General features: G+C 42.8%; 1 protein-coding gene across 1 annotated transcript; it reads left to right on the forward strand.

Annotated features, from left to right (window-relative positions):
* Positions 1–13,484: 13,484 nt before the first annotated feature.
* Positions 13,485–52,371, forward strand: LOC126284629 (uncharacterized). The gene is made up of 3 exons (XM_049983699.1): positions 13,485–13,893; positions 21,417–21,540; positions 50,608–52,371. The coding sequence occupies exons 2-3, from the start codon at positions 21,420–21,422 to the stop codon at positions 50,922–50,924; spliced, it is 438 nt and encodes a 145-aa protein (XP_049839656.1). The 5' UTR covers positions 13,485–13,893; positions 21,417–21,419; the 3' UTR covers positions 50,925–52,371.
* Positions 52,372–72,089: the final 19,718 nt, after the last annotated feature.

The following is a 72,089-nucleotide window of genomic DNA, read 5'->3' on the forward strand; positions in this document are numbered from 1 at the left end:
TTGTTAAGAAATGCTACTGCTGTCGGGAAATATGATGTGATAAAGGGGTGCTCGTCGTCTGCAACCAGTAGATGCCCATGTGAATGTTCCCTAGAGCATAATAGAGTCACCGCCAGCTAGTGTCCGTCACCCAGTACTGATGTCAAGGAGATTTCCCTCTGGAAGAAAACGGATTCGCGGCCTCCCATCGGCATTATGGAGAAGGTATCGTGGTTCATCAGATCATGTAACGCTCCGCCACTGAGCCAACATTCAATGCCGATGGTCATGTGCCCATTTCAATCGCAGCTGACGATGTCGTGGTGTTAAAATTGGCACATGCATGGGTCGTCGGTTGCGGAGGCCCATTCTTAGCACTGTTCGGTGTACTGTGCCCAATATTAAAGTCTAATGCTCGTTGCGCCGCCTGTCCTGTTTTACCAATCTGCCCAGCCTACAACGTCCGACATCTGTAAAGAGGGGTGGCCGCGCAATGTCACGAAGTATGGACGTGGTTTCGCCTTGGTTTCGCTACGTGTTGAAGTCACTCACCACAGCACTACTAGAACACTCGAAAGCAGGCATAGGAAATATAAATATAAGAAACTGGTATATTTTGCTTATTTTTACTCCATTATGTCATATGGTATATTTTGGGGTAACTCCACAAACGTGAAAAAAAAAATGTTTAGAGTACAGAAGTGTATAATAAGAGTAATGTGTAGTGTAAGTCCATGAACATCATGTTGAAACCTACTCAAAGAATTGGGCATATATTTATTCCTTAATGAAGTTTGTTGTAAATAACACATCTCTTTTTCCAACTAAATGCTTAATACGCAGTATCAATACTAGGAATGAGAACAATATATTTATCAGCATATTTATTCCTTAATGAAGTTTGTCGTAAATGATACATATCTTTTTCCAACTAACTGCTTAGTACACAGTATCAATACTAGGAATAAGAACAATATACATAAAGATTTAAAATCACTTATCTTGCCCAGAAAGGAGTCCAGTATTCAGCAACGCATATTTTCAATAAGTTACCAGCAACCACTAAGAGTTTAGTTTCAGACAAGGCACAATTTAAAAACATAATTTAAATGAATTTTTGGTGGCCAACTCCTTCTACTCCATCCATGAATTTCTCATCAAGTGCAGTAGACCATTTTAATGAAAATTTATTATACTTGAATTTTTAAGAATACTTGGTTGTAACAGCCAAGTAACTACCTACTGTGTGAATGATGGATGTATGGAAAGCAGGAGTAAGTATTAAACCTGTAAATATTATAAGTTTAATTTTAATTCGTGTACATAATTTTACTGTTTATTGACTGAGGACCATTAAACTTAATGGAACTCAAGTTTTTCTAATTTCATTTTTGTAATGTGTTTATCTGACATGTTCCACACCCAGGAGGATCCCCTCTCATGTGGGACTATGGAATGAATAATTAATCTAATATAATCTAATCTAAAGTTTCCGAAACGCTCGTGTCGAGCCTGCAGGCCATCACAATCTGCCCTTGGTCAAAGTCAGACAGATCAGGCACCTTCCCTATTCTACACAAGGACAGCACGCTCACTGATACTACATACACCGTGCGTGCGTCTGGCTAGCAGTCATTCCTCGCCAGATGATGCTGCTATCGCTTTGACGGGTTATATCGATAGTACGTTGGTAGTCACAGTGTTCTGGCTGATCAGTGTATCTAACTCTGAATTCAATAAGCTCTCTAGTTGTCTTCAAATTACCTCTTCTCAGGAGGTTTACTTCTGTAAAGATAGCACTGGTCGTAAATCGAGCTACTACTGTGTTTATTTTTTGTGAGTAGACTACTGTGTTTATTTTTTGTGAGTAGACCTGGTTATGCATGCAAACCCATAGGTAAATTCCTAATGATAAAAGGTCCCGCGACATCAGTAGTCATTGAATGGGCGAATAGCATTTTCATGGTCTAAGAACGAGCATTGTCTCAAGACTTGTAACTACAGCAGAACCCCTCTAATCCGACCTTGGATGGTCCGTCACTCCTGTTAGTCCGACCATGCTGAGGCTCGCGAGCCTGCGCCGACTTGTCACTGACTGGACGCCTGTCGGGCCATTGTTGCGGGGTCTATCGCTCTGCACATTGTTATACTGTACGTTATTGTGCAGTTTCATCCTTTGTTGGGATTAGAAAACCGCATTGTTTGCTTTACTCCGCGTTCTCTACCGTACTTATTACTGTAGATTCACTGTGTGTACAGTTGTCTGTTTTTCAACGTGTCTGGATTCGAACGTAAACACGTAACTCTTTCACTAAATGAAAAATTAGCGGTGCTACAAAGACTGGACGAAGGAGATTCGCCCCCAAAAATTTGCAAAGAAACTGAATGTAGGTGTTACGACAATTAAGGATTGGAGGAAGAATCGGAAAGACATTGACTCCTATACAGTTACGATTGATGGTAAAAACACTCTGAAGAATCGCAAAATATTAAAAAAGCCTAAACTTGAACTGCTTGATAACGCATTGTGGATGTGTTTTCGTCCAGAAAGAAGGAAAGGAACTCCAATGTCTGGGCCAATTCTCAAAGAAAAAGCGATAGTTTTGCACAAAAAACTGGAAACCGAAAGTAAATTTGCTGCCAGTGAAGGCTGGATTTATCCTTGGAAAACTCGTCAAAAATGTGTCCCTGACTTTTTTTCCAAGTATTTTGTTTTCGTTTTTACTGTAAAAACAATGCATACAGTATAATAATTTCTTAGTTTACACATACAGTAGTTTATTTCTTTGTAAAAAATTTCTTTTTTATATACAGTGCTATAAACATTTTTAGTTTACAGTATATATCGTTTATCCGTTATTATGTACAGTACAGTACTGTAATTTGTTTGTCGTTTTTCCTTTTAAAAGCAATACATATTATTACGTGTATAGACGTTTTTTAGTTAATATACTGTTTAACACTGTGTAAAAACATCTTTTTATATTACTGTAGGTGTTTTTTAGTTCTTAAATCGTTTAATTTTTTGTACTAAATGTTTTTTTATATTTTTGCAATAAATATTAGATTTTTCGGAAAATCCGACCTTTTTCTCGTTCCGACCATGGTCCCGATCCCGAAGGTGACGGATTAGAGGGGTTCTACTGTAAGGAGCAATTTCCAATAACGACATCTACACTTTTCGGAAGAAATCACCATATGTGAGCCCTGTTAGACTATTCGGTAAGACAACAAGCTCAACCAAACGATAGTCGTTCACAGTTCGAAACACTTTGAAAATAGTTCTACACCATTCACATTTTGTTGAACTACACGATCGAAAAATATATAATCTGTGTGTGTTTGTGTGTGTGTGTGTGTGTGTGTGTGTGTGTGTGTGTGTGTGTGTGTAAGTCATTAGAAATACCAATAACTAGTCTTGAATCGGGTACGCTGCGTTTGAAAACTGTGTATAATATTCTGCAAAAACAGAAATAACATTACAGAACTCATAAGAAAACAATGTTGCGAAATTCAGCAATTGTAAAGACGTGCAGCATTGTTTTAAATTGTAAGCTTGATCTGCAGTTTCCTTCGATCTGGTCACCAGACTCACGTTTCAAAGTTGTGCAGTTGTCTCGGAACTTTAAACTAACTTGAATCAACCGTTAAAAACAACCAACTGAATTTTAGAAATGTTTGCAGTCGTCACAATAAGTTGAAAAGTGTAAAATTTAGATGCAGAGCTTACCAGCAGTAAAAGTGGATTACACTGCAGAAATGCATTCCTGAGACCTGTACTGACGAGATAAAATCCAGGTTTGTCAACTAAAGTTAGTGTTAAAGCGCCACAAAATGTGAGTGGAAAAAGTTTTTGTGACCAGTCATAGAATGTTTTCTAGTGATAACAGACCAGCATGTGTACGTTGACATCTGACTGAAAATCAGATACTTGTTTATATCCAGTTTTTAAGGAGAAGCTGTCCACAGAACCTCCTGAAGTTCAGTGAATTTCGACATCGTCAAATTGGAGCAAGGGATCTATTCGAAATACACTCTTTTATTCATAAAAGTCATGACCGGATTCGGCAGATATTTTACAGTTAACCAGTTTCAATTCTAATGAATCATCATCAGGAGTAAAGAATCTAGAAGAGAATAAATGCAAAATTACTATTAAATAGGAGTACATGCGTCGCCTGACCATGCATCGTACTTTAACAGAAATATCAAGGAAACAAGAGCCCACCTGCAAATCGATCATCCTGGCTCCTACAATGCATATTTTCTACTTAACGCTACTTTTTCGTTTGTTGGCAAAATTCTATGTATTCACCAGTGCTTGGTTCCTTTCCTTTTTTAATGACTGTAATAACATTTTATTTTACGTGTGGTCCTATTTTTCCGAGTTCCTTTCAGTATTGTAAATTGTGGCTTATTGTATTTTTAAAAAATGATTATGTTATAGTTGTTTTGAACATATCCTTTCACATTGTATTCTCGCACATGTGAGCCAAGCATGCGCAACACCCTCTACGAAAGTAATTGTTCCAGTCTTGAAGTCCTCGCTGGAGCAGGGACCGTAGTTGATTTTAAGTGACCACAATGATTGCTTGAAGACGACTTGACGTGTAATTCCGTAACAAGACGCCGGGTTTATTTTCATTTTTCTCTTCAGCTTGCAGTTTGCAATATCTTTTACCTGTTTACATTTAACAAAAATTTTGCATTTTCGTTTGTTTTTTTTTCTAGATTTTGTGTTCTGATAACCCTCTTGCGGAGCCGAGGCGGCTGACGCACGCCTATGCGGTGGCGCTCGACTCGTGCATTTGAGGGCTCTAATCGTAATGGCGGAAAATGAAATTCACCTGCAGTATCTGGGCGGCACGGGGAGATTAGGCGGCAGCGGCAAGTTCCTCATCACCAGACGGATTAAATTCCAGACCACTCCGCATTGTCTCATGAAATGAGTGCATGCGACACTGTAGATGGTGATCCATGGCCCCTTGTTGTTGGTAGAGATGAATAGCTGTGTGCCGGGAGGGTGTTTTACCCTCTCCCTTCTCTCATGATCTCCACCACACACACACACACACACACACACACACACGCACACACACACATACATACATACACACACACACACACACACACACACACACACACACACAGACACACACGTTACACCCACTTACACTTAACGAATCCACGTAACACAGCTCTCATGCTTCGTGAAAAAATGTGCCAATGTGCGCGAAGGAGAACGAAAACCCATTTCAGTTAGGCGGCTTTTCGAGCCAAGCATGCCATAAGGCTTTACTTTTTTCTTTAGTCCGGACGATGACTCATTCGATTGGGGATTTTTATAGACATGATATGCAACCTGTCGCTTTTCGAATTGTTTCTAGCATTTGTAGACTTAGAGAAAGCTTTTGACAATGTTGACTGGAATACTCTCTTTCAAATTCTGAAGGTGGCAGGGGTAAAATACAGGGAGCGAAAGGCTATTTACAATTTGTACAGAAACCAGATGGCAGTCATAAGAGTCGAGGGGCATGAATGGGAAGCAGTGGTTGGGAAAGGAGTGAGACAGGGTTGTAGCCTCTCCCCGCTGTTATTCAATCTGTATATTGAGCAAGCAGTAAAGGAAACAAAAGAAAAATTTGGAGTAGGTATTAAAATTCATGGAGAAGAAATAAAAACTTTGAGGTTCGCCGATGACATTGTAATTCTGTCAGAGACGGCAAAGGACTTGGAAGAGCAGTTGAACGGAATGGACAATGTCTTGAAAGGAGGATATAAGATGAACATCAACAAAAGCAAAACGAGGATAATGGAATGTAGTCAAATCAAATCGGGTGATGCTGAGGGAATTAGATTAGGAAATGAGACACTTAAAGTAGTAAAGGAGTTTTGCTATTTAGGAAGTAAAATAACTGATGATGGTCGAAGTAGAGAGGATATAAAATGTAGACTGGCAATGGCAAGGAAAGCGTTTCTGAAGAAGAGAAATTTGTTAACATCGAATATAGATTTAAGTGTCAGGAAGTCATTTCTGAAAATATTTGTTTGCAGTGTAGCTATGTATGGAAGTGAAACATGGACGATAACTAGTTTGGACAAGAAGAGAATAGAGGCTTTCGAAATGTGGTGCTACAGAAGAATGCTGAAGATTAGATGGGTAGATCACGTAACTAATGAGGAGGTATCGAATAGGATTGGGGAGAAGAGAAGTTTGTGGCACAACTTGACTAGAAGGAGGGATCGGTTGGTAGGACATGTTTTGAGGCATCAAGGGATCACAAATTTAGCATTGGAGGGCAGCGTGGAGGGTAAAAATCGTAGAGGGAAACCAAGAGATGAATACACTAAGCAGATTCAGAAGGATGTAGGTTGCAGTAGGTACTGGGAGATGAAGCAGATTGCACAGGATAGAGTAGCATGGAGAGCTGCATCAAACCAGTCTCAGGACTGAAGACAACAACAACAACAACACGACATATTCTGCTATTAACTAGTTTCCGAGCCACTGATGGTCATAACGGGTGGAAATATTTGTGGTAGTATGTCTTGCTTGATGACAGGATCGTGGTGCCGTCGAAAATAACGAAAATTTTGGCGGAAGTTAAGGAAATACGTACGAAATGAAGAGATCGTTATGTTTAAGGATGCTACATTGTATTGTGTCTTAGTATCCACAATAAATTTATGTTGGCAGTGTGCGTTTTAACCACACAGACACACAACGTATTTCGATGCACTTTTACAGTAAACAAACACTGAAAGTAAACCCATTGAGTATGGGAATGCTATGTACTACACTTTGCCACTCCGTGATTTTTGAAATGCAGAATAAACCATTGATAATGAACGCAAGTGAACATTCCGAGCTGTAGGTGTGTGCATACGTAGGCAATATATATATGATACGGATCTCCCCGATGTCATTCAATCTGTATATTGAGCAAGCAGTGAAGGAAACAAAAGAAAAATTCGGAGTAGGTATTAAAATCCACGGAGAAGAATTAAAAACCTTGAGGTTCGCCGATGACATTGTAATTCTGTCAGAGACAGCAAAGGGCTTGGAGGAGCAATTGAACGGAATGGAAGTGTCTTGAAAGGAGGGTATAACATGAACATCAACAAAAGCAAAACGAGGATAATGGAATGTAGTCGAATTAAGTCGGGTGACGCTGAGGGAATTAGATTAGGAAATGAGACATTTAAAGTAGTAAAGGAGTTTTGCTATTTGGGGAGCAAAATGGATGACGATGGTCGAAATAGAGAGGATATAAAAAGTAGACTGGCAATGGCAAGGAAAGCGTTCCTGAAGAAGAGAAATTTGTTAAATCGAGTACAGATTTAAGTGTCAGGAAGTCGTTTCTGAAAGTATTTGTATGGAGTGTAGCCATGTATGGATCTGAAACATGGGCAATAAATAGTTTGGACAAGAAGAGAATAGAAGCTTTCGAAATGTGGTGCTACAGAAGAATGTTGAAGATTAGATGGGTAGATCACATAACTAATGAGAAAGTATTGAATTGGATTGGGGAGAAGAGAAGTTTGTGGCACAATTTGACTAGAAGAAGGGATCGATTGGTAGGACATGTTCTGAGGCATCAAGGAATCACAAATTTAGCATTGGAGGGCAGCGTGGAGGGTAAAGATCGTATAGGGGGACCAAGAGATGAATACACTAAGCAGATTCAGAAGGATGTAGGTTGCAGTAGGTACTGGGAGATGAAGGAGCTTGTACAGGATAGAGTAGCATGGAGAGCTGCATCAAACCAGTCTCTGGACTGAAGACCACAACAACAACAACAACAACGGATCAAATAAGTTACAGAGAACACACAGGATGATACATTTATTACATAAACAAGAGCGAAAAAGTCGGTAACATATATGACAGACATGTTACTGTGGGAAACTGTAGGTGCGCCCGTGAACTAGACTTCACTTGAAGAAATGTAGCAAAATGAGAAACTTTTTGATTAGTCGTATACGTATACTGACAACGTACTGACACAAATACGGCTTGCGATGTTCTCTTTCGTTTATTATCTATGCTTGTAAATATTTTTTTTTTAATTTAATGCAGCTCATGTCAAAGGTGCCAACGGCCTTCCCACGTTCGATACATCAGCTCTCGCCCGATCACCGACGTTAAGCGAATTCGGGCCGGGTTAGTAAGTGGCTGGTTGTGTGTCTGGGAACACGGAATGCCGTTCGGTGAGGGACACGCAAGTCGCCGAAGTTGAAAGACTGGGTCCAGGCCGTGGAGCCACACGACACTTACTGACGTCAAAGATCGCGACGTGGCGAACTGTAATGTAAGGTGCTCACATCGATCCATTTTTAAGAAGTATTGGATGCATTTACATAATACATAATTCAAACAGTCCTGTAACAAACAAGGGTCTCTCTCACTCTTTTTTTTTTTTTTTTTTTTTTTTTTTTTTTTTTTTTTGAAGGATAATGATGAAGGTAGTTCACGGTAGAAGAACGTGTGGCAATTGTTAGTGCGCGATTGCGCTCTTTGTTTTATGTGCATCTACAACAGGGGTTCAATTGGGAGTTTCACAAGCCAGTACCAACGAGAGAAAGCGTCATGTTACTTCTCCATAAGTTCCGAAGAATTGGAAACGTTGTCGATGAATCCTCCTGGATGACAAGAGATTGTTCAGTGAATCAGGGAAGCAGTCGAAAGGGTAATCGTTTAAGAAACGCGTTCTACATTTTAAAATCAACGATTTTGAAAATTTTACTCTTACACTAAAGAAGAAACCGAAACGTATTCAGGTGCTTCATAGATTAGACCTCGAAGATTAGCGCAGCTTCGTGTTGCCATTTGAAAGAAGGTGCACGCAACGAAAGCTTCATGCACCACATTTTGTTTGCTGATGACGTCACGTTCTAGAACTGCGGAAAAGTTAACGAACATAACTGCCGGATACGAGGTGAGGAGCCACATCAAGCTACCACAAAATGCCAAAGAGACATCCCAAGAGTGAATGTGTGGCTTCCATTCACAAAGACTACAGTTTATAAACCCTTCATTTTCTAGGAGTGATAAGCACAGGAAACATTTACCTTGATTTGCTGGAGCAATTCCTGGATGCACGACTTCAACAAGAAGGCATTGCTGTTGTGTTCTAAAAGGATGCAATATAACCTCGTTTTGCTCTGATAGTAATGAAGCACCTAAATCGAAGAGTCCCCAACAGATAAACAGGCAAAGATTCAGCTAGAATGTAGCGATCACGTTCACCTGACTTGACACCAATGGATTCCTTCTTTGGAGGATACACAAAGATAGGCGCGTACAACACAAAGGTAAGGGATCTTCAGGATCTAAGAGCTTGAATCGAGGATGCAGCATCGGCTATTTGACAAGACTTGCTTCAGAATGTTTTCAGATCTGCTCTTCAACGATAGGATCGATGCTTCAGAATGTATAATAAACATACATGCGTATTATGTAAATGCATCTATTATAGTTTTGAGTTGTATGAAGACTTTGTGAGCACCCAGCACCTCCAAGGGCTATTTGGAAAGTAAGGCCCGATGGGGTGCGAAATGGAAACCACAGTGAAAATCCGATGAAGTTTTGCATAGATGTGCGGGCAGTGTCTTTACTGCGCCCGTCGATCACGTCACGCTCTCTCGAGTTCTGACCGCACAGAGAGCACGCACAATTAACTAGAAAACAGTGCCAAGTTAGAGGGCGCCGTGAGAGATTTCGCCTGATGTCCTGCAGCCCACATAACATAACTGTCATGCGTTTCTGCTTCATGGCAATTCTCGGCCGCATTTGAAAGTGCTCCTGCAGCAATTTCGATGGCAGGTGTTTGATTATCCACAGTACAGCCCGTAATTGGTTCCCTCTGAGTTTCACGTCTGCTCACATGAACCATTGGCTACAAAGATATTTTGAAACAGGCAACGAGCTGTAGTCTAGTGTAGAGGGTTGGAAGACAGCACGGGCGGCAGCCTTTCATGACGAGAGTATTCTATAGTTGGTACAACACTACGACAAACGTCTAAGTAGGAGGTGTGACTGTGTAGAGACGTAGCTGGAGGATGTAGCTAACTGTTACAAACAAAGCATCTTTGATTTTCACAGTGTTTTCCATTTTGCGACAGATCGGACTTTACTTTCCTAAAAGACCTCGTGCATCTACACCACTACTCTGCAATTCACAATTAAGTGCCTCGCAGAGGGTTCTCCGAAACATATTCGATTTATTTCTCTGCCGTTCTACCATCCTCATAGTCTCTGTATTTACGTTCAGTATTGATTGGTTTACTGTAAAACCAAGTGCACTTAAATACTGAGAGCATATCTATGGAAACTGGCTAAAATTAATTTACCACTCGTACCAAAATTATATGCAATGTAGCCATCGTAAAACATTACCATATTTTCATTTCGTACAAATTTCGTAAAGTTATACCTATATTTCCATTATTTTCGCGAGCAACACGACCCTACATTCTATCTGTACATGATCCGGATGGAGCCTGCAGTGGCTCGAAAACTCGTTAAAGGTACAACACGTAAAGCAGCTATCAATCCGAAGATTGTTTTGAACGCCCCAGTGCTTTACTAGGCATGGTCCTGTTGGAGGTGGTGTGCCGTTACCTTCCTGCGACCAGTTGTAGGGGGACTTAACAGTTGAACGCGGATTCCGAACCACAGTGAAAGCGGCAGTTTTGTGTTAACAAATACTGTCAGAGGGGAAAGAAATGATAAGTGAGAGATAAAAATCCTAGGATTGGCAGGAGACCTCTAGGTTTGTAGACTGACACTTTTTCACTGACAAGGGGACGCCACGACGTTTGGAACGCGGATTTACTGCAAACTTCGTACACTCGTAGTACTCCATGAGGACAACAAAGTGTGTGAGCAGTAGCGCGTACTTCTCAAGCGTTACTGAGACAATCGCAAGATAATTTCGGTCGTCGAATATATATCTGTGCGTGGCCATTTTAACAATGAAGCGACTGCAGCTGAGTGGTGACGGCACGGTAGCTGAGCGAGTTCGGTCAGCGCGTTAGCTTCCCTTTCTAATAAAAAAACTGAACGAACACACTGAACGGGTCTCATCGGACATCCGCCCTGAACGAATTCAGCGAACAATATAGAACATTTTTTTTAAAGACTCTATTAAAATACACCTGATACTGCATAACCAATTATCAGCGCCGATTTTTAAGGAAATAATGAGTTATGCATGGATTGCTTCTAAACTGTCGTCTGAAAGAGAGGTTTTGAAAAAGTTAACAAGGTTTGTTTTTCCACATAAAACGTCAAAGGACCTTGCGTATGCGGAAACATAGCATTTATTCTATGGAGCTGGTGCCGTTTAACTTAATGTTTTTTTATGTTTTTACGAAAAATACCATCCTGCAACTTGTACTCGTAATGTCGAAAGGCCGGCGGCGGTGGTCTAGCGGTTCTAGGCGCTCAGTCCGGAACCGCGCGACTGCTACGGTCGCAGGTTCGAATCCTGCCTCGGGCATGGATGTGTGTGATGTCCTTAGGTCAGTTAGGTTTAAGTAGTTCTAAGTTCTAGGGGACTGATGACCACAGATGTTAAGTCCCATAGTGCTCAGAGCCATTTTTTTTTAAATGTCAAAAGCGACGATTAATTGTACATCTTTCGAAAGCCGTCTGTGCCGGTCAAAACTTGGAGGTAACAAGTCGTTTCGGGCTCCTTCCAGGTATAAGGGATTTCTCAAATCACGGACAAGTACACATTTTCAGTATGACTTTATGCATTTGGTCGTTTACTGGTCGATAGCTATGATTATTACATTGTTTGTGATAATAGAAATTAGTAGACTGCCAAATAACATTGTAACTTTAATAAAATTTCATCCGATTATACGTATTTTCCCCATTATGTCAAATGTAATATAAATAATAAAGAAAATGACTGTGTTGAAAATAAAAATAAAAAGTGACGAACGGAACTCCTGCCTGGCCCGGTGCACCCCTCCTTAGCTAACCTGGTCGCCCAAGACTCCTCTTAAGCGACCATATTGATGGCGATCTCAGTGCGGACACCAGATCAACGCAGGCCGCTGTGCACAGTACTCCCATCATCAGACTATCCACCACACCCGCCTCCAGGTCGCTCGGTTAGAGGAGCACGCCACCACTCCCAGCCCGAACGGAACTCGATCCAGCGGCTTGAACGCTAATCACTTTTTTTTAAAAAAAAAAAACCTTTTGTTCTTTATTGTTCGTTGAATTTATTCATGGCGGACGTCCGATGATACCCCTTCAGTTTATACGATCATCCGTTCGCTCAGTTTTTATTATTATTATTATTATTATAAAGGGGAACTAGCATTCTGACAGAACACGATTTAAAAAAAAAAATCTCAAAAAAATGGTTCAAATGGCTCTGAGCACTATGGGACTCAACTGCTGTGGTCATCAGTCCCCTAGAACTTAGAACTACTGAAACCTAGCTGACCTAAGGACATCACACACATCCATGCCCGAGGCGGGATTCGAACCTGCGACAGAACCGCGAGATCACCGCGGCCGGACAAAAAAAAAATCAGTTTGTTCGCTTTTGTTCGATGCATCTGCTCGAGGCGGACGTCGTAAGACATCCGTTTTAAGTTCGGTGTTGATCGATTAACTCACCCTTTTTTTTAATTATTACAGAGGGCTGCTAACCCTCTGACCGAACACGCTGAGCTACCGTGCCGACTACTGAGCTACCGTGCCGGCACCACTCGGCTCCAGCCGCTTCGTGGTTAAAATCGCCATGCACACACACACACACACACACACACACACACACATATATATATATATATATATATATATATATATATATATATATATATATATATTCGACGACCGAAATTATCTTGCGATTTCGTACGGTAGCGTTCTTGCTTCCCACGCCCGGGTTCGATTCCCGGCGGGGTCAGGGATCTTGTCTGTCTCGTGATGGCTGGGTGTTGTGTGATGTCCTTAGGTTAGTTAGGTTTAAGTAGTTCTACGTTCTAGGGGACTGATGACCATAGATGTTAAGTGCCACAGTGCTCAGAGCCATTTGAACCATTTTTTTTATCTTGTGATTTTCTCAATAACGCTTGAGAAGTAGGCGCTACGGCTTACACATTTTGTTGTCCTCATGGAGTACTACGAGTGCACGAAGTTTGCAGTAAATTCGCGTTGCAAACGTCGTGGCCTCCCCTTGTGAGCCACGTACCCACACCGTACCAAATTTTAAAAGCGACAGGTTTCATATCATAATTTTCATACCTAGATAAACCGCCATTTTAAAGCACAGTTGCAGTTTCTCATCGATTATGGATGTAATAAATGACTCATATGAATCGGAACTGGTTAACTGTGAAATATCTGCTAAAAGCGATCGAGACATTTGTGAAGAAGAGAGTGTACCACCTGAAGTAGTCACGGCGCCTGCCGTGTTTCGAAAAGAGGCGAGCCGAGGCACGGGGAGTTGCGACAGGCGCGCCGGAAGCAGTAGTGGGTGTTGCAGAGAGCGCCGAGCACAGGCCGTCTCGGCCGCGCGACTCGCAGGGTAGCGACTGGCGGCTCGCGGTCGCCGGCGGCGGATCCCCGCGCCAGCGGTCTGCAAATCCGCCGCCCCCACCGCCGCCGAGGCGCAGATTCGGAAGCCTGCGTAAGAGCGAGCGTACGTGTGTGTGTGTGTCCAGGTGAGGGTGTGTTCACGGTAGGAAACTGGGCCGCGGCGTTGCCGTCTCCGGCAGGAAGAGCCGCCGGGCGGCGGTGGTGGGGCGGCCGGCCGGGCCGCGAAGGCTGCCGGCGCTGTATATAAGCGGCGCTGGCGCCGGCCGGCCGACACCGCAACCGCCTGGCCAGCCCAGCCGCACCGCACCGCCCGCTGCCGCCGCTTCTACGACCGCCAACTCGCCGCGGTAAGGCCAACCACCACACCTTCTGTGCTTCTCCTTGCTAGACCGCCCTGCCGTCTTCTCTTCGGGCCGCCAGACCGGATAACTTACTTACTTTCGCTGTCGTCTGCTCGTACTAGGACTTTGCTCTCTCGGGAGAGCGAAATGCAGCAGCTAAAGTGATGGTCAATCCCGATTGTGACTCGACAGAAAACTTGATGATAGGTATAAAGCAGCACGTCATTTTGCTGTCCATAGCTATAAAAGTAAATACGGGTGTCCCACAAGGAACTGTGCTAGGGCCACTACTGTTCACGACAACAGAGTGCGACAGCTAAGCTGAACTGCTGCAAGTGGCAGAGCTTTCGACAAGTAACAGTATAAGAACTGACCACATATTTGATGTAAGGCCAGCCGACAGTTGCTCCACAACCTTCTGTGCTTGCTTTGCTTAGCCGCGACGGTGTCTCTTGTGATTGCTAGACAGGAGAAGTCACTTTCTCTACTGTGTGCTCGGACTTGGGGGAGTGAAAAGTAGCTGCTAAAGTGACGGTTAGCCCCGTTTGTTACCCTGTAGGAAACTTGTGATAAGCGTAAGGGAGCAAAAATGTTCAAATGAGTGTGAAATCTTATGGGACTTAACTGCTAAGGTCATCAGTCCCCAAGCTTACACACTACTTAACCTAAATTATCCTAAGGACAAACACACACATCTATGCCCGAGGGAGGACTCGAACCTCCGCCGGGACCAGCCGCACAGTTCATGACTGCAGCGCCTGAGACCGCTCGGCTAAATCCTCGCGGCGTAAGGGAGCACCTTATTTTGGGTGCAGAATCGTCCATAGCCAATAAAGTAAATGCGGACATCACCCATTGAGCTATGCTAGGACCCCTGTTGTTCATTACATATAGAGTGCGATAGCCAAACTGAACCGCTGAAAATATCAAAACTAAAGTTTCGACAAATAATAGTATACGAACTGGTCTCTTATTTGACATAAGGCCACCTTCTGTGCTTGTCGTTGCGTAGCCACTAGGGCGACTAGACAGGACAACTTACTTTCATTGTCGTCTGCTCAGACTAAGACTTTCCCCTCTTGAGAGAGCAAAATACAGTAGCTAAAGTGATGGTCAGTCACGTTTATAGCTCGACAGACATTTCATGATAGTTATGAGGCAGAACATCATACTGGGAGAAGATTTCTCTGTACCTATGAGAGTAAATAAGAGGATCCCACAAGGAACTGTACTTTGCATGACGTACTCAGTGCAGCATCTAAGCTGAACTGCTGAAATTTTCAAAACTAAATTTTCGACAGGTAGTTCTTCAAGAACTGGTCACATATTTCATGTAAGGCTAGCCAACAGATGCTCTCATCACCTGTGCTTCTCGTTGTTTATCTACCAGTGTATCCTCTCTCCGGACCACGAGGCAGGAGAACTTACTGGCTTTACCTGTCGTCTGCTGGCATTATCACTTTCTCCTCACGGGGCAGTGAAATGCAGCAGCTAATGTGATAGTCAGCCACGTTTTTGAATCTATAGAACACTTGGTGGGAGGCGTAAGTCAGCATGTCATTTTTGATGGTGAGACGCTCGTAGCCTTGGAAGTAAATACAGGTGTCCACCAGGGTCAGATACGATCATACGGAGTACAAATCCAATTGCTTTGAGGAATATTTGACTAATAGATACCAGTCCGTTACACTGGACGGGGGGTTGTCTACAGAAGCGAAAGTAACCGTGGCTGCGCCATAAGGAAACGTAATAGGGCCTCCAATGTCATTTACATGCACAAACGATTTATAATATAGGACCAGCATCAATTTACAGTATCAATTTATAAAATTGTTCACTCACAGTGCCTTTATGTGCAGGGAAGTATCATCATTCGAAGATTCTAAGGATTTGCAGAAAGACTTCGACAAAATTTCCGCTTGATGTAACGAATAGCAGCTCTCACTGAATGTTGATAAATTCAAGATTATATCTATAAGAAAGAGAAATAAGCGGAAAGTATCTGATTGAAAGATTGGTGGTTAACATTTTGAGCATGTCATATCGTATAAGAACTTGGGGACAATAACAAAAAACGGTATAAAGTAAAACGATCGCGTGAAACCAGTATTAGGTAAGGCGAATGGAAGTGCAGTGCATCTGTAAATGAAATCGCACAGAGGTAGGTTGTTAGGATCGTAACAGATCGAAAGAGTAACAGAAATGTTATGAGAACTTGAAATGAGTATCCTAGGAAGAAAGACGACGTAGTTCTTGCCGACAATGTATATCTAGCCTAGGTATCATGAGAAAGATATAAGAGAGAGGTGCTTAATAGGAAAATAGACAGTCATTTATCTCCCAGTAAGCCAACGGAATTGAAGTGAAACTTGATAACTTCTCCAAGCACTCTACAGTGGCTCATGGAAGTATTTTAGAACCGCTACTGCACATGTTACACGGTGTGTGGAACCAATGCTGAATAGCTGAAATTACCTAAACAGAATATTCCGCAAGTAAAAGCTCGAGAATCGATCATAGTCTTGATGTTGATAATTTTTTTATCTGTCAATACAGTTAACAACCCATACAGTAAAATACTCACCTTTTGCCCGCTACCGATTGCCGAAATTCTTGAAGTATTTGTGAAATATTAAAGACATTCATGCCGCATGTTACAAGAGCTGATTCCAGCATGATTTAGCGGTTACTGGAACCTCCAGCATTTCATAGATGGCGCGGTTGTACATTATCTAGCATTATCCGATTAAACTTGTAGCAAGGTTGGCCCAGATCTTCAAAGATAGTTTGTGGTAAACACTGATAGGCAGCTCTTAATGTAGAAAACTATAGAAGTAAAAATCTACTAGCTTTAGGCTTCACGATTAATGACTCACAACTGGAATCTCCCATATAACACAAAACTGCTCACGGGGAAACTAAAAGAAATCTCCCATAGCTTCAGCGAGGTTCGATCATTAAAGAGGTTCCTTATAAAGACCTCTAATTTGTGAGGTCCATTTCGTACTGGATGAACGAGGGATGTCGAACAGATATATAGAGGACAGCCTACGTTTTGATTGGCAATAGATGGTAACGAGAATACTGATGCGAATTAACCAGCGGACACCTGAAGAAAGACGCCGAACATCTCTCGAAAATCTGCTTAGACGTTCCAAGAATGATTTTCGGAGCAGAAACTAAGAACATCTATGGTCCACATACATGTCGTTACCGCAGGAGCTGTGAAGAAGGAATTACACTATTAATATCAAGACAACAGAAAATAAATAATCATTCTTCGCACACTACATTCCCATGTAAAGCAGGAAGAAGCCTTAGTATATTGTACTTTGAAAACCGCTCCGTTCCACGTCTTCAGACTATAAATGCAAACGGACATTGATGATCAATTAAAGCTCTCTGCCTTAATCGTTAACTAGGGACGACTGTGCGCCCCCAATCCCACTCTATAGATGTAGATGTCTGAAAGTCGCTACCGCGAGACAAATTCTTCAGACTTGAGCGAATCAATAAGAGTGTTCAACTGGCTAACGGCCCACACATACGGAGGGTTATGTTGATTCTGAGGGTTGCATGAATAATTAATTCAGACCATAATGTTGTTACCGTTCCGAAATGCAATACAGCAGTGCAACTAACACGAACGCTTATAGACGATGCTTTTATGGCTACTGCCATAGGCTGTAAGTCCTTTCGTCCGTCTCTTTCTTAATTGGTAAGTGGGCTGGCTACAAAAAATGTCATTCACAACAGTCGCTTCATCGCTATATCATTAATCCCGAAATCTGTAGTTATCATGCCACAGACGGACGACGGAAACTAACTGCTTTCTTTACTTCAAACTTAATCTCTCGGAAAACACATTCCTCACAAATATAGAAAGTTGTAACGCCGCTGTCAAAAAGGAAAAACAAGCAAAAAAATATGTTATACATAAAGACTAGATACACTATGGACAATGGACTCCAAGTTATCATATGATAGGAAGCATTACGTTGTTGTTACTTTGGGAACGGAATAGAAACCGGAAGGCTCTTTTTTCTCACACAGTTGCACATTCGACGAAGTGCTACAGCATGAAGTAACACTATAAAGTTTATAATTTATGCTGAGACAAACGTGAAGTCCTTAAAGAGAATACGTTTCCTGGTGGCAAATACAGAAATAAATTTGATAACATTTCATCTTGGGTCAAAAACGCTAACTTCTATATAAAGCATTCATCGTTGATCCTATATTGCGAAATTATCTATGGAATGTAGGTTTGCAGTTTTTTTCTTATTAAACTGAAGTACTATTTTAGAAAGTTCTTATTCGTATTTGAATTGATTGTTTAAAATCTTAAAAGATATCCATCTTTAGTGACCACTTTTATAAGACAAACTAACGTTCTTCTAGATTGTTAAGGTTTTCTCGCAGTTTCTCTCTAACATTTAAACGTAAACTGCAAATTAAGTTGTACGTACATCAATAACAAAAAGCCGTTCGCCGAAGAAGTGCAACAATCTATCCTTTAGCAGGATGCTATTATATCTATTATAACTGTTGCATGCTATTATTAAGTTAAGACTGTAATCACGCTGTGCGGCAGAAATCATCTCGCGCGTGTCTAAGTGAGGTTGCTGTTCTGTACGTGCATTTAGGTCTCCAGTCTACGTTTTAGTCTCGTTTGAAAACGGCAGTTCAAGAGAAGTGCCACAAGCAGAGTAAACTCTAAATTTAAAGCGAACCTTAAGTAAAATCCGATGTTTTCCTCATCATTGCCAAGTAAACTATAAAATAAGAGCAGAGCCGTTTGCAAAGTACGCCATTCACCCGACGAACACCGTAAATTGGCATGCTCGGTAAAGCAATTAGTTCCGCTGATTCCAGCATTCACCACAACAGGAAACCGCGACTGCGCAATGCAGATGTTTGTTTCACCGCTATGATATACTACTGTTTTTTTTTTTTTTCTTTTTCTGCCCACCCCGCTCCCCCCATCATCTTCCTCACGAAGCACTCCTGGTTTTTCAGCATTACGACTGAATATCAGTAGAGTTGTTCATGAAAAATTATTATGGAAGCGGATATATACGTGGAATGGTGTTTTTCAGAGAACAGAAGATTTGTTCCGTCGTCATTATGCCTCAAAGATGACTTAGACAGGGTGGTTAACAGGAGGAATCATAAACAACTGTGCTAAACGTCTGTACTTTTTGTGCGCAGACAGTAAATGAACACTAAAGGAAAAGGAGAAGGAGACAGTTCTTCGCATCTCTTTTGTGTACTGTAACCTACGTTTCTGTTGCATGGAGTGTTCCTCGTATGCCTGTTCAGCGCCTTTCACCGGCGAGCTTAGTAGCAGGACCGGTCTTCAGAGGAGTTTCTGTCGGGACGTACAGTGACTTGTGCTTCTCCTTCAGATGCTTACGAAGAAAGTGGAACGGCACTAAAACTCTTGCCGACAAACATGTCAGCGCTTTGTCGTCCCTTATACCACCTCGTACCCTGAGCTCTTATTGTCCTCTCTTTTTAGTGGTTAGTGGAATTTATCTCTATATTCTCTTTATAGGATTCTTCTCAAACAGGGAAATATGAGTTTCATATGTAACTCCGCGTTACAACAGATTAACAGTTCTGTTAGTAATGCCGTAAAAATTAAAAATAATGCTCCATTTTGGCTGTAAGCGGCATTTTGGTTCTGTCAGAGGACATCTCAGCGTGAAACCGTTGGGGTTCTGTTTCTGCTAGTACTGCAAAATAGTTTTCCATGGTACCTTCGCAGTCTTCTCATGTTCTGCTTATTCTGCTTATACAGCTGAAACGGTATCTTTTTCTTTCAGTAATGACGTATAGTCTCACAGTCAACTATAAAAGTATTACATTACGCCTTGTTGGATGTCAAGTCATAATTTCCGCACCAAAAATCGAAGAGAAAAGTAAGTGAGATGGCGCAGTCGTCAAGGTATTGGACTCACACTCGGAAGGAGTGATGTTCAAATCCCTGTCAGATCATCGGGATTTAGGTTTCGCTTGGTTTCTGCAAACAGTTTAAAACGGATGCTCAGATGATTCCTTAAAACCGACGGTCATTTTTCTTCCCCATTCTTGCCTTGTTCGCCGGCCACTGTGACCGATAGGTTCTAGGCGCTTCAGTCCGGAACCACGCAGCTGCTACGATCGCAAGTTCGAATCCTGCTTCGGGCGTGAATGTGTGTGATGTCCTTATGTTAGTTAGGTTTAAGTAGTTCTAAGTCTAGGGTACTGATGACCTCAGATGTTAAGTCCCATAGTGCTTAGAGCCATTTGAACCATCTTGCCTTGTTCGAGGCTGTGCTCCATTCCTAATGAAATCGTTGTTGAAGAAGCTTTCACCCTTATGACCTGAAAAATGCTTGTAATATCCGTGAGATCCATTGTTTGAATTATCAACAACTTATTCAAACAAAATTACTTGGCTCAGTATTTACAGTTAAGTGAGATATTCATTTTCTCTGATACAGTGTAGTTCCAAAGGTAGTCAAACTATTTACAAACAGTCCTTGAAAAATAGCCTTTTGAAAATATTGAAATTAATATCAGTAGTAGAATCCGTTCACGGTGGTTGCATGACATTTAGCTGTCAAATAGTGGCAGTACCACACTGATTAGTTTTTACGTAATATTAGATAGCAAATTCAACAGTAAAAGAAACCTCCGGTCATTGGTCATCTGTATTTCTTTTCCTAATAGTTTCCTAAATCACTCCGCTCGTATGCAGGGATGATTATTTTAAAATGGACGCAGCCAGGAATTGATTCCTGATTGATTGTGAGGTCGCTGGCGTATTCAACATCCGAAGCCAAAATGTAGTATTATCCACACACACTGCATAAGCACGAATTTAAGGCGTTTCAAAGATATGTATGCCCTCGTCACTAGCAATGCCTACACACGAGAATCTTCACTGCGAGCGACAGATTTACGAACTTTAATCCACGCAATGTTCTCATAATAGTGTCATTATAAAAAAGTAATGATAATGCTGTGAGGACAGTTCGTGGATCAACGTTTCTAAATGCATTCCATGCAATGAATACTCTTGTGTGACGAGAATTCTGAATATGAAGGCTCGTATCGTCGAAAAGCGTTAAATTAGGGTGCCTACATATTAACTTCCAAATGGATGTAGTCTGTTTTCGCCCCCTTCCTTTTCCAAATGAGCTATGGTTCAGTCTCTAACGACTTTGATCTCGGCGGGATGGCAAACCTTAATCTTTCTTACCTGCTCCCCTGTTTGTGCAACAGAGCCAGTGCTCCGTCCCTAATGACTTACATGTTGACGCTACATTAAATGGTAACTTTCCTTCACTCCATATCAAGAACGGTGTTCTCGAAAAACAAGACATTAGTAAACTATCTGTAGTAGTAATGCTGTGTGTGTTAGTTGTTACTTCTACGATGAAAAACCGATGGAGTAATTCCCATCGGTACATAATTAGTGTTGTAAGAATTTCCATGCGACGGCACGAAATTTATCAGAATGTTTTGTTTCTTGTTGACAGACAATGAAGGTACTTTCCATCCTGGTGATCTGCCTTTCCGTGGCCGTGCTGGCGGCCGATGAGAAGAAGGAGGACGAGAGGCCCAAGATCTTCAAGAGGCTCATCCCCGCTGATGTCCTCAGAGGTGAGAAAGTGCCCGCGCTGCAGGAGGTATTGGAGAACACGCGCGCCTGCGCACAGCTGGCTGGCTCCGGGAGAAATCCACGCTAGAGAGCGCCTCGCATTGCAGTCTCACGAGGCGCCTTGTGCTGCTCTACGTGAGAGTACATCCTGCTGACACAGTCGAGTCCGCACACATATACAGGAAAGGAAAAGGGGGAACCGCCGAGAAACAACGTACCATTTACAGCGTGAAATCTCTCACTTTGCGTAGCTGAGTATTATCGAAAGGGCAGAACTGTGTCGGGCTGTATGCTGAGCTCTTCACAAGCAGCATTTTGCACAGGACCATGATAGTAAACAATGTGTCAGTCCACATCTTCGGCCTGGCAATATCGTCTTATATATTTCCAGATTCCACATTGCTCTAAATGATTAGCATGTTCGTGATATGTCGGTCAAGCAGTGACCTCTACTTGCTGAGTCCATAAAAGCAGGAGAGAGACAGGATGAAATTACGGCCTCACTATGAGGAACCATTGTTGTTCTTCATAATGGTCCGAAAGATTGTTACCTGTTGCAGAGGGTCACCGACGTAACGCGGTCATTTGTAAACTTCGCTAACAGTACCAGATACCGGAGAACGATTTTCGGCAAAGTGATAGTACGCAAAGGGTTATTTTTTGTTCTGTAGCCTAGGTCACGTACCAGTTTAGATTAATAAACGAGGTAGAGGAGATCCAACGAAGGGTGACGTGTTTCCTCACTGGTACGTTTAGTAAGCGCGAGAGCGGAAAGTTCATAAACAGTACCGGATATCGAAACACTATAAAAGACATAGTCCGCAAAGGGCTGTCTAATATTTTGTATTAATCTGGAACACCTACCAGGTTGACTAATAGGAGATATAGAGAGGAACTTCAGTATATTGCTAGGCAAGAAAATCCCAAGAGGAATGGTCTATATTTAGTGATGTGGCAGCATCATTTGGTCCATATGGCTTTGAGCACTATGGGACTTAACTTCTGAGGTCATCAGTCGCCTAGAACTTAGAACTAATTAAACCTAACTAACCTAAGGACATCACACACATCCATGCCCGAGGCAGGATTCGAAACTGCGACCGTAGCGGTCACGCGGTTCCAGACTGAAGCGTCTAGAACCGCTCGGCCACCCCGGCCGGCTCAGGAAGGATCATTCGAAGCAAAAAAGTCTAGTAAACATGGACCCTAAACTGCATACCTTAAGAGCAATGAGCACTTGTCCAGTAGAAGGGATGCTTCTCACATTAACATAGATGAGCAAGTGTTTATAGTTTTTAAGGTATGCATTTTAAAGCCCATGTTCGGTAAATTTGTTTGGTCCAAATTATCTTTCCAGTATATAATAATGGCGTGTGACTAGGGCCCCCCGTCGGGTAGACCGTTCGCCTGGTGGAAGTCGTTCGATTTGACGCCACTGCGGCGACTTGCGCGTCGAAGGGGATGATTAGGACAACACAACAGCCAGTCCCTGAGCGGAGAAAATCTCCGACCCAGCCGGGAATCGTACCTGGTCCCTTAGGATTGACATTCCATCGCGCTGACTACTCAGCTAGCGGGGGCGGACGTCTTTACAGTCATATCCCTCAATACTAATGATTTCTTCTTGGATAGCCTGTATGGCATAGTACTTCCCCATGAATTAACTATCATTTGCCTATAATGACGTTTCAAGTATTTTTTCTCCAACGATTTCCAACTGACAGCCGAGGCAACGGCCACTGGTGGGTAAAATCTTGAATCCAATGTACAGAGAACCCTAATTGATAGCAGTAATTAAAAATCGTTGATAATTTACTTTTCTATGATGCTGCTTTGGCACTTCTGTCACGATAGGCAGGAAAAAGAAAAGTATGCACCCTGCTCCTTTTTATGGAACATTTAAGGATGTAGTTGGGGTTGTTTGGGGGAGGAGACCAGACAGCGAGGTCATCGGTCTCGAGAAGGACGGGGAAGGAAGTCGTCCGTGCCCTTTCAAAGGACCCATCCTGGCATTTGCCTGGAGCGATTTAGAGAAATCACGGAAAACCTAAATCAGAATGGTCGGACGTGGGATTGAACCGTTGTCCTCCCGAATGCGAGTCCAGTGTGTTAGCCACTGCGCCCCCTCGCTCGGTGAAGGATGTAGTATCTTTCTAAGTAGTTCATATTGAGAATTATAGCCTCGAAACAGATATTATAACTAAAAGACCAAAAAAGTAGGAGTATCGTCGGAAAGACGTGGGCCTGCAACGTATTATTGTGGAATCAAACACATTTTGCGCCAGGGAAGCAATTTCTGGGCAAACTTACGTAACCAACGCAAGATGAAGCTGCCTAAAATCTCATTGATTAAATATGGCTCACCGAGTAGATGCATCAGTATTCTTTCGAAATGCGAAATACGTGCGATATCGAAATGCAAAAAGTACTCGCTCAGTTGATTTGTTGACCGAAATCATGCTGCCACAAGGACTCGGAATACTTTGAAGCATTGTTGAAACAGCCAAGAAGTGAGCAGCAGTCTTCTGAAACGCTACTTGTCGCCGAACCATCGCGTGAAAGTGTGCACGTAAGGATGCGGAACAGCAGGTACCGGTTACGAAAGCGGGAAGATATCGCGAACTCGTTGCCCGGAGGCGTATCGCGCAGTGGCTGCTGGCCATTATGTGGAGTCGGCGGCCGTACAGGAATGGGCACGGAGTTGCGAAAGCGAGACCTGCTGGGCCGGTCCGCGTACTTTCGCCAGGCCCAGCCACTGCTGCAGCTGACCCCGCTGTCGCCCTCTGCAGCTGCCAGTCTAGTCTCCGGCCGCCGCGTCATCGCGGCCGCAGAAACGCTACGCCTCTCCGCTGGACCGGGCGGGTTCCTTTCACTTGCACAGTTGCAGGTCTGAAAGACGCATTCAGGTCGTCCGCTCGCCACCAGACGAGCCGTCCGTACTCAGATGCTGCCTCGTAGCAGTCGGCTGCTTATTGTGTGAAAGGTTTGCCATTCATACAGATGTGGAGGGTATGCGTCCCAGGAAGTGTCAGCGCTGGCACACATTTCGCTGAATTGCCCCTACTGCACTGTTGGAGAAACTCGAGCTTATTCTGAATGTCTTGAAAGAATTATCGTTTCCACTGAAGTCAATACGTCTAGCACAGACATATTTGGAGGAAAATTATTGCAGAGTGGAGATGAGTTCAGGAATACCAGGGCATTTTCAAGTCTGATCTTAGACTAGCAGATGCATTATCTCCAGCACTACTTAATTTAATTTTAGAGAAAATAGACAGAGAACAACATTAAACCCAGCTGGAAGAAGACTGGGTAATAACACAAAAAAGTCGATTTGCATTCATGCGGAAGATGTTCTAATAGGTGGTAGCAGAGAGGACTTGCACAGGTCATGTCAAGTTCGTACAGAAATGTTGTAAGGAAGCACAGCTAGAAATTAATAAGGAGAAACCTGTGTGCACGGTCGTGAGCAATGCACCCAACGAAGGTACCCCACTGATAGCTGATAAAGTCACTTACAAAAGAGTGGACATACATAAATATTTTTTAGGAAGAAGCACTCCGTCTTCAGGCCACAAGTGGCCCATGGAGACCATCCGACCGCCGTGTCATCATCAGTTGAGGATGCGGATAGGAGGGATGTGTGGTCAGCACACCGCTCTCCCGGTCGTTATGATGGTTTTCTTTGACCGGAGCCGCTACTATTCGGTCGAGTAGCTCCTCAATTGACATCACGAGGCTGAGTGCAACCCTAAAAGTGACAACAGCGCAGGGCGGACCGTATGGTCACCCATCCAATTGCCGGCCACGCCTAACAGCGCTTAACTTCGGTAATCTGACGGGAACCGGTGTATCCACTGCGCCAAGGCCGTTGCCTTTTAGCAAGAAGAACAGAAGGAAATTGAGACTAAGGCAATTACTGCAGCGGCAAATAGAGCATATTTTGACTTACGGGACATGCTGTGCGGTACAGGAGTTCCGATAAGTTTTAAAATCAGACTGAACCAGAGCGTATTTCTCCCTGTAGCCTTATACTGGTCTGAATATTCACATTAATCAAAGCAGACGAAGAAAAGTTGCTTGTCTTCGAGAGTAAAAGAAGAAGGAAAATAATTGTCCCCAAGAGGGACATCCAGACAGAGAGATGGAAAATATTTAAAAACCAGAAACTGACAGACCTATACTAAGAAGCTGATATTGGCCGAAGGATGAAGAAAAAAAAAAGACTGATGTGAATGAACCCCTAATTAGAATGGAAAAGGCTACTGCGAGTCGCGTTCTCAGAGTCGGTGAAATGTAGAGGCGGCCGAGGAAGGCCACGGACGAAATGGATAATATCAACAGCGATACAGAGACGATGGCCCGAGAAAAGGAGAATGGACCACGAGAGCCAGGAACAGAAATGATGGGTGGAGCTATGTAAAGAACGCATACGATCTGCCAAGTCAAAGCGAGAATTAAGAAGATCGTCTTATTTCTATTTCAGTACAGAAACTTCCCTCATAGTGCGACTACTGGATCAGTATCGGTGGGATATTTCCGTTGACAATGCCAAAACTGATTTCCTTCTTCCCTGTCCCAATGACGTAGTGTCCTGTGAGCAGACTCTTAATTGTCTGTTGCTCACAGAGCAGTAAAGAGCAGTCTTTATTCCATGCGTGTTCACAGATCTTGTGTTTCAATCGTAATCAGTTATCAAGCTGGACAATCAGCTCTGAGTTTAAACTAATCAGTAGAACTGTCTCTTGGTCTCACGAATGCGACACCGAGGTAGTAGCGTGGTCTGCTCTAACCTATGGAGAACAGCTCTACCTAGGGACTACAGCTCCACTGGTTAATTAATTGGAAATAAAAACAGGTGCTGCTGAAGATATAGCCTGGTGACAAGTACCTTTTCTGACAATTTTGAGAAGGAAAGTACTGTCTAGCTTTAATTTTTATACTTTTCTGTGCACCCTGCTATGCCTTATCTTAATGTTCAAAGATTCACTAGCAGAACAGGTTTAAGGCTGCAGAGTCTGGGAAGGGTCTACTATTTTGTGGTGCAACCAGCGGAACACACAGTTTACTTCGCTTCTTAGCTGTGAAAGATAAGCTGTCGTGACCGCCGCTGTTACGGGAGAACCCCACAGGTAATGACGTAGTTAAGTCTGTCGAGCGCACGGTAACCTTCCAGTGTATGAAAAACACCGGGATTTTCCCTGCAGCAATTCTACGTGGGGAGGCGTGGTAACTCATGCGACGAGTTCTTGTAGCAGATGTTTTCGAAGGCACCTACATTAATTTAGCCATTAACCTTTTCAACCATTCATCGTTATTACACACTAATTCACTTACGTCACTGAAACGGCTGGTTTTTCTTGGTTTACGACAGTATGGTTCGTTCACAAAGAGAGCTACGTCAACCGGATAGGGCTGAAGCGCAGAGAGAAAATGGTATTTGTGCCCTGAAGGATCCCGTTCGAAATCGAGAGTGGTCATTCCGTTTTACGTTTTTCCTGTTCGAACTGAACAATAACATACCAGCACTGGAAAAATTTAGCGCGGAAGTCCATGGTAAATTCTTTTCTTAGCTCATGATAGAACGAAGTAATGCTTACTTCTCTGTTAAATGTACTCTCCACGGGAAGTTAAAAACGAACGCTGCCCCCATCTATGCTTTTGCAGGAAATCTATGTCATTGCTCAGGAGCCATCTATAGTTAACGACGAAATAGAATGATATATCAGGAGGCATATCGCGGCAGGTTTGAAAATTAAAGCCACAAACATTTCATCCTTTTCCTTGAGCACTAAATGCACTTGCCTAAATCCGATGACACAAACCATTAGTCTGTTTGCTAAAATTGAAGAAACCGGGTACTTACAGCACAAAGTAGCTCTTCATACTTTACTTCGCGCATAAAGACATTGGTCGCTAATTTTTGTTAATTTCTAATACACACACGAAAACAACAGCTGTTATCTCAGAATAATGACGTTCTTGGTTGACTTCGGAGTGGAGGGGTAATACCTTACACATGGAATCTGATCGTGCATGTATTGCACACCGTTCCTTGTGATGGAAGAACCCTATGACATTCCTGAAGTGCCTAATATGAATGACAAAAAAGCGGTTCTTTCCTTATTTGTAAGCAGTTTGTGCAAATCTGTAACGACTTCGCTGTCGACAACAAATTTTAATGAGATGAGAGTGGTTACTTCGAAGAGGTAATGGCAATTTTCTATCCCTTGCTGAAAGTGAATCTATAACTACATTACTATCGAACCACAATCGCAAGTATTTTTTTAAAAAATCGTGCTGTGGACAAACTATGACTGAGCCACTTTTGCCTATAATGTACATCTGGTGTGTTGGTGAGTCACCTCTTTTGATTTTTAACACGGTGAAGGGTTTCATGGGAGTGCGAATGTTGGTTAACAGGCGGAAACTGAGAACGACAATAGAGCCATTCTCTGTTGTCCGCGCAGCACGAGAGGAACATAAAAATAATGGGCAAAAAAAAGAGGAATGTGGAGCGGAGCGCGTTAGAACAGGCGGCGGTTCTGTCAATAATGTCACCTTGTGGAGAAGGCCACGCCACGGTGGGCACCGGAACCTTGCTCCGCAAAACACGCTGTCGCTGTGAACCACATGTTTCTTCTTGACGTCCATGCAGGTTCGTTTTTGTACTTCCGAGTACCATTTCATGACTCTTCTGGACAACACTGAGGGAGTGGGCTTATAAATGTTACATTATAAAAAAACCATTGGCCGAGCAAGGCATCTCATAATAAAGAACAAAGTAACCGACTTATTACTGATTCCATTTTCCCTTTACTTCCTTAGTTGTTTCGTATAGAATTAATAAAACGAGTTAACTATGTACCAATGATGTTCTTTTTTCCTATTGTTACGTATAGGTACAAGTGAGCCATGCCCACATTCTTTTACTTAATAATTATCCGTTCTTGCACTTTGCTTGTATTTCGGAAGAATATTTTGTGAAAGATAACTCTAACACCGTCGCGGCCATGTACTAGGAAATAATACCAACTGCTCCATGAAGTGTTCTCGTTCTCATATTCCTGCAGTCATTGTCAGGAGCCATTGAAATAGGTTGATGTCAGCGTGCACACTTTCTCATGCAATGTAATGCTTTAGGAGGTGGAAACTTCGTTGTATTTCTTTAACCCTCTTCCGCTACTATTTGATCATCATATGATACCTTATGAAAAGGGTCCTTAACATTTAAATTTATATACGCGATGTAAACAAATTTCTCTTTTTCAAAAACGCTTTTCTTTCTACAGCTAATCTGCATTTAATGTCCTCTCCACGTCGGCCGTCATCTCATTTTGCTGCCCAAATAGCAAAACTCTTTTACTACTTTTAGTGCCTCATTTCCTAATCTAATTCCCTCAGCATCACCGGACTTAATTCGACTACATTCCATTAGCCTTGTTTATTTTCCTTGTAACTTATTTTCAAGACACTATCCACACCGTTCAACTGATGGCAAATCCATTGCCCTCTCTGACAAAATAACAATGTCATCGGCAAACAGCAAACTTCTTACTTCTTCTCCCTGAACTTTAATTCCCTTTCAAGATTTCTCCTTGGTTTCCTTTGTAGGTTGTTTATAGTTCAGAGCGAATAACATCGGGGAGTTGCTAAAAACGTGCGACACTCCCCTCTCAGATACCGCTTCCTTTCAATATCCGTCGTGTGTTACAAATGCTGTTTTGTTTGTGCCCTGGTTGTGAATAAGCTTTTGTCCCTGACATCTTCCAAATTTCCAACAGTGCAGACCAGTCAATATGCCCAAAGCTTTCTCTAAATCTATAAATGGTGCAAATTTGGGTTTGCCTTTCTTTAACCTATCTTCTAAGATAAGTCAGTATTGCTTCAGGTGTTCCTAAATTTCCCCGCAACCCAAATTGATGTTCCCCAAGGTAGACCTCTACATTTTTTTTTCCATTTCCTCCAAATAATTCGTGTGTTCGCTGTTATTAAGACACAGTACTGAAATAGAATGGGATTTCCAATTGCAGTACGGCCATTTTCCTCGATCACGTCTTGCGAATACTGGGATAGTAACTTTGAGTAGGCCGCAGCAGATTTCCTTCCCACCCCGCCGGCAATTTTCCTATTTCTCCGTCTCTAACGCCTCGACATCGAAAGAATGTTTCGAAATCGCTTTGACACCACTTGTATATAAAATCACTTGTTATTTACACTGTCTGTGAATGGTCCTCGTTTCTGGACTTCTTCGCTGAGGAAAACGGCAAGTGGTCACACAAATCGAACCTATCAGCAACCAGCAACGGAAACAACTACGCCTCGGAGGCAGACGCATCGAGGGTCATTGTACGTTGAATTTCAACCGTGCTCGTTAACTCTTGCTGTTGCTGCACATCTGTAGAGACTTTCGGGTTGCCTCGCTGCCCAGTGCTGCCCCAGCAGAAGATGTGGCGCTCGTGAGTCGCTCGCTTCCCGCACCGGCCTGGCTCGATGCCACCCACGCAGTGCTCGTCTTCCGCTTGGCCGGTCGCCCCCGCTTCCGGCAGCTTTCTTCCACGCAGGCCGCCAGTGCCGTGCTCTGCGTCAACTGCCTCTCCTTCAGAGACTCCTCGATTTCTTTTCTTTAACATACATGCAATAGTAGTAACATTACGCTACATACCCATATCCACACTCAACGCCCCTACAAGTTAAAATTTAAATTTGACAACTAGATCGCAGCACTAGGCGCCTCATCTATATGACAGCTCTGTAGTTCACACTTAAGTGTTTGGCAGAATCTTCATACAACTGCATTCAGCCTACTTATTGATCGTTCCGCTCGCAAATAGTACGTAGGAAAAATGAGCACCTAAATATTTACCTGACACATCTGATTTCTCTTGTTTATTACGATGCTCGTTCTCCCTATGTTGATGGGAGGTTTTTTTTTTTTGCATTTGATTTACTGTATATTTCAAAAGCTGCTGCCTATTTTAAAAATCAAATCGTACATTTAACAATTCTGTACCATCAAATGTTGTGGAAGAACCCCCATTCGGAGGAGAAAGTCGGTGACTAAAATGTCGTGAAAAGATCTCCTTGCAACGAAAACCGCCTTTGTTTTAATGATTGACACCCTGTTCGCGTATCATATCCATGACAGCCCCTCCCCTATTTCGCGGTAATACCACACGAGCTGAACTTTTTTTCGATTCCCTTCGTGAATCCTATCCGATAACGATCCTATACCGTGAGTATGCCTGCAGAATAATACCGACAAGCGTAATGTAGGCAATTTCTTCAATGATCTGTAGCATCTTCTAAGCGTTCAGGCAATAAAACACTGTCTTTGGTTCACATTCCTCTCAACGTCCCCATTTTCTATTTGATAGTTCCAATTTAAATTGTTCTTAATTGAAAGCCCTTGGGGTTTAGTCGAAACGCCAACCTTTAAATTTTCGTAATTTATCGTGTAACCGAAATTTAACGGCTTCCTTTTAAACTCATGTAGAGGACGTCATTTTTTAAATTTTTTTTATGTCGACTGCCACTTTTACACCGTCTAAATCACTTAGCAATTCGTTTTGATCTTCTAATGGCTTTACTAGACGAAAAACGACAGCATCATCTGCAAACAATCTAAGAGGACTGCTCAGATTGTCTCCTTAATCGTTTATGCAGATTAAGAACAACAGTGTAACACTTCCATGGGGAACGGCAGATATTCCTCCTGTTTTACTTGATGACGTTCCTTTAAAAAACTGGAGTGGGCAGTTCTGCACAATATCTCTTATTGTCTGTTCCCTCACAGCACATTCACATGAGCCACTTCTTCAAGATGTGGTCACGTCTCTCTTGTCCAGTCTAGATGTGTCTCGACCACGTGCTTTGGGGGGAGTTGAAATCCTGTAACCTTTGGGATTCAGTTTTCAGTTAGGAAAGCGTTCTGTGATGAATGTCCATTTGCAGTGCTCTTTTCATTTCTCGGTGACATCGGTCTGTGTTTTTGTTAATCGTCCCAAGGTAGGTTGCATGTCTTCAAGCATGTAACTCATGGGTTCTGTTAAGCACTAACTGGAACCCTATTGTAGTCGGTCGGTCTTCTTCAGCTTTTCTTCTGCGATTCAAAGGAGCAATATAGGATAGAAGAGGCAGTCATAGAATGGGAATCGATATGACAGTGTAGGTAATAGTCCTCATTCTGGCGTACATCTTAACATTACGTAGCTATCAGCATTTGCTCCACAGTTGATTCCGGCAATTTTGTTAAGTAGATTTACTCTTGAGTCAAGCTTCTTTGACAGGTTAAGGCAATGCTGCTTAAATGACAGTCTGATATTTAGAGAAGTTACCGAATACTTCGAATCCATCAAATAGCATATGTAACTTCCTACGTGCCTGTTATGGCTATGGAACGTTGTGAGCTTTGTTATACTGTGTCATGTCTGAAGCCACCATTTACAAAAATATTCTTTAGTATGGTGAGGCTATAAGAGAGTATAGTCTCACAATTCTTTACAGCTCTGTTCAAAATGTTCAAATGTGTGTGAAATCTTATGGGACTTAACTGCTAAGGTTATCAGTCCCTAAGCTTACACACTACTTAACCTAAATTATCCTAAGGACAAATACACACACCTATGCCCGAGGGAGGACTCGAACCTCCGCCGGGTCCAGCCGACAGCTTTGTTCTGACGTATTAATGACAGATCATTTGCATACTGGATTTTCTTCTAGTTAGTAGCTAGCATGTATGAGACATCCAAATTAAGCAGAACTGGAGCCAGGGCTGGTCCGTCAGGGCCGGATATAGCTCAGGGGTTCCTGTCCTAGCATATACACAGCAACAGTAATGTGACACGCACCGACGTCACAGGTCACAACGATCTGAAAAATAAAAGAGCCAAGTTTATGGAGTTAAAATCTTATGGGTTATTAGGCCGCGTCATGTTTCTTCTAAAATGATCGACGTTTCGACCCCTCTACTGGGATCTTCCTCAGGATCTTCTGGTGTCCACTACTGCTAGATCCTGAGGAAGATCCCAGCAGAGGGGTCGAAACGTCGATCTTTTTAAAAGAAACATGACACGGCCTAATTACCCAGAAGATTTTAACTTCAGTGACAACGGCCACGAAAGCCTGCAGACTTACAGCCAAGTTTATGTTTATGGGCTACGAATGACACTCTCTGAAGCACAGATGATCACTCCAGGAGCACTCTGTGCGTGCTTCTACGGCCGGACGTGAAAGTGCAGGTGGAGGCGACATTTGTAGAGCCTGCGGGTTTCAGCGGCCTACGCTGCAGGAGAGAGAGGCTGTTGCAAGCGGCAGTTTCCCTTTACGACCGGCCGGGCTGGCGGGCTCGTGCCGCGATACGAACCGCGGACTGCGAAAGCGGCGGCACAGTTTCCACACGCGCCGTGCAGCACAGCACCCGGCCGGTTCTGCGCCCGCCCTCCTCTCAGACCCATCATCAAAAAAACGTTATGATGCAGTTGCGTCTTAGCTCTGCTAATCTGTAAAATGTGTGACGTAACACACGTTTCTGTCTAACCCGCTCATCGGACAAGGGCGGAAAGAGTTTCTGCTTTCACGTCTCTCCCTATGATTCCTATAAACGCAGTGTTCATGGACCGGAATAAACTCCTACGTTCGTCATTGACAGTCCGCCTCCAAAGGCGAATGCTCAGTGCGGCTGACTGACATGCCGAGGGCACGGGTTCGATTCCCAGTACCGCCAGGATGACACGGCGGTCAGTCGCTACCGCTGGATCTGCCGTTCCTCACTGACAAAACAACTCGTAAGATAGTAGGTATATTTCGGCAGTATCCCTCCAACGCCCCCCAATGAGCTAAAGAAACTGCGGAACACAGTCCTACGAAAATATTTATCTCACTGAAACCGCCCTTCGACTCTGAAAACAATCGACACTCGTACTGGATATTTATCACCACCACCTGTTTCTTATAGTTAGTGAACATTCTTTTAATAGCAGCCGCCTCCGTGTCGTCGGCGCGTGTCACTGCTATCCGGTACCAGGGATTATTTTCTTGGTGAGAGGACTGGTACGGGGTGCATTCAGACTCTTGAGGTAACTGAGGAGCTACACAACTGATTAGTAGTGGCTCCAAAGTCAAGAAACCCTACAACGACGGGGTAGAACGGAGTCTACCACATGCCCATCCATACCACATCCCATGACGCCATTGGGAGAGGATAACATGGCAGTCAGCCTTACTTTTCAACAGCCGCTACCAGCCGCAATTTATTGGCTGGTTACTTAAATTTTATTTAAAGTCTCTTCATCACAATAAACACACCTTCGCTACTTCCTGTTTCAGAGCGTAGTTATCGATCACATTTCAGAGCCCAATATCGTCCTCCCGCGCGCTGATCCTGCACACATCGATCCAGTGATCCATCAGGCCGTCTTGTGCGCTCACCCCGTCCATCACCTTTTCCTACTTGAGGTAACTGAGGAAACCGACATGCATGGACTTGCCAGGAGCAGCAGCTACATTTGCACCCTAGCCAACAACCACACTATTTCTTTACCTGTTTTTCATAAAAAATAATACCAAAAAATCATTTTCTACTGTATTTTCCGACCAGTATTTTAAACCGTGTGCCAACGGCTTTGCCGCAGTAGAAACACCTGTTTCCGTCGGATCACTGGAGTTATACAGTTGGTTGATTTGGGGGAAGGGACCAAACAGCGAGGTCATCCGTCCCATTGGATTAGGGAAGGATGGGAAAGGAAGTCGGCCGTGCATTTTGAAAGGAACCATCCCGGCAGTTGCCCGAAGCGATTTAGCAAAAATCACGAAATACCTAAATCGGGATTGCCAGATGTGGGTTTGAGCCGTAGTCCTGCCGAATGCGCGTCCAATGTGCTAACCACTGCGCCACTTTGCTCGGTGGAGTTAAGCGCTGTCGGGCTGGGCTAGTGATGGGATGGGTGACGCTCTGGGTCTGCGGACCGCTGTTGGCAATGTGAGGCCAATTGAGGTGCATCTTGGCAGAGAAATAGCGGTTCCAGTCACGGAAACTGACAACAGTCCGAACAGCGGTGTTCAAGACCTGTTCTGACGAGGAATCTTTTAATACAGGAGCTATGTGTTTTTTTAGCATAATTCGGTTGAATACTAGCAATATGGTTGCTGACAGCATATTGATTCTCCCTCCCTCCCGCGACACTAGATGATAAAATGACCAATCAAGAAACAAAACCCCATGACACTAGAGCATAAAATGACCAATGAAGAAACGAAACAAACGGGCAAAAGAACGGTGACGTTTTCGGAAAGGGTGCATTCCCGAACGCAGCGTTCGGCTTTAGCCTGTTGGGAACGGTAGATCGAAGTCAGGCAAAGCCGCCAGTCCCTGCTAAACAAAGCAGAGAACTGATCATCAGCGGGTACCGGAATGGCAGCCGTGGTGGGCCGTTACCTCGGTCTCCACGTCGCATTGTGTCGAGACTCAGCGATGCGCAGACGCAATATCGCTCAGGTGCACAGGTGACTAACCCTCCGCCCTGTTGTTTGTAAGCACGCGGCGTGCCCGCCATGTGTCAGCGCCCCCGAGGTCGCGGTTCGGCTTACACGCTACTCTTCCGCACACTGCGTCACTAGCAACAACGCCGCCGAAGCTGGCGGCGGCCTCTGTTGTAGTTGGTACAGCGGGGAAGCCCCGCGAAGCATTTCTGCAGCCACTTACTGCAAGTCTCAGGGCATTCCGTCCAAAATTAATTCAAATGCTACGATCGCTCAAATTGTAACAAGGAAATGCTTTCCGTTTTTTTTTTTTTCATTTTTCCTGTCACCGTTGGACAATGGAGCAATTTGGATCAGTAAATGACTGAAAGTGTGTTCAACAGTGAAATGATGGTCAACATACCTTCAGTTTTCTACACTCCTGGAAATTGAAATAAGAACACCGTGAATTCATTGTCCCAGGAAGGGGAAACTTTATTGACACATTCCTGGGGTCAGATACATCACATGATCACACTGACAGAACCACAGGCACATGGACACAGGCAACAGAGCATGCACAATGTCGGCACTAGTACAGTGTATATCCACCTTTCGCAGCAATGCAGGCTGCTATTCTCCCATGGAGACGATCGTAGAGGTGCTGGATGTAATCCTGTGGAACGGCTTGCCATGCCATTTCCATCTGGCGCCGCAGTTGGACCAGCGTTCGTGCTGGACGTGCAGACCGCGTGAGACGACGCTTCATCCAGTCCCAAACATGCTCAATGGGGGACAGATCCGGAGATCTTGCTGGCCAGGGTAGTTGACTTACACCTTCTAGAGCACGTTGGGTGGCACGGTATACATGCGGACGTGCATTGTCCTGTTGGAACAGCAAGTTCCCTTTCCGGTCTAGGAATGGTAGAAGGATGGGTTCGATGACGGTTTGGATGTACCGTGAACTATTCAGTGTCCCCTCGACGATCACCAGAGGTGTACGGCCAGTGTAGGAGATCGCTCCCCACACCATGATGCCGGGTGTTGGCCCTGTGTGCCTCAGTCGTATGCAGTCCTGATTGTGGCGCTCACCTGCACGGCGCCAAACACGCATACGACCATCATTGGCACCAAGGCAGAAGCGACTCTCATCGCTGAAGACGACACGTCTCCATTCGTCCCTCCATTCACGCCTGTCGCGACACCACTGGAGGCGAGCTGCACGATGTTGGGGCGTGAGCGGAAGACGGCCTAACGGTGTGCGGGACCGTAGCCCAGCTTCATGGAGACGGTTGCGAATGGTCCTCGCCGATACCCCAGGAGCAACAGTGTCCCTAATTTGCTGGGAAGTGGCGGTGCGGTCCCCTACGGCACTGCGTAGGATCCTACGGTCTTGGCGTGCATCCGTGCGTCGCTGCGGTCCGGTCCCAGGTCGACGGGCACGTGCACCTTCCGCCGACCACTGGCGACAACATCGATGTACTGTGGAGACCTCACGCCCCACATGTTGAGCAATTCGGCGGTACGTCCACCCGGCCTCCCGCATGACCACTATACGCCCTCGCTCAAAGTCCGTCAATTGCACATACGGTTCACGTCCACGCTGTCGCGGCATGCTACCAGTGTTAAAGACTGCGATGGAACTCCGTATGCCACGGCAAACTGGCTGACACTGACGGCGGCGGTGCACAAATGGTGCGCAGCTAGCGCGCGCCATTCGACGGCCAACACCGCGGTTCCTGGTGTGTCCGCTGTGCCGTGCGTGTGATCATTGCTTGTACAGGCCTCTCGCAGTGTCCGGAGCAAGTATGGTGGGACTGACACCACCGGTGTCAATGTGTTCTTTTTTCCGTTTCCAGGAGTGTATTTTTGATTTATTCTTTCAATGGAACCTGCTTTGGTGTTGTATAATCTTGATCACTGGATATTACCCGGTGAGTCGGGAAAGTTGTTAATACTCTGGACTTGCCTTTGGGAGGAGTGCTGTTCAGATCATCATCTGAATACCCCGATTTACGTCCAGTGTTACTCCCTTGCACGCGACAAAGGCCAGGAAGACTTTTTTCCTCACTTCTGTCTCCCGCCTTTCTGCAAATGAGGTACGGTTCTGCTGCAAATGCCTTGATGTTGATAGTACGTCAGACGTTAACCGAATTACTTTTTGTTTCTCTCTTCAAAAATGGTATTCTTTTGCTATTCTTGGGAAAATTGCTTGTCAGCCATCTCCGCTTAACACGTTACAGAACTGAAGATAGATTGCCATGGACGAGGAAAAACCTGCTTAACTATTTACGTATTTTGCTGAGAAATCGTTTTCAATCTTGTATTCGATTTTGACTGAATGAGCATCTGTAATGTATGTTCGAATATCATTATTACTTTCGTAACAACGCGAGAATAATCGGAATCACAAACGAGCGAGGCGGCGATAAATTTTAAAACTTTCTACTCATATTAGAAAGCAGTATCGTTGAAATCCCTCTTCTGTGACAAGTATTTCCATGGTTTTTATCTATTACTTAAAGCAAGTTCCGAAATTGTTGCTTCGATCAAGTGACGTAGGCTTTCTCCCACATATGGCACTTGCCGATTTGCTGTTTTGCTAATAACTTCGACGTCGATGCGACGTTCTACTTCAGCCTTTCTTCTTTTCGCATTAACACTTTCTTATAATTGATAACTTACGTTATGTTTCCTCTCAAGTCTGTATGTTTATAAAAGCCCATTGCAGCGAGGCATCATTAATTAATTAGCAGTACCACGTGATTTTCAATTTCTTCCTCCTAAATGGCACAGTACGCGGCCATGTTGTAGAAACAGGTCCCGTGATTCAATTCGAGTAGCATTACATGAGGCTGACGGTGTTACTTCACATGCTACCCTAAACGCTACGCTCTCCCATGGCTGCCAGAGGCCAATTTATCGCGGATGATAGAAGACTTCCGGGCAGCACATTACAGTGGCTGGAGAGGAAATGTCCTTAGTGCACAACTCCACAGCTACACCGTTCACCGACGGAACATTATAACCTGTACTTCATTTCTTCCTCACCTGCCGCACAATAGCAGTGGAATCCACTCTTAGACTGCATTTTTTTCGTTTTCTCGTGGTGTTTCTCCCTGTGGTAAGCGTACGCTCTTGGTGAGACAGAGCAGCAGATTAACAACAAGCCTTAACTGCTGCTTAATTAACACCTTGTCCTAAAAGAGAGAACATTGGTCTATGCCATCTGCCTTTAAATCGCCTAGTCGGTATTCTCATCGATATCGTACTGAAACATTACTTACTACTTCGGTAAATGTATTACCGTTCAGTGTAATAACAGATCACGAGCAGACTGAAAGGAAGACGTTCATAAATTACTTCGGTCTGTGACTATTCAACGTCCTGTATCATTCTCAGTTACTCTCTTATTAACGATGAGATCCTCTGGCTTTACGGCAGGTCATATCACTAAGCTGTCGTAACACTTTTTCCTGGAAAAGGGGATCCTGTTATTGCGTTTCTTAATTTACAGTTACCTTAACACCGATTTCGCGATTTATCTAGAATAAGACTGGCAAGTATAGGGGTAAAATTAGTAGAAGTTCGAAAGCGATTACAAGGCATGCACATCTAGGGTGTTATTGTATAAGTATAGATACTGTGACCATTGGTACCTTAGTATGTACCCACTTCAGTGCGTTTGTTATATTTTCTGTGTGTCTAACAGTCTTCCCACAAACATGTCACGTAATTTACAGCCTGATGTTTTTCTGCACGATCATAACTGCACCAGTAAGTGGACTACTCCTGTCAGGATACACTAACCGTATAGCGTCCACGTGTCCAAACTTCAACATTTGACCTGCTGGCCAGTTAAAAATAGGAATTCGGAGGTCCTAACAAACCTAGAAACATACTACTTCTAACAGCTACAATTATTATTCTTAAAATGAAGTTAAGAACGCTGACCTCAGTCATTAATAAAAATATCTGCACTTAGACCTCCAACATATTCCATATCAAATACACACATATTCTACATATATTCTGAGAGAAAAGCTAAGCGTGTCTCAGACCCATGTATGGCACTCAGCTATTGACATGCAGTACGTGTATTATTTAAAATCATAAAGATGTGTCATTGTGTACGTCAGATATGAGTTTTGTAAAGAAATGCACGAAATACGAATCGTCAATGTGTGATTCTGTTTAATTAAAGAAGATGGCAGACCACTGAAAGATGGCGTTAGATAAATGCCATCGTGACGTTGCCCATTGGAATGTCTACGGCAACATAATTACATTTGTCGGTAGGAGATGATACACTGCTAACTGGGCAGTTAAATTTAGGCTGTGCTCTCAGATCCCAATCTAGCCATTAGCTCCGAAATCGTGCAATATCCTAAGAACCGCCAAAACCACGTGACAATGAAAATCGTAATTATCTTTTGCTGTGCTAATATGAGGTACCACCTCAAACGCCATCTCAGAAATCGCTATATATTCCGAGTAAAATCCAATGTCATACATCACTGGGTAACGTCTCACCGCGTACCAAAGTTGTTGCATTTCTATATGAATGCATGTCCGGAAGAGCAAAAGGTTCAAATGCCTCTAAGCACTATGGGACTTAACATCTGAGCTCATCAGTCCCCTAGAATTAGAACTACTTAAACCTAAGGACATCACACACATCCATGCCCAAGGCGGGATTCGAACCTGCGACCGTAGCAGCAGCGCTGTTCCGGACTGAAGCGCCTCGAACCACTCGGCCGTAATGGCCGGCCCGGAAGAGCAGAAACCAAGCATTTGTATACAGGGTGGTCCAATGATCGCTACTGATGTGCGGATTAGCCGCGACAGCAGCTAAAACACCTACTTGGGCATCATCATTTGTTGCAGCTCGTGATTGACGTTTCACATGTGGCTGAACACCCCCTGTTAGCTTAAATAACGTAACTATCCGGCGTACGCTCCGGACACTCGGATGTTGTCGTCCAGGATACCGAGCAGCATACGTATCACACGCCCGTTGGGCATTTTGATCACAATAGCCATTCATGAACACGCTATCGACCTTTCCGCAATTGGTAAACGGTCCATTTTAACACAAGTAATGTATCACGAAGCAAATACCGTCCGCTCTGGCGGAATGTTACGTGTTACCACGTACTTATACGTTTGTGACTATTACAGCGCCATGTCACAAAGCGAAAAAAGTGGACCAACTAAAACATTCATATTTCTTTACGTACTACACGAATATGTAATAAAAATGGGGGTTTCTATTTTTTTTAAAACGCAGTTATATCCGTTCGGCCTATGGCAGCGCCATCTAGCGGGCCAACCATAGCGCCATCTGGTTTCCCCCTTCTAGCTAGACGAGTTTCATTCTTTGTAGTTTTTTTCGTTTGATTCTTATTTCGTGAGATATTTGCCCGGTCAGTATCAATGGACCACCCTGTATAATTAACACGTCTTGATGGGCTAAGAAATCTGCAACCATCAGCGCAGCTGCACAATTCCGTTCGACCTCCAGCAGAAATCAAAAATTAGCGAACACAGAGGGCATGGACGGGGATTGCAGATAAATGGTGGCTGTTAGAGGTCGCCCTAGGAGCCTGTCGAGATGACCTGAGCCTGTGGAGTGAACATTGTGTCTCGGTGGCGCCGTGGTTGACGCAACTACCTAGTAAGCAGGCGATCTCGCGTTCGAGGCCGATCTGGCACACATTTTCGCTCGTCGCCACTCTTTCCGCTTGAAGTCGTGATACAGCTGATATCATCACTCCGTTCCCTTTGCTTTCCTTTCTCCCCTCTCCACCTTCAGTTCATATAGCTGTTTCATTTCTTTGTTGTTGTGGTCTTCAGACCTGAGACTGGTTTGATGAAGCTCTCCATGCTGCTCTATCCTGTGCAAGCTTCTTCATCTCCCAGTTACCTTCTGCAGCCTACATCCTTCTGAATCTGCTTAGTGTAGTCATCTCTTGGTCTCCCTCTGCGATTTTTACCCTTCACGCTGCCCTTATACTGTCCATACCGTTCAACTACTCTTCCAAGTCCTTTGCTGTCTCTGTCAAAATTACAATGTCATCGGCGAAACTCAAAGTTTTTTATTTCTTCTCCATGGATTTTAATACCTACTCCGAAGTTTTCTTTTGTTTCCTTTACTGCTTGCTCAATATACAGATGGAATAACATCGGGGAGAGGCTACAACCCTGTCTCACTCCCTTCCCAATCACTGCTTCCCTTTCATGTCCCTGGACTCTTATAAGTGCCATCTGGTTTCTGTACAAATTGTAAATAGCCTTTCGCTCCCTGTATTTTATCCCTGCCACCTTCAGAATCTGAAAGAGGGTATTCCAGTCAACATTGTCAAAAGCTTTCTCTAAGTCTAAAAATGCTAGAAACGTAGGTTTGCCTTTCCTTAATATAGCTTCTAAGGTAAGTCGTAGGGTCAGTATTGCCTCACGTGTTCCAATGTTTCTACGGAATCCAAACTGATCTTCCCCGATGTCGGCTTCTACCAGTTTTTCCATTCGTATGTAAAGAATTCTCGGTAGTATTTTGCATCCGTGACTTATTAAACTGATTATTAGGTAATTTTGACATCTGTCAGCACCTGCTTTCTTTGGGGTTGGAATTATTATATTCGTCTTGAAGTCTGAGGGTATTTCGCCTGTCTCATACATCTTGCTCGCCAGATCGTAGAGTTTTGTTAGGCCTGACTCCCCAAGGCCGTCAGTAGTTACGAAACAATAATCCCAGCAAGTTTATAGGTTTACTGCCAGAAGCGCCAGATATTGGTTTGTACGTTATCAGGAAGAGACGCGACCTCAGCCCTTGCTGATCGTTGCCAACATCCTTTCCATTCGGACTGATACTGAAGACAGTGTAAGAATCCAGCGCTGGGATGCAGCTGACGAAGGCTTCGCCGCGCAGGACCCAGTTTGCCCACAAAGGAAACCAGTTAGGTGAGCGGGCCCGGCTGCGCACTGGAGCAAGCTCAGCGCCAACCAGACGGTGGGCGGCAGCGGCTGCGGCAGCCGCGCCCAAGGTCGCCGCTAACGGTGCTCGGGGCGTGGTCCAGCTCCAGCTCCAGCAGCCACACCACACGACGCCCTGTCCGCCCACACAGCCGCCGCGGCCCTTGTTTGTTGCTAGGAGGCGCCTGGCACTCGCCGACGAAAGCGAAAGGCCACCAGAGAAGGTCTAGCCAGCGCTCCCAGTACCTTCGCGCAGAACCCCTTCCCGCCTTAGGAGTAGCTGTACGTTTCTCGGTTGCTCTGTGCTCCCAGACTGTAAAGAAAAAAAAAAGTTGGTAAGGTCTGGGGTTCGATACCAGGCCAGCCACAGAATTTTTATCTGCAACTTCTCAGTTCTTTCGTCACTGGCAGTGTCCAGTGTTCTTATATAGTATCCATAGTCATCAAAATCGATCAGCTAAGCGACAACAGACTTCCCGTTTATGATGGAAGTGTTCTTGTACTCGGCTAGAAAATGCTGTGAACAAAGTTTGGAAAGAAGAAAGTGATGACAAATTTATGTGCTTACGAAATGTGGTAAAATTAGATATGGTCGCCTTCAGAGTAGGATACTTTAGAACCACATATGTCTGCTATAGTACTTTCCTCAAGTTAAGAAATTTCTGCGTGTTGGTTTCCGTAAGACTGTGCGGGATCCTCACCTTTATTGTGCTCTGTAGGCACACAGAAGCGCATTAGTACTAAACTGCTAGTTTCCTGTGACTTAACTGGGCAATCTTCATGAAATTTGTCACAGCTTGCGGTCGCAGTTCGGCAACGAAAAACAGCCGTGCAGCAATATCCAATGCTCTCAATCTCTTTTCTTTTGTGTCACTGTAATATTTTTGTACGCCTTAATAAATGTTCCATTACCCTGTCCTTCCTACTGCACTAGCGCATATAGTTTTCTATCGTCACAGCATAAACCACGCTAAAGACTGGAAGATTTTCAGGTTTTAAGGATCATGTAAATGTTACAGCCAGTAAAAAAAAAATGTATCAACGAATTTGTGACTTCGTATACGGTTTCTGCAGAGTCGCATGGCGTTCTGTGCTCTGTGTGATAGGATCTTACCCTAAATAACGTAAGACGATTAACAATATTATTTTCATGAACGGCGTTCTAAAAAAAAAGGGGGGGGGGGGGCATTTGTACAACAAGAATCGACCAAGAAAGCGCTGACAGCTACACAAGTACATGGCTGTATTTGGCGTAACTCAGGAGTCAGTTGCAGTCGGGAAAGTGTGCAGCATTCAGCGGGAGGTGTTCTAGAACCGACAGCGACGTGGCGCCTCAGCTCGCCGGCCATCTGGAGCAGTGAAACCCCAGACGAGAGGAACCCGTCAAGGACGACTATACGCTGTGGAGCTACTCGTGGGCTTGCAGAGAGGCCTCGGCGTATAGCGATTGGCCGCCGGCTCGCGGGAGGGGGAAAAGTCTAACTTCTTGCTCTCCAAATGTCTTGAGAGCACTATCGAACTTTCAAATCGATAGCCCTTGACGTTCGACAAAGCTGCTGCTGAAAGTCACTGCTGTGTGTCGCAACTTTTTATCTTGCGGTACCAGGCACGATCGCTGCCCATCTGGAAGATTAACGGATTAGTACTGTAAAACGACCATATATCTCAAATTATAGTTGTTCACCGACGTGAAAATAAAGAAGGACTAGAAATTTTTGCAGACAAAACAAAGAGTGCTGATATAGAACGATAGAGCTGACGTCAATATTAATCACGGAACAATCCCGTAGGAATACTAATGGCTGATAAACTAAAAGGTACAATTTGCAACAACGAGGACATGAGAGTATAACCAGTGGAGATATAGGCAGTGGGATAATAGTAGAGAATGAAGAATACTTGGTTACATATTGATATGTGAGATGTATATTGTGTTAGGTCATGAAGAAGTGACGCAATCATCTTGGTCGTGATTTTTCTACCGTCACTGTCAATCGCATCACTCAAAAAAAAAAAGTCTGTATGAATAGTGTCGTGGTGATAAACGTACACGAGTTATCGGCGCTATCGTGCAGAACTACCGGCATAACTCTGTTGTTGATGTTGTCGTCTTTAGTCCTGAGACTGGTTTGATGCAGCTCTCCATGCTACTCTATCCTGTGCAAGCTTCTTCATCTCCCAGTACCTACTGCAACCTACATCCTGCTGAATATGTTTAGTGTATTCATCTCTCGGTCTCCCTCTACGATTTTTACCCTCCATTCTGCCTCCTTCTTCTAGTCAAATTGTGCCACAAATTTCTCTTCTCTCCAATTCTATTCAATACTTCCTCATTAGTTATGCGATCTACCCATCTAATCTTCAGCAGTCTTCTGTAGCACCACATTTCGAAAGCTTCTATTCTCTGGAGAACGTAATTGTGCAGAACAGAGGCTACTGATATCACCCAGAATATACACCCATGTCTCTCCTTCTGTGACTAATACGTCTCAGAAAAATAAGTAGTCTGTCGAAATGAAACTTCCTGAACATAGCCCGCGAGAGGAAAACGATTCAGGTTGAAGGTTCAATCTGGCTGACTGTTATAATCTGTCACGAAATTATGTAACACCGTACATTCCGCTGCAGAAGGAAAGATCCATTTGCTAAGCTGGAAAAGGATGGGACCAGAAATATCTTGACCTTTTCAAGCAGACCATCCTGACAGCCTTCGGAAGTGACTGTAAGAAATTGCAGGGAATCTGAAACAGAATGAAAGTTCGGACTTTCGAATCTCGCGTTTCGGATGTAGAGTATGCCGCTGGGCCATCTCCTTGCATAATATGAATGGATGCATTGACAGAGGGATTTCGTATAGTGACGTGATAGAGGTGCAACAGTCACCCCCACCGCTAAACTCAAGCAACTTTATATTTTTTCTGTTATTAATTCCGACAGCTTTCGAGACCAACTTGAGCGTAAAAAAATGGGGAAAGAAACATTTTTGATTCGAGCGGAGACGGTGTCCTTTGAGCTGTTTCAGCTTCAGCACAGATGATAGGCAGTACTGGGAACAGTTGTTATGGAGAAATGTAGCATATGCGCGGTTTCGTTGTCTAGGAGGTTTCGGGGGTTGTTCAGTTGTCATTTGCCAAACTGTAAAGTATTTCTGTCGCTTATCAGCATCAGCAGACATCCTTGCCAACTGTGGGTGATTTGTGTGTTGCTTAGTCGTTTGAGGTAGACGTTTATGACGAGAGCGTTTAAAGTGTAATGGAAAGAGAGAAGATGAAGTCTGATTCTGATTACCTCCTCGAGAAGCAACAAGTATCTTTTCAAGTTTAATGCATCCGCGCCACGAATATTCTACTAATAACCAGAACATAATTTCACTCACTGGATAATGATCAGAGGAGAGCTTTCCGATTAATCTAGGCAGTTGGTGTGCAAACTGGCAATGTGACAACTGCAGACGCTTTGATCTTCTTTCACCGGCCATGAAATTCTGGCTATGAGGAGACATTATACCAGTAGTAGCCGATCTAGCTACCTCGAACGTTAGCATCCCTCCACTACTTACAGATCTCCCTTACGAAAGAGGGTTGGTTCATCATAAAAAAGACGAAGACGTAAGCGTATCACGCCACCTACTGGTCGACCGTGCATGTAACAAGAGAAGGGTCAGATGTGATCGGTATTATATTAAGACCAAAAGCGGTGCAGAACAGCGAGCCGCTTAGCCTCGGCGAGGGTGACATTCGTGCATTGTTCGCTCGCCACGTATCAGACGTACCTCGCACCGCTCGACCACAGAAGCGGATTTTATCCTCTACCACATAAAAAGCGAAAGCGGATACCGCGGAGAAACCGCTCCCAGCGACACGGTCCCCGACTCCTGAAGGGCACCGACCAGCCGTGTCATAAGCCGTGAGAATGCCGCTCCGCGGGCGACGAAAGGGAGCTCCGCGTTTGCTTCAGGAAAATTCGAGCATGTTATTCCTTACAGTAGACTCAAGGCAACGCCTTCAAGCGGGATTTTTAGTTTAACCATAACGCTAGTATAGTGTTTTTCCCATTCCTTGCAGGTGGGTATCACACTACGTAAACTGTTTTGTTCATTGTATACATTAAGTGTCAGGGCGAGAATATCATGGTTACTTTTTTATCGCTGTAACGACGTTATTGTTCTATTATCAGAATTCTTGCAGAGATGTCAATGAGCCGCTATCACAGGGCTTCCAGCGTCGAGAGATATACGGCTGACGCTCACAATGTTATATGACTGACAGAGGACAGCTCCTCAGATTAAGTAGATCGCGACAATGAAACTGCGTACCAGCGTTTAATCGTTAGACGCCCGAGAGAAACTGTCACGGGGCCTGTACAATTTATTAATTTTTATTTGACGTTTCTCAGTCCCTCCTGATGAGTGCAGTGAAGATTGTTATACAACTTTGCTCTTTTCAAACAGCCCAGAGGCTGGGAGCGGGACAGAGGAATTTCCAGTTTGAGCAAAAAAAGCTTGCACACAGTGTTCGGACTCAGATCTGATGGGACGATACAAGCCAATAGAATTTTGCACAACTAAATACACTATACCGAAATAACAATTTTTCTTGCACTATTACAGAATCGAGTAATGTAGCATACAAGCGGCTAAAATTATTATACTAGAACATCGACTAATATTCCTAAACCATTGCAAAATACGTTTTATAACTATAGCCTTTGGGACAATAGAGATCTTTGTTATGATCGGAATGTTTCACTAAACTCTTCGTGTCAAGTTGCTGGTGGTTGTTTCGGTCATGGTCCATTAAACTTTATTGTTCCTGATGTTTCATCCAGAGGTGCATTGAACATCTTCAGAAATGCTTCTGGCAACACTGAGTCTTCACTATACGCTCCCTGTCAACTCATTTAAAAAGTATAAGTATGGATCTTAATTCTTTTCCGAAGAGTGTTACGGCCAAATACTTGTCCTCGCCGAATCCGTTACGTAACAGCATGAACAGCTGGTTTCCACCAAGGCCCCTAACGTGATCTTTTTTTCCCCGAAAGAGACAGATTCACACAGTTGTACGCGGTTTAGAACGTCTGGCAGCTTCTTACTATGTGAGAGATCTGATCGTACCTGTTCACATTCAATACGTCCAGCGTATTCGCAACTCGCAAACACCGGCTCGACAACATTCCAAACATGTCTCGCCCCCGGAGAGCGTGCAAGGGAAAGTGTAGCGGTAGCCGGCAGGTATATCGATTGCGACCCAGAAATTTCTTTTTCCTTTACTGGCCGAGGACCAGTCAGTGAAAGTGGAACGCCTAGCCCTCGGGATTGTATATCAAGCCTCTCTCACTCCGTCTCTCTACTTCCCTTCTCTAGCAGACCTGCTTACACACACAAGCATGTATCCGTATGCATGTATTCTCACTCGTACATCGCTAACGTCTAACTTTTATTCTCTGGTGCGCAACAACAGTTTGTCGTTGGCGATACTTATCAACCACTACACGTGAGCCGTGCGTCAGCAATCACCATTTCTCTTTTCCCAGTAGCGGTAACACAAGTTGTCACTAAAGTTTCCGGATAGCTGTCTGTCACGTATCAACCTTATCTTATGAGTCAGTACGTACTTTGCCCGCATCTCGTGGTCGTGCTGTAGCGTTCTTGCTTCCCACGCCCGGGTTCCCGGGTTCGATTCCCGGCGGGGTCACGGATTTTCTCTGCCTCGTGATGGCAGGGTGTTGTGTGATGTCCTTAGGTTAGTTAGGTTTAAGTAGTTCTAAGTTCTAGGGGACTGATGACCATAGATGTTCAGTCCCATAGTGCTCAGAGCCATTTGAACCATTTTTGAGTACGTACTTTATCTCACGAATTTGTAGGCCAGGAACAGACCGTGCGGAAACTACTCAGCAAGGCAGGGCGACATCGTTCTTAATTGGCTCCTGCCCAGTATTTTCGTTCATTCCTTCCACTTCCTTTATCAACAAACTGACAATTCCTTGATGCCGCAGCATCTGTCCTATCAACCGATACCTTCTTTTAATAGATAATTGATTCACCTATCTAATATTCCGCAGTCTTCTGCAGCATCACATTTTCAGAAACTTCTATTCTCTTCTTGTCCGGTAAGATTATCGTACGTGTTTCGTTTCCGTAAAAGGCTACTTTCCATACAAATACGTGCAGAACAGACTTCCTAACACTCACATTTATATTCAATGTTAACAGATTTCTCTTAGAAAAAAGATTTTCTGACTATTGCGAGTCTACATTTCGTATCCGCGCTACTTCGGCCATCGTCAGTTATTTAACTGCCTGCTTTTAGGGCCTCACTTCTTAATCTAATTCCCGCAGTATCACCTGGTTTAATTGGGTTACACTCCATTACTCTCGTTTCAGTTTTGTTGATGTTCGCGTTATGACCTCTTTTCAAGAGGCTAACATCCGCTCAATTTCTCTTCCAACTCCATTGCCCTCGCTGAGAAAATTATATTGGCATCGGAAAACCGCAAAGTTTTTGTTTATTCTCCCTCAGCTTTAATTCCCTTTCTAAATTTCTCATTGGTTCTCTTTACTGCGTGTCGTGTACAAACTAAATAACATCGGGACATTGCCTCACCCGCTTCTCAACTACCTCTTCCCTCTCATACCCATCGACTCTTTATAACTGTCATGGCAGGCACCTCCTTCATGAGCCTGTGTGCCCAGACTGCCGAGCCGTAACCCACTATTGACGTTAGTATGCTATCGTGGTACAATTTTATCAGGTGAGGGATTAGGTGAAATCTTTTATGACCTATAAAGCACTCTATCTTCAGGCCACGAGTGGCCTACCGGGACCATCCGACCGCCGTGTCATCCTCAGTTGAGGATGTGGATAGGAGGGGCATGGGGTCAACACAACGCTCTCCCGGTCGTTAAGAAGGTATGCTTGACCGAAGCCGCCACTATTCGGTCGAGTAGCTCCTCAATTGGCATCACGAGGCTGAGTGCACCCCGATAAATGGCAACAGCGCATGGCGACCATCAAAGTGCCGGCCACGCCCGACAGAGCTTAACTTCGATGATCTGATGGGAACCGGTGTATCCACTGCGGCAAGGCCGTTGCCCTTTATGACCTATATAGATGAGGTTATTAAGTACTTGTAATGCTCTTTGGGTCACGGAGTCAATGTGCACCGGCCGGAGTGGCCGTGCGGTTCTAGGTGCTACATTCTGGAGCCGAGCGACCGCTACGGTCGCAGGTTCGAATCCTGCCTCGGGAATGGATGTGTGTGATGTCCTTAGGTTAGTTAGGTTTAATTAGTTCTTAAGTTCTGGGCGACTGATGACCTCAGAAGTTAAGTCGTATAGTGCTCAGAGCCAGCCAACCAGACAATGTGCCTTCCGAAGTTCCACCTTTCATCAATGGTAATTCCCAAGTGCGTGTCTCCCGTCGGTATTTCCTTTTTTTCCAAACATTGTAATTACACAAGTTAAGCTACTACCTAAGTACATTAGTAGGTCATATTTTTAACTGTTAACAATTGACGATCTACAGCTTTTAATGTCTAACACTACAGGTTAATACTACAATGCCTTCACCACGGTATTTACTTTTACGTTACTTCTCTTTTCTCCAAAATCTAACTTCTAGAAAGTAAGCACTGAGTGTGGTAAGAACTGAGTGTGTGTACCCACTGCTGGCGTGACAAAGGTGCTGTTTCACGTTTGAACACAAAAGGAACAATTATTTGTGTAATAAAAAGCACTCCGTCTTCAGGCCACGAGTGGCCTACCGGGACCATCCGATCGCCGTGTCATCCTCAGTGGATGATGCGGATGGGAGGGGCGTGTTGGTCAGCATTTGTGTAATAGGTGTACTTGAAATCTAACTATACCTTAAATCAGGGCTTCCCACCGTGTGGTCCGCGGACCCCTTAGGGGTCCGCCGGCTCGTTCTAGGGGTCCGCGGCCATCTTTCACCAAATCGCGTAAAAAAAATGATTAAAATCATTGAGTAAAAATGTGAAAATCAAATTCATCAGTTTTTTCGTGTTAAAAATATGTGTACTTTTACTTCAGGCCGTATTCCCAAGCAGCCTTTGTGGTTCCTAAGTGAGAACGCATACTCAGTTCAGTGCCGGAGAATGCGGCTTCTCTGATCGACTGTTTCGCAACGATACGGGGGTCGTTTGTGCGTCAGCTGACGGCGCTAGATGCGTTGAAACCCTTTACGCGTGAGCGGAGCGAGCTTTGTCGACCAATCACAGCGCTCGCTGGCTCGTATGCGGCCGCAGGCATAATTAATTGTTATAATTGTTAAACTTGCTTTATCAGTGCACTACCTATTTCATAAGTCGATTTTTGGCCTTCAAGTTGTTTTCATTCATCTCTAAACCAAAGACTATTGATACTTCGGGGGGAGGGGGGTGGGTCATTGGGAACATGGCACTTGCATTAAGAAGCTTTCAGTTCCCATAGGTTTCGCTCTGAAATTTAAAGGTACTGTGTTCTTAACTGACTAGAGGTCCGCCATGGATTTTCGACTGAAGAAGGGGTCCACCAGCTGAAAAGGTTGGGAAGCCCTGCCTTGAAGCGTTCCTGAGCCGCACATGAAACTGTGCAGTCCCGAGTCATTTCGAGTGCTGGACTTAACGTGCCGCTCCTGTTGCAGACTTCCCCGGCATGTGCTTCGCGTCGACGCGCTGCGGATTCGTGGAGCCCGGCCAGACCTGGGACCTGACCCCCTTCTGCGGCCGCTCCACCTGCACCCCGGGCGAGGGAGAGAACGCCGGCAGGCTGTTCGAGCTGGTGGAGGACTGCGGACCTCTGCCCAAGGCCAACCCCAAGTGCAAGCTGAGCGACAAGACCAACAAGACGGCGCCCTTCCCCGGCTGCTGCCCCATCATCGAGTGCGAGCCCGGCGTGAAGCTCGAGTACCCCGAGATCCCCACCGCCGCCCCCCCGGCCGACAAGGAGAAGAAGGCCTAAGCGGTGCCGCAGCCCGCCACACCGACAGTAGCAACCCCAGCCTCCGCGGCTCGCATCCCTCACCTTCGCCGTAAACCCTCGCGTCGCTGCCCGGCGCGTCACAAAACATCCTTCGCCTACCAAACGTGAACCTCTGATCGGCTTTGTTCGCCCTCAGTCGATCTACCCCGCGAGCAGAACCGACGTCTTGTTTCGCCCGGACAGCACGCGTCGGGCAGCCAGCAATCTACGTGAAACACCGCTTCACTTCTTTCCTTTCCTCTCTGTCCCTCCTGCCGCCTCGCGATTTTTCACCAAATGTGTGTCCGCTACTGTCTCGGAACCATCACAAAGCTTGCCTACTACTATCATATTTGGTCAAACTCAACAGATCGATACAACGCTAAAGTTATTCAAGCGTGAAAAATGTTAAAAAAAAAAAAACAAATATCCCTCAACTATGCAGTATGTCGTGTTTAAAATCTCAGAAAGCACGCATTACGGTTATAAAGTAAATAGCGACGATCTATCACCGCTCTGTCGACTCTAACCTACAACCGTAAACCGACAATACATCTGTAAAAATACCCCCTCTACCGTGACGCGTTCTTACCTTAGCTCGCACAAATATCTACGCTGTTGTAGTAAGTACGCCGTGTCGTCTTCACAGCTGTCTCACATATGCGATATAATCCATTCATTCTAGATATTTATACAATAAATTTAATGCTTAGGTACACCTAGAGGCACACCAGTCAGTGCACCTGAAATATGATCTTTAAAAGGTCGTCTGTCGTGTATGTGTTGTGATTATTATTTCGTTTACGGCAGTGAAAATGATGTTTAGTCTTGTCTCGTTTAAGAGTAATCGTTCCTCAGTCATTTTCACTCACGCGTAGTACTTCGTAAAAAAAAAGAAGACAAGCGAGAAAAGTCATTTACGACATCTAATATACCGAATGCTTACCCGGAAGGATTCGTTCGTTACGGTGTGTTACCGAATATCCTACCTTCCTCAAGCGCTGACAACATGGAAACATATATATACATATATATCTACAGAACAGCGCCATATCGATCACATCGTTAATTAAACTACACTGCTAAGTCATGCACAGTAAAAATATATTTTGTTTCAGGAAAGATCATCACTAGCGAACTACATCTCGCTTCCTGATCTATGTTAAAGGAATGCATTTACTTTGTGTTAACTATTACTGGTTGGAGTTCATAATTCTTCCCATAATAGTAGTATCAGAGACTAGAATTGTAATTATTAATCCAATTTACAAGGTCAATTTCAGCGTTATCTTTTAACTTGTAAAATGTGTGTAAAACTTCTTACGTGTGAAGTCGAATGTGAAATTTCAGACTGAATTTTTTTTCTACAATTCTTGTAAACTTAGTCTCTTTGCTGCATGAGTGATGAATACAACTAAAAGTAATAAATTTCCTTACAAAACATGAATTCCATTGTTGTTTTACTCTTTGACAATCCTTCATCTCCAGTCACGACACGGAAGTGTACTCCAAACTAGCGTGTGAAATACACTACAATGTTTACCTCAGGGTTCGTGACGTAACAACAAACCTGGCTTCCCATAAATATTATTTCAACATCTTCTCGACCTGACACAGAGAAAACATGGATATGAGTCTATAAACTTCTCCGCCAAAAGAAGATAAAAAACGTTCATCCCATAATCCACTTAGTGGATGTTCACATGTTAGTAGAATTCTGTTTCGCACCTTTCATAGATTTCTTGGAGCCGTCACCAACATACACTAATAAGGTGTCGAAGCAAAAATCAAGTAAAAGAAGAAAAAAAGACGATCGAAGATAACTGTTAATAATACCTGATCAGCTGTTCATTAGGAATTTTCATCAGATTCGAACATTTAGCAATATATTACTTATAGTGTCCAGACTGACAAAATACTTCTTGTTACTCAGAAGTACCTTACAACAACGCTTTCAACACACTAAATCAAGATCCTGTGCCTTCTGGACTCGAAGGGACGTAAGAAGTGAAATTTTTTTGTTACTGGTTAACAACAAAATAATTGTCACATTTTTTTTTATCTAAAAGCCACAAATATGAAGAATCAAGAAGACAGTCGTGCCTAACAATTCCACATTTTTATTCGCACTCCTGCGAACATATATTATTTTTATTTATTTAAATTACAGGAGAGGGTCCTAACAACATTAGTTTCCCATTAAATATAAATTCTTTCTAATACCACTACACAAAAAATCTGTGTTTCTTATCTTAAGCTTTAACTCTGAATAGTAACAAGTATGAAGATGCTTCGGAATACTCACCTATCTAACTACATCCATAATGAATATTTACGAAACTCTGGAAACCACGGATTTAGTAATTAATGCACTCTAAGACATAAATAAATAAATAAATAAAAATAAAAAATACGGAGGAATTATCCGAATGGGATGGAAATCACTAGATGTGATGTACATGTACAGACAAACAAAATGTTTACGATTTCAGAAAAATTGCATAATTTATCAAAGAGAAACAACTTCGCAAACTGAGCAAACCAATAACGCGCTGGTCTGCTTCTGGCCCTTACGCAAACAGTTATTCGGCTTGGCACGATTGATAAGACTTGCTGGGTGTCCTCATGAGGTATATCGTGCCAAAGTCTGTCCTATCGACATGTCCATTGTTTATTATCCTTGTCAGCTGCGTGGTGAAACTGTGCTGAAGCGCCACACCTTCGTCCATCGACCGCCAAAGTTTACAGTTTTGCATTTTCCGTCGATACTTGTATGAATATCAATTTGTGACCAGTTACCATAACTCCTTCGTGGTGTGTGGCTTTCTTTCTGTGCCTTCCAGGGATTACACTGTGCCGTGAAACACATGTAAAATGTTCCACATGGTCGTCCATATCCATGGACATATCAGTAAATTATTCTTATTCTTTATAACGTGTGATCGTTACATTTTGCTTTTACTATCGAGTTTAAGAGAAATATAAAATACTTAAATTTGTAATGAAGCATTTGCTGTTGCTTAAGATTAAATGTGGAGAGCAAAATTCCTTACAATGTCTCATATAATGTATAGGACAAAAGGAAGAAACCACGCAATCTTATGCTGTGCATGAACTCTAGACAAAACGCCAGGTACAAACTCAACACCTCTGGAAATTTAGTAATGATGTATTATATTAATATATTACTGTGTTAAAAAAGTTCAGATGTATAACTTCAGGAATGTTAAGAGAACATTTTTGTATGAATGGCCATAAATTGGAAGCCAAAAAGAGGAATTACACTCAAAAGTCTGTCGAGAATAGATCCAGAGCACCAGTACATTCCAAGGGGGAGGTGTGGGTTTCCTCATGCAAATAACCACCCTATATGAAAGTGTAATTTCATGGATGTAACGTCGAAATTACTCTTCGTGTTCTCTTAAGATGTAGGCCGTATGGAGGTTGTATTTCAAGGGTGCGCTTTTGGGACACACAGTTGATTCTACTCACCTTTGTAGAATGGAGTACAGATCCCTACAACCGCTTGTCGTATCTCATGATGTTTTCACGATCTCCTCAGAGAGGGGTTGGGGTTCAGTCGATCTGATGGAAGAGACCAAACTGCGAGGTCATCGCCCTCATCGGATTAGGGAAGGACTGGGAAGTCAGCCGTGTCCTTTCAAAGGAACCATCCTGGCTTTTGGCCGAAGTAATTTAGGGAAATCACGGAAAACCTAAATCAGGATGGCTGGACGCGGGATTGAACCGTCGTTCTCCCGAATGTGAGTCCAGTGTGCTAACCACTCCGCCACCTTACTAGGTTCTCAGAGAGACCAACCACGATAAACCTATTTGCTGTTAAGAAAGGAAGTTGTTAGAGACCAGTGATTCATGAAACACTCTGTAAGATCTGTTTGGAATCAGTCGCTTCATACCGACCACAACTGCATTAAACACTGAAAGTGCCGTCTTTAAAAACAATTAGCGAACAGTTTATGTAGCCGTACACATACGGTACATACGAACCAAGAATACAACGGAATATCCCCAACAGTGTGCTCATAATACACAGATTCACAGAACTGGACACACGCTTTGAGATGAGTTGGAAAATGCTTTCACTGGAGGAGCCTAGAAGCCCTTGGTGTAAGTGCAGTTTCCATGTGCATAGCGTTCGTTGCACAGCTGAATGGGTATTAAAGTCTGCTGAAAGAACTATCAGGGTTTTGTTGCAAGTCAAGCAGGTGCTGACATGTAGCTGCAGAAATAAGTACTCTTACTAAGGGTGACTGCAGATGCATTGCGTGGTGAGCAGTTGAGATAGCCATGAACCCCAAAATGTTGTCACTCTCAGGCAGTGGGCTTTGATTCGGAAGCGGTTAATATGGATGCTGAAATGAATTCTGAATTTGGAAAGGTTTTAAGAGGCAACATTTTTAGCAGAATTTTTTGGGGGAAATCACTGAAAACTGAATCACATAATGAAGATTAAGAGTTTGGATGAACTTTATTATTGTGCTGATAAACCTCTTACGTTATTTGATTTTCAAACAGCTTAGCGGAACTGAACGTACTCAGACATTTCACTCTTTACTTATTCTGATCAACTGTAAACTGACACACAATATTTTTAGCGAAACGCAATCTGACTTTCAAAAATCCCTACAAAAGAATGGCCCTGACTAACAATAACCTATACTTTCATGACTCACTTACCTCACAAAAATCTTCGTTACTCGAGCTACTGCAATACAGCCAACGCCACTACTGCCAGCTAAATAAATGATTCTAACTACTGAAGGCACTAAATACTGATAGGCATAGTCAGCAAATGAAAGATTTTGATAGAGAACAAACAATGTATTTACCTCAATAATGTTCAAAAGTCATTATATATCAGTTCATGATATCCAGTATTACAAATTTACTATTTCTGGCGGACACAGGTCCAGATCGTCAGCTCCTAAAATTCTGCCATCTCTCTCCCCATATCCACCACTGCTCGTGGCTCACCTCCAACTGCGCAACGCTACGCGCTGTTCACATCCAACTACCCAACACTACAACAGCAAATATTCCAACAATGCAAACCAGCCACAGACTTCACAGAGCACAGTCAGTGATTTTTATACAGAGTGCTACGTGGCGTTACCAACATAAAAACCTAAACAGCCTACTTACAAGACTTCAAAACATCTGAATCCGTGAAGTACAACACAGTGAAAGGTATATACAGCTTACGGTGGAAGATCCAAGACACATGAAATACATCACTAACTTAAGGTACTTTATTCCACCAATCTATCATTTGATTTAACATAAATCTCCCTCACGAAGAGGAGAGCCGAAGCGGTCATCGAAGACGACAGTCGTACCACAAACTAGAATGTAATGGAGAGCTGCGGGTGCCTTTGCGGCGCAGCGTGAGTCATAAGTGTGGATACTTCACAGGTGAACAATTTTGGTTTTTTGCAGTCATGTTTGTGAGAGAACAGAAGAATCCTGTGTTTTCCTGCTTTACATTGTCATATTACAATTTACAGTACAGGATCCAAATGAAATAAGTGCTATGCTCTATTAATGAATTTCTGAACGTGGGGTAATCGATATATATTCAGAGTATTTAACTCTTTGAAGTTAATGTCGGTGTACAGACAAAATGGAAACTGTATTACATACCAGCTTAAATCCAACCACAGAAAGGGCCATTTGATCAACTTTGCACTTAATTTCCTTAAATCGTGGTAAAGTACGTTTCATTGTGCTACACACCTAAAAAAAAAGGAAGATTAGCGTTTAACGTCACGTCGACATCGAGGTCATTACAGATGTCTTTTCAAAGGAACCATCCTGACACTCGTTTGAATGACGAAAAACCTAAATATCGATGGCCGGATGTAGATTTGAACCGTTATCTTCCCGAATGTGAGTCCAGTGCACAGCGTCGCTCTGTGCACTTTCCTCCCGTGGCTTCTAAGCTCCTCAGTTACTTTTCGTGCGTACAGTACGTTGACGTCACTGACCACCCTGCAGCTCACGCTCTCTAGATTCCCCATATCAGTGCCCAGTGACCGTTGGAAGCAAGACCCCTGTCCGCAAGAAACTGGTCAGTAACTAATACTTTTTTAGAGTAGGCTGCAATAAGTTCAATATTTCACCCATTGCTCTATGATGTCTGAAGACTTGTATAGTTCCGCCTCCCCCCCCCCCCCAAGAAACCATAACTTGCTGCACAAAATTGTTTCTTCACAGTAGTCCGAAAAGCATCCACGAAGGACTGTTCTACCGGAAGGGCACAGAAGAAATGAAAAAAATATAATTGAGAACAATATAAAAGGTAATGGAAGGAAAATAATATAATCTCTGAATAAAAGCTCCATCTGACAATCAAGCATTAACTTCCGTAAATCAAGAAACTATAAAAATAGCGATTACTCAAAAATTTATGTGGCGGGTGTCACTAAAGACAACCAAAATGGTGAATTCATGACACAGATCAAAAGAGAGCTTATCTGTTATAAATGAAAACACATTGAAACCTACTACACATGAAAATGGCCTTTCAGGTCGAAATTGGCCAATCGCGCAAGATACAATAAAGTGGAGGTGGAAAACTTTGAAATGTCCTTTAACAAATATACGGCTGTGGTGCACCACACGAAGAAAATGAAAACAATATCACAGTAGCAGACATATTCATCGCGTGATAACAGCAACTACATCGATGTTTAAAACAGTTCTAATATATCGATCTCTTTTGAGTCCCAGTTGCACATTTCTTCAATGTGTGACTCGTTTAGTTCTCCTTGTAGTAGTAATTGCGTCAGCAAACAGTCTCGTCTCTGTCAGAATCATACATTATAAGCTCCTCAAACAATTATATTCAGCTGCTTTTGCTTTTATGTTATTGCTAGTCAAGCAAAGAAACGAATTAACTTCTTGACATATTTTGCACATTTCCATTCAGTGATGTCTTGTGGAACAATTTTCTGTGGTAACGCATCACTTGGAAAGATAGTATTTATTGCACAAGTCAGCGCAAAAATTATATGTAACATGCGCCCCGCAGTCCAAAATGTCAGACAGGTAGAAAAACAAGTTTTAAATCAAACCTAAAATCATTTCGTCTGGACAATTCCTTCGATTCCATGGACAAATTTCTCTTTAAAAACTGGTAACCTGAGGAAAAAAAAACAGTTTTGAAGTACAATTGGACTAAATAATAATGTGCTCGTAATGTTAACACAATTTGCGTAGTCATATAATGTAAACTGGCTCGTTACACGTGATTTCTATAAAATAATCGTCACATGATACATGGAAGATGTAACTAACTCACACGTCACTGACGGTATTCTGATGTGCGATTCTGATTCAGATACGACTAACTGCTGATGCAACTACATAGATGAGAAGATGATGCAGGTAGGTCGAAACTTGTCAGGAAATTAACTGAAACTGAGAAATAAACAATATATTAGAATTATTTTTGAAAAATATCTATTTAAATTGTAAGCACACCGAAAAATTAATAGTTGTCATCGTGAGACACTGTGCTAATATCGCATAACACCGCCTCTGCCCTCGATAATGGCCTCAATTCGGCGAGTAAGAAAGTCAACAGGTTTCCTCAGGTCTCCCATGTTCATCTGAAGCCACTCGCAGGGTATCATACCTTGCTGCCATTCACCTGGTGCACCCGCGTTTGCGAGTAATCGAAGGAAAAAATTCAGAATTTCGCATGATGCTACAATGCTTTGAAAAAGTAATGTGCTTGTGTAGCATGGTGATAAAGGAATAAACCTGGAATCCAAAAGGCTGTGGGTTCGAATTTCATTAGCCACTTTGAAACTTTTTATGTTTAAATCTTTATCGAAATGAATTATTCAAAAACAGTGTTAATCGCATTTATTATTATTATACCGCCAATCGATTTCAACCCGACGTGGGGGTCATCTTCTGGGTGTTTACACCATTCGTCGACTGCTGGTGATGTCACTCCTGTCTACATAACGGCAGGAAATTATGCGGTATAATAATAATAAACGCGATTAAGGCTGGTTTTGAATAATTGATGAATCGTACTAATCGCTGCTTCATCTCCAGAACCATGTTATCCAAAAAATTTATCAAAATGAATTTGATCATTATTTTTATCCAGTTAACTGATTTAAATCTATTTTTTTATTTTTATTTCTTTGTCACGTGACATCATTTTAATCACCATATAACTTTTTCAGTTGGTGTCTTTTTTCTTTTCTTTTTATCATTATTTTTCTACTTGGACTCTTGAAGATTTAAACGAAAGAAGAGGTTATAAGTGTAACGAAATTCAAGCAAAATGAGGAACAGAAATAATGAATGCAATAGCTTGGACGAAAACATAGGATGATAAAAGGGGAGAAATTACATCGAAATTAATACATAAAAATAATTAAAAACACGTTAACGAAGACTCCAAGTGCAAGCAGAATGATAGAAACAATCAACGATACTAGCTGAAGAAATTAATATGGTAACTAAAATGATGCAACGAAGGAATAGAAATATTAAAAAAATTATTTTTAAAGCGATTTATAGAATATGAATAAAGACCAAATTCATTTAGTTAAATATTTAAAAATAAAAAATTTGAAAACGCCTGATGAGATTCGAAGCCAGAAGCCTTTGCAGGTGAGGACTGTACCTTAACCATAACACTACGGAAGCAAGCTGCACAATACTCCTTTTTTTAAAGGGTATATATATACCATCACATAAATTTTAGAATTTTTTCTGCGATTACTCGCAAATGAGGACCCACCCACCAGGGTGAATGGCTGCAGGGTGTGATGTGTGGAGGTTTTAGCTCAGCCAAGAAGTGGTTCAGTAATGTTTTCGGGGTGTTTTTCGTACCATGACTTGGACCCACTCATTCAGTTTAGCAGGAACAGAGGCGCCTTATTGGACTTTCTTGGTGACCAACTGTTGTCCTTTCTTCTACATTTTCATGATAAGTATGCTGTGAGTGCTCCCATCTTCCAGGATGACAACAGCCATGTTCATAGAGCTGAACGCATACGTTCCTGGTATGAAGAGCACTTATAAGGAGAGCTCCCCAGCAATGGGACCGAATTATCATCTCTACGCACGGTGACGTAGTTTAATGCCCACTACAGCTTGAAGGGGGATGGATAAAAACTTGGAAACATCTAAATCACAACACATTTCCCTGTCTAATGTAGTTCGGGAAACCCATTTGCATTCAAAACTGCTCAGAATAGGTAAATACATGTCCTATATGGCTCTTCAACGGAATCTTATATCACTCTTCCTGTAAAATAGAGACGCTTCAGGTACCGACGATGGAGGTGTATAGCGATCACGAACCCTTCTCTCAAAAGTAGACCACAAAGACTTGAGATCTGGTGACTATGGTGACCAGGGGAGGCGAGAGAATCATCCCCGTGCTCTCAGACCCAGTTCTGGACATTGCGAGCTGTGTGAACAGGGTCCTATCATCTCGGAACACAGCTTCACAATTGGGGAGCAAACACTGTACCATGGGAAGTTTACCATGAGCGAAAAAGGCTCACATAATCCTTGACAGCCTGACAGTAATGGGACCTTGCAGAGCAACACGAGACCCACGGAACAACACTGTATTTCTGACCAAACCGTCATCGAATTCCCCCCTCCCCTCCGCTGGTCATATTTCACTCTTGGGATTTAAGCCCTCCCAGAAGTTTGAAGCAGTGTGAAACTGAGTGACTTCCTTCCATTGATCTGTAGTTCAGGTTTTATGCCTATGGGACCACGTTTCCTGTTACGGGCATTTGTATCACTAGTGAGGCGTTTTGGAATTCTAGCTCTCCCTCAAATTCCCTGCTTTGGTGCTCCCTTGATATTTTGGTGCTGACAGGGTTCGCGAATGCCACATTCAGTTTTACAGTGACTTTTGTAGCCTTCGTCTCCTTATTTTCCATCATAATACTCTTCAATGACGGTTCCTTACGATCAGTCAATACACACTTTCGTCCGTGTTGTGGCTTAGCGGATGACGTTTTTCCGCTTTCCCGGTATGCGGTACAAATTTCGTTACGGTGCCTCTTGAAACGCCAAACATTTCTGCTTTCTCAGTTATGGAAGCACCCACTATAGAATCACCAAGAATTTGCCCACCTTTGCACGCAGCGTACTGAGGATATTGCACAGGTTGCGTTTCGTAATCAGATACCTGCAGTCTCGGCTAGAGTTTGCGATTAAAAATGAAATGACATAATTTCAGAGACTTTACTGGTCTCATACAGATATGAGTTTGTGAATAGAAATTCAAGTGACGACTGACAATTTGTACCAAGGCGGGGAATTGAACGCAGCTCTCTTGCTTGCTAGGCGGATGCTTTAGCCACTAAGCCATCTTGACACAGCAGTTAACGCAGTCGCACGAACTACCCTGACACACCTCTCGCCTCCATCCGTATTCTCGGTGCCACCCCAGTGTACCTTAAACTCCCCCTCTCACACAAACAGAATTGCCGACGCTCTTCATGTTCCGGAATAGCACCTAACCATCGAACGTAAATGGGGCGGGAGGGTAGCATCCACTCTGAAACCCAGGTACAGGGTACTTATGCATATGAAATGACATCGGCAATTCTGTTTTGTGCAAGGGGGAATTTAATGTGGGCTGGGGTGGCAGTAAGAATTTGGCTTCATGAGCAAGGCACGCCACGGAAATCCTTGCAGCTGTGTGGACTACCAAGCTGGCTTAGTGGCTAACGCACCTGCCTAGTAAGGAGGAGACCCAAGTTAAATTCCCGGCTTCGGTACAAATTTTCACCCATCGCTTCAATCTATATACGTACAATCTGGATTTATGTTGAAGCATACATTTATTGCGGTGTTTCCACCCCTCCCCGTATGTGCTGCTCTGTGCAATGACCTTTTGCGAGCTGCACGACCTCAGATGTCCATTAAATGCAGTTCTTTCGCAAACTTAAACTGGTCCAAATGGACCTGCATTCGCTGTCGATAGCAATTCCCGTTGGATTTGAAACCGACTATCATTGATGACGTGTGACACTAGACTCCATTTAAGATGGCTAGGATCTTTCAATGAGCATTGTTCTTACACAGTACTACAGGACTGCGAGTGGTACAACTTTCCTTCAATAAACGTTGAACAGATGACATCGACACATCAACAAATCCGACAACTTCATACACGTTGTGGTCCAGTGTACGTCCAAACACGCTACATCCCGAATGAAATTGTCATTCTCCAATGTGTGCTGTTATGAAACTTTCCAGTAGATTAAAACTGTGTGGCGGACCAAGACTCGAAATGGGGGACTTTTGCATTTCGCGACGAAGTACTCTAGTGACTGAGATACCCAGCACGACTCACGACCCGTACTCAGAGCTTTACTTCAACCAATACCTCATCTTCTACCTTCCAAACGTCAAAGAAGCTCTCCTGCGAGACTTGCAAGACTAGCTCTCCTGGGAGAAAGGATATTGCGGAAATACAGCTTAGCTGCAGTCCCTGGGGGATGTTACCAGAATGAAATTTTCACTCTGCCATTGAGGGTGCGCTTTTATGAAACTTCCTTACAGACTAAAACTGTGCGCTGGACCGAGGAACTCGTGACCTCACTTAGGAAACATCCCCCAGGCTACGCAGTATCCTTTCTTCCAGGACTGCTAGTCGTAGGAGAGTTGTTGTGAAGTTCGGAAAGTGGGAGATGGGGACGAACAGTGAGTCGTGCTTGGGTAGCTCAGTAGCCAGAGCACTTGCTCGAGGAAAGGTAAACCTCACTGTTCGAGCCTCAGTCCAGCACACAGTTTTAATCTGCCAGGAAGTTTCACGTCTTTTTTTGCCATTCGAATCATCTTACTCTGTTGACTCTACATACTGGCACATATGCACGAGTTTAGTGCCACAACTTATATTAGTGCTTAGGCTCACATTTTGTCTGCTAATCTTACATAATGGCTGTATCAGTTCCATATAGCACAAGTATTGTCCACAAAGAATCCGATTACCCTAAGCATCACACAGTGCTCGTACTTAACGGAGTGTGTATGCTGTTAATGATATCTGTGAGCTCCATAGGTAGTGGATGTCATTCTGAAAAGCTCTTCTCGCATCAACACAGAAAAGATCTGTGCATGCACTGAACTCAGATGAAAATTTTGTTCTTACTGCAGACCATGCAAGTACAGAAATAAAAAGTAGTATCCGTCCTCCTACTGCAAGCACAGTAGCGAAGTATTTGAAAACACCAACGAATGGTGTTGTCTTTGAGACCACACGTTGATCACAACCTTGATGGGAAACCACTTCCTAGAATTAATGAAACTCCTTAGTTCAGCTATTTATGTTGCTCATATTATTACAGGTATATTACTTTAAAAACAAACAGTAGCACAGCAAGGAGATAGATACAAAAATGTACTCAGTGACCTGCCAAAGCTAATTAAATGTGTTAAGGGTAATGTTGTGAAGTTTAAGGCTGATTAAAGATTTGTATTGGCTGTGACAATTCTGGGCCACTTCCCACATCACTAGTACCTGAGAGAATCTACCCCCTTCCCCCCTCTTCCTTTGACACCATGAAAGACATTGAAAACATGACGTCATAAAGATGGTGACTAGTGGGAAATTGAAGTATTAAGGATGTCGGATGAAGTGAAATAAAAAAAAATTAAAGATGGAGTAAGGCAGGAAATTTAAAAATTGCAAGATGGTGGATGGCGCTAAATTTTAAAAAAAATCAGTTATGCCACATAGCTGTAAATTTAAAAATTTCAGATTCAGCTTATCACACCACAAGATGGTGGCATCTGATTATTTATCAAACAGTTTTGTCGTCAGAAACATACCCACACACTATGACGTCACCTGGAAGCCTATCTAATGTATGATGCTATTTATTTATCAATATGAAGGTAATGCAAAATAGGAAAGTAGTAATATCTGTAATATTACAAGTCATTTTGTCGAGTCTTATAATATTTTGTGACGAATATGGTAAATATTTTCCATTAAAATACTGTATTTCAATAATCCTATGAAAGCATGGAACTTCAAGTGTAATATATCTACACAAGAGACATGTTGCTCGCCCCTGTTTGTTCTCTGTTTTTCATCTGTTTGTTCTTTCTCACCTGTGGCTCCATGTATGTATAGTTCGCTGTCTGTACTTTAAAGTTACAATATATTGTTAATTGAAAGTATCTTATGTTTCAATTCAAAAATACCTCTCATTCCATCTGAAATTTATTTAAAGATAATGATAATAGTGCTGTCGATTGCCCATCTGGCATCGACTGTTTCGGTGGCGCTGAGTCCGCCATTCCGTGCACTAAAAAATATTTCAGTGTTTGCAAGATTCACTCGCAAAGGAAAATAATTCTAAGTGCTTTTATGAGTTTTCAATATTAAAGTTAGTCAATATTTTTGATTACGAAACTTATTCAGAGATTTAATACTGCAAGGCTTAGATGAGGCTTCACCTGTGATTTAATATATTTTCGGTTCATTCAAAGGATTAAAAAATTAACTAAGTTATTACAGTGATAAAGAAATTCTTTGCAATTATCGTAATAATGCGCTGGTGTTTGTACCATGCTTTATTTCTGTGTAAAATTAGATTAATTTGCTGGAAAAAAATCATTTCATTCTCTGCATTATCTTTGGGTTAGTTCCAGGTCATGTTATGTTGTCATTCATTGAAAGAGAGTGTATCATTTCCATTAATAATAAATAACTTTTTGACTGCATATTGAGATTAAGTCACACTACGTATATTTAAGACACATCTACTCGCACCCAAAATATACATAGCGTTCCCAAAAACAATATGTTGAATTTAAACTGATATGTTACATTATCATCGCTGTAGGTTGTGACTGATGCCTGTGCGCATATTTCAAACCACACGTAGCAATCTTCACTGACTTACAAGGAATAACTATATTAATCCAACACCACAATAATTACGCAGAAAGGAGGTAATGGTACAACACTCACACACACACACACACACACACACACACACACACACACACACACAAACATGGAGATTTTTTGTTTTTTGTTGTTTTAAAAAGAATTCAGTATTTTCCATATGCTTCTTTAGCATCAGGTTATAAAGTCCTGGATTATCTGTCAATAAGTTTCGATAAGGAAATGCACATACAGTAGCTCACACACACACAAACAGAAATGTTTACGCTAAATACTGAACTGAAAATTCCATCTCACATTGCATAATGTTCTCTCTGTTTTCATACTTAATGTTCAAATGTGTGTGAAATCTTATGGGACTTAACTGCTAAGATTATCAGTCCCTAAGCTTATACACTACTTAACCTAAATTATCCTAAGGACAACCATACACACCAATGCCCGAGGGAGGACTCGGACCTTCGCCGGGACCAGTCGCACAGTCCACGACTTCAGAGCCTTAGACCACATGGCTAATCCCACACGACACTTAATATTTATATCAACTACTACAGTCTTTTTTTATACCCCACTAATGTTTATGTCAGAACATTGTACTAGATAAAATCATCAGTAAATTTCGTCTTTGTCTTTGTAATGCAGTAAAGAAAGACTAAGAAAGGAAACACTCAAACAAAAAATATTCCAGATATAACATTTATTACATTTCAATGAAAGTTACATGCACATGCAACTGACAGAAATTTTACAAGCAACAAGGAATATTCAGAGATTAAATCGTACAGTGTACTCTTTTTTTTTTACAATTTCCACACTTTTGATGTGTTTTATATTTTTCACACTACAAAGATCACTTTTAATACTGCCACACACAGTGAAAAATATAAATTTAGTAAATATTCTGCTTCATCTTCAACCCTTTTTCAGAATATCATCTACTGCCAACAGTAGTTACTACAAACTGAGTAAATGCTTGAGGCAACTCTACCTTCTATGTTTATACAACTGTATCTGCCCTAATAAAATCGAAATGACATTGAATTGGATTTTGTGGGCAAAATTTATACAATATGAATAATATATTCTTAATGTAACAGTCAACCAGTAGGTTCTATTGAAACAGAATCACTTCATACAACAAATACATTCTTAATTGTCAACAGAATGTTCAGAATATGTAAAACATTCCTTCTTGAAGGACTGTACTACCTTCACATTCATTTCTGAAAAAGCATTTAGACTGGAACCAGTTCCAGTGCCTTTTTATGTGAGAGCACAGACTCTTAATAAATAAACACAGAGCCCTGACAATCTTCCTTTAGAGACTGAATACTAATATTTCCTGTAGTTTGGCTGTATTATACCTTATGAAAAACAAGCAACATTTTATATACGCACAGTTTTCTACTAAGCACACATGAAAATACTAGTTTTTCATATCAATATTTTTGAAGTCATCTGTGTCCATGTTATCTCTCTACCATGATATATCATGCACAAGTTGTCAATGCTGAGAAAGTCAAGTTCACCTTTGCTAATAGCCAAGAAATGGTAGTGTAGTCGTCACCCCTCAGGTCAGGCTTTTTAGTGGATTTGGAGCCTGAGCAGGTTAGGTGGTGATGCTACAGGTGCAGAAGGCCAAACTTGCGAGCTGGAGTGTGGGTTATTGTAGCGCCCTAAGACACTGCATTGACTGGAAACATACTTATTTCTTGTGTACCTGCATGTCTTCATTATACAACATATTGCAACACCGACTGACATCATCAATAGTCTAATGAGCATCCTCCATAGCGTCTGCTTTCAATCACTATCTGCATTTCCATTCCATGCAACGCAAAAATTAGTGGCACACCTGCTTCCCTGTACGTCTGGACCAGGCGCCACAGTCTCAAAACAACAACCATTATCAACGAATGGGCTGGATATTGCTGCATAAAATTCAGTATCTTCCATGTTGTTACTCAATCACCCATTTACATGCGTATGGCACACGCATACTTCTTTTGTCACTTCAAATGTTTTAGACTCCACATTTTCACAAAATCTTGGATCTGTCTCTTCTATTTACCCTCTGTTACTTTTACAACCACAATAAACATACAGGAACTCCCACAACCTTCAATTCCTAACATCTTTCCGCACTTCCATAATATGAATTTGACCCTCACTACCCCAGCAGAAATAATGTCCATCATTAAAGCTTTAAAATCAAAAACATCTACTGGGTATAATGAAATATCAGCTAAGCTAATTAAAGAATGTGATTCTGAGTTAAGTAACATATTACGCTACCTGTGTAACCAGTCATTTATCAGTGGAATATTTCCTGAATGGTTAAAATATGCTGAAGTTAAGCCACTGTTTAATAAGGGAGATAAAGAAATAGCATCAAATTTCCATCCAATTTCACTTTTGCCAGCATTCTCAACAATTTTAGAAAAAGTAATGTACAATCGGCTTTATAACCATCTTATCTCAAATAACATAATGTCAAAGTCACAATTCGTATTTCTAAAGGGTTCTGATATTGAGAAGGCTATCTACGCTTACAGTGGAAATGTGTTTAATTCATTTGATGAAAAACTGCAGGCAACTGGTATATTTTGAGATCTGTCAAAGACATTTGACTGTTCTAATCACAATATCCTTTTAAGCAAATTAGAATATTATAGCGTAACAGGAAATGCTGCTATTTCTCTGGCAGGAAACAAAGGCTGTTATTGCGCCCTTACTTTTTCTTGTGTATATCAATGACCTTTCATCAGTAACATTACCAGATGCCAAGTTCGTTTTGTTTGCGGATGATACAAACATTGCAATAAATAGCAAACCATGTGTATCCTTAGAAAGATCAGCTAATAAAATATTTGTGGACATTAATCACTGGTTCCTAGCCAATTATTTGTCATTAAACTCCGACAAAACACACCACATGCAGTTCAGAACTTGTAAGGGGTGTCCCATGAGTATATGCACAACATACAATGACAAGCAGATAGAAGAAGTGGACAGTGTTAATTTCTTGGGATTACAGCTTGATAATAATTTCAACTGGGAAAAACACACCACAAAACTTCTGAAGCGTCTTAACAAATCTCTATTTGCAATACGAATTGTGTCAGGAATAGGGGATATGAAAATGAAAAAGCTGGCATAATATGCTTCCTTTCATTCCATATGGGATTATTTTTTTGGGTAATTCATCAAGCCAAGATAAAGTTTTCTGGGCACAAAAACGTGCAGTAAGAGTTATATGTGGTGTGAACTCAAGATCATCCTGCAGAAGCCTGTTTAGGGAACTAGGGATACTAAACACTGCTTCCCAATATACTTATTTTTTAATGAAATTTGGCATTAAAAATATATCACTTTTTCAAACCAACAGCTCAGTTTGTGGAATCAATACTAGAAACAAGAATAATCTTCACAAGGCTTTAAAGTCACTTAGTCTTGTACAAAAAGTGTGCATTATTCAGGAACACACATTTTCAATAACTTGCCAGCAGCCATAAAAAGCTTAACAACCAATGAAATTCAGTTTAAGATAAGCCTAAAGGAGTTATTGGTGGCCAACACCTTCTACTCCATCGATGAATTTCTGAGTAGAACTAACTGATTTGTATGTATAAGTACAATATAACTTCTGCACAATCTCAGAGCAGTAATGTTTTCATTGTAAATAAGTGTGTGTGTGTGTGTGTGTGTGTGTGTGTGTGTGTGTGTGTGTGTGTGTGTGTGTGTGTGTGTGTGTGTGTGTGTGTGTAAGTACAATCTAACTTCTGCACCATTTCAGTGTAGTAATGTGTTCATTGTAAATAAGTATTATAGTAGTTGTATTACATGTTTATTACCTTATAAATAAATAAAAACTTTTTTATTTTAAATTCAGTGCATTAGTATTTGTAAAATGATCCTTTCATATAGTGTTCATTAAAAAATGATGATCATTCTACTTGGGACCTATGGGATAGTACATTAACTTATTTGTTTTAGTTGTAAATATTTGTCATGTACTGTTGTTTTTCTGACATGTTCAACATCCTGGAGGACCACCTCACTATGGATCAATTAGAATGAAAGTAAATCTAATCTAATCTAATCACTCTCTAGTTTCAGATGAGCATTTCTCGACCGTAATTCCGCCTGCTGCCTTATAATGAGAGCATGTCTTATTTGTTGGCTAACACTATCACATTATATCAACCACCAAGGATCCCAGTCCTCCTGACTCTTCTGTAGTACCTCTCGAATAACAAACCGCCAATCATGTTTTGTCTATGCTTGTAAAGTTCTCAGGTGACCAATCAGGTGCAGTTGTCTTCGAAACACGATATTTTCACTGTGTATGTTTCCATCATCTCCAGGTTTCTACTAAGCACACATGAAAATTCTAGTTGTTCACATCACTATTTTCGAAGTCATCTGTGTCCATACCTATGTGACACCTGCAGAACGAGCGTCTTCTTCACATCCCATTTCCTTTATACTATGATCTCTCCTTACCCCTAACACCCCCCCCCCTCTCCCCTGGTCGCACGATGAGTCAGGTGGCATCGCCGAAGTGTGGTTGCTAATCCCGATCCCTCAGTGCTTCTGCAACCCCATTGGGCTTGGAGGTGGCTCTTGACCGATGTTGTGTGACTGTAGTTGGCTGAGTGCTGAGTCCCAAGCCTTGCTTGTCACGTAGCCACTGTCTCTGTTCATTAACTCACTGGCCACTCGAATTTCAATAGCCTCAATCTGAACATAGCCCCAAACCGATGAGGTCTGCCTTAACACATTTCTTCACACTTCATTGAGTCCTCTGTAGCCATGCAGCGTTCTGCAATCATAGATTTTGTTGGTTGCTTAAGTTCAGTGTATCTTCTGTGTTCGTTGCATCATTCTTCGATTGTCCACACAGTCTGCCTGATATATGTCTTACTGCATTTACATGGAATACAGTTTACAGAGGCCCAAATCGCCTTTCACTGTGCATAGCACCGCAGGTGTTTCAGGAGATGGGCAGGAAACGCGTTTAATGTTAGGACGAGTTAGGATCTGCCGAATTTTAGGGAATTTTGCCCATTGTCTTATCCTCTTCGTTGAGATCTATTTGCTGAGTCTGTATCTTCTGCCTGAAGGTAGTCGGACTTGTCTCCCGCCATATCCATCCTTCTTGAATACGTCCTTAAAGTGGTTGACCTTCCTTGGTAGGCTTACTTCGTATGACATTGCAAAGAATTTGTGTTCCAGTGCACATAACACATCCTCACCTCTGTGAAGAATGATGGCAGCTGGCAGCGTGGAGATTCAAATTAGTGTAGATGGCTTTCCTGTACATGTTATGTCCCATAGTCCTGCATGTTTTGCGCTTGACTAAGAGGTCCAGAAAGAGGAGTTCGCCATTCTTTTCCTGCTGCTTGGTGAATTTGATACTGGGGTGCTAAGATTTTAAATGCTGGAGGAACTCTACAAGTTTTTCATTCCCATGTGGCCGCACCCTCCCGCTCCCCAATTGTGTCATCAACGTATTTGGAGAAGCATAGAGGCTTCAGTGCAGCTGTTTCCAGACCCTTCTCTTCGAAATCCTTCTCAAACAAGTTTGCCATAACCGGTGACAGAGTGCAGCCCATGGCGACGATATCTTCTTGTTCATAATAGTCGCCATCGAAATGAGAGACTTTTGATGTGAGGACAAACTGGAAGATATTAGTCATTGTCGGGTTGAACTTCTCCAAGATCAACTTGAGGGAGTCAACAAGTTATACTCTGCTGAAGACAGAGACCCCATAGAAGTTCACCGTAAGGTCCTGACCGTCAAGTCGTAGTTTTTACAGCTGTTGAATGAAATGCACAGAGTTTGTGATGTTGTGCTGAAGTTTAAACACATAGGCGGATAATACTGCCGTTAGATATTTGGCCATCTGGTACTTAGTTGCGCCCATGTTGCTCACAATTGGATGGAGAGCAATATCTAATTTGTGTACTTTTGGTAAGCTGTAGACACTTGATGGTGCAGCAGCTCATGGGCGAAGTTTCTTAACGATTTCCTTCGGTAGGGACTGACATAAAATCTCAGTGATCTTATTTTTCACTCTGTAGGTAGGCTTCCTGTATACTGGATCTTACGGTAAGTTGTACATTTTGTGGTTGTACAGTGACAGCGGAAGTAGTACATTGGCATTTCCTTTGCCCACAGGTAGAATGGCTATTACAAGATCATTCCATACTTCGCAAATCGCAACTGCTTTCGCTTTCTTTGGAGAGGGTGAGAATTACTTGTTCTATACCACTAATGAAATTTGCGCCTGTTACAGCAGTGGGTGATGGTGTGAAGTTTTGTCCCTTTTCCAAAACTAATTTTGCCGCATCATCAATCTCCCGACGTTGATTACCGTTCGTCATGACTATTTTTGCGGCTGTTACTCTCTTACAGCCAGACCTTGGAACTTGGAGACTTATTTGGTAGTATGTATCGATATCGGTCCGCATTATCCCAACAGACATGTTCCCAAAAGAATCAGGCAAGAGTACACAAGCCATCTGTAAGTGATATGTGTGTACTTCCTCAGGTATTGTGTCCAGTTCCCGACATCTGTATCGTCCCTTCCCCTTACTGGCTTCAGGCAGAAGGTAAAGGCTCAGCAAATAGAACACAATGAGGAGGATAAGAGAATGAGGTCTCTGCCATATGCTGGCAAATTATCTGGTAAAATCTGCAGAACGCTGGCTCAGCGTAATATTAAATGCGTTTTCTGCCCACCTCTGGAAACGCCTGCATAGCTAGACAAGCCGAAAGACGACTTGCAGCTCCATACGACAGGTGTTAGAGCTTAAGCAAACAACAAAATCTGCAACTACAGACATTGCGTGGCTACAGGGTCTCAATGAAATATGAATAAAGGGGAGTATTAAGAAAGATCTCGTCATTTTGGGACTGTGTTCTGAAGGAGGCTATTGAAATTCGAGTGGCCGACCTGATGGTCAGGAGTCAGTCGCTACACCCCAAGTAGTAAGTAGAGTAGGTTATAGCTCAATATTTAAAATAAAACTCGTTTCACTCACTCACTCACCCTCATTACAAAATTTACCTACAACATGATGTTTTTTATTACTATCCCCCAAATATCAGGTCTAACTTATTTATTTTCATTGAAAATGTATATTTTATTATAAAATAAATAGAAATTTAAGAGGAATGAATATTTTTCATATTACATTCACTGATTATAAAAAATTTCTTT

Source organism: Schistocerca gregaria, chromosome 8 (genome assembly GCF_023897955.1).
Source record: "Schistocerca gregaria isolate iqSchGreg1 chromosome 8, iqSchGreg1.2, whole genome shotgun sequence".
Classification (NCBI taxonomy): domain Eukaryota; kingdom Metazoa; phylum Arthropoda; class Insecta; order Orthoptera; family Acrididae; genus Schistocerca; species Schistocerca gregaria.

Bases quoted from the DNA above. Each gene is read 5' to 3' on its own strand.
- LOC126284629 (XM_049983699.1), top strand. From the start codon at position 21,420: ATGAAGGTACTTTCCATCCTGGTGATCTGCCTTTCCGTGGCCGTGCTG. The intron at 21,541-50,607 runs GTGAGAAAGTGC...CTCCTGTTGCAG, and splicing joins CCCCGCTGATGTCCTCAGAG to ACTTCCCCGGCATGTGCTTC.